At 47.3% G+C, this 70,970-nt stretch overlaps 3 protein-coding genes and 1 long non-coding RNA gene across 8 annotated transcripts; 2 read left to right on the forward strand and 2 right to left on the reverse strand.

The window, feature by feature from the left end:
- The first annotated feature begins 1,092 nt into the window (after positions 1-1,092).
- LOC100382320 (Metal-nicotianamine transporter YSL2) lies at positions 1,093-6,241 on the forward strand. Of its 5 annotated transcripts, none has more exons than XM_008670110.4 (8): positions 1,093-1,683; positions 2,010-2,460; positions 2,552-2,724; positions 3,768-3,865; positions 3,952-4,086; positions 4,176-4,365; positions 4,433-4,547; positions 4,629-6,241. In XM_008670110.4, the coding sequence occupies exons 2-8, from the start codon at positions 2,076-2,078 to the stop codon at positions 5,549-5,551; spliced, it is 2,019 nt and encodes a 672-aa protein (XP_008668332.1). In that variant the 5' UTR covers positions 1,093-1,683; positions 2,010-2,075; the 3' UTR covers positions 5,552-6,241. The 5 variants fall into 5 exon arrangements, with proteins under 5 accessions (XP_008668332.1, XP_035820791.1, XP_020403436.1 ...); XM_035964898.1 differs by having other exon boundaries at positions 1,093-1,530; XM_020547847.3 differs by having other exon boundaries at positions 1,093-1,530; positions 2,013-2,460.
- Positions 6,242-9,362: 3,121 nt separating this feature from the next.
- On the forward strand, positions 9,363-10,738 carry LOC111590867 (uncharacterized). The gene is made up of 2 exons (XR_002750004.1): positions 9,363-9,711; positions 9,884-10,738. It is a non-coding gene; the product is annotated as an uncharacterized lncRNA (long non-coding RNA).
- Positions 10,739-12,009: 1,271 nt separating this feature from the next.
- LOC100276169 (uncharacterized) lies at positions 12,010-13,358 on the reverse strand. The gene has a single exon (NM_001279363.1). The coding sequence runs from the start codon at positions 13,097-13,099 to the stop codon at positions 12,470-12,472; it is 630 nt and encodes a 209-aa protein (NP_001266292.1). The 5' UTR covers positions 13,100-13,358; the 3' UTR covers positions 12,010-12,469.
- A 28,230-nt stretch (positions 13,359-41,588) lies between these two features.
- Positions 41,589-43,048, reverse strand: LOC103646132 (homeobox-leucine zipper protein HOX22). Its single transcript, XM_008670850.4, has 2 exons — positions 42,513-43,048; positions 41,589-42,381 (listed from the first exon to the last, which is right to left on the reverse strand). Exons 1-2 carry the CDS (start codon positions 42,945-42,947, stop codon positions 42,031-42,033), a joined length of 786 nt encoding a protein of 261 aa, XP_008669072.1. The 5' UTR covers positions 42,948-43,048; the 3' UTR covers positions 41,589-42,030.
- Between the last annotated feature and the right edge of the window lie 27,922 nt (positions 43,049-70,970).

A 70,970-nucleotide genomic window follows, 5' to 3' on the forward strand; every position in this document is an offset into this window, starting at 1 on the left:
GGCGAGGAGGTGGAAGGAACAGGTCGCGGGTACATCGGCACCACCTCCTCAGGGAGTGGCGGTGGCAAGTGGGCCGGTAGTCGACGGTTGGAGAGGTTCGCGGCACCGCCGGTGGCGGCCTCGTGCGCGTGCGTCTGGCCGGCCGGCATCGCGTGGCGCTCAGAGGGGTCAGGTTGTAGTGGATCTTGTGACGGATCGGCAGAGCGAGGTGGTGGGTCACGCGTCTGCTGGTGAGTCGGAGGACGGGGGAGCTGGTGAGTCAGAGGACAGGGGGGCGAGGTTGGAGGTGGGGATCGACGCTCCTAGCTCTGCGCGTCTAGGGAAATAGACAGGGGGAGGCAAGGATCGCGAGCGGGACTGGGGCGAGCGGCGCCGGAGCGTGGCGGCCGCGAACGTGGAAGGTGAGCACGAGATCGGTGGAAGGGGATCTAGGTTGAGCGTCCGTCGATGGAACGGGGGAGCGATTTCCACCTACGCGATGGCTCTTCATCCCAGGCTCGCCCCCGCTGGGGAGTTTGGGGCTGGAGGGGAGCGAGGCGGGCCGGAGGGGAGGGAGGCGAGCATGGCGAGCGTCCGACGCGTGGAGGAGCAGGGTCGGCGAGCATCGCGGACGCGGGATAGGAAGGGGATAGCGACCACCGCGGCGACGAAAGCGCGACCACCCGGGATCGAAGCGGAGGCAGAACCGTGCACGGGTGTGCACGCCTACGCTCCTGTCTTAAGGAGTAGTAGAGATATTTTGTAACAAGATCCTCATTCTAGTTATAGCGACGAAAAAAATTTCCATGTAGATTTCCCTACGAACACCTATGAGAACATTTTTTGTCCTTCCCAGTTCCCGTATGGATAAATTCATATCTCCACTTAAATTATAATTTTCTTCTATTATTAATGTAAAATATTGCCACTTATACATTATTAGATGTAAAAAATCATTACGCGTATATTAAAATTAACATATTAATCGTTATATGAACACATCGTTATATGTAAATTTAATGGGTCTCTATGGTCAATAAGATGGGGAATGCTTTCCGTCCACATTTATCCATATGGGGAGAAAATTTTCCGTTCACGATCCTTTAGGAAGAAGAAACTTCTGCATCCCTATTCTATAATGCAAGAATTTCGCGTGGAAATCCCATCGCCATCTCTAGCTTTGGCGTTCGTACATGTTAGGCAACGTCTAAACGTCTTCTTGTCATGTAGTACTGCCACGCCACTAGTAATCAATAAATTTCTTGAAATCATCGATGTTCGATATAGCGGGGTATTTCACCCATGTTGTTATGATGTTATCCGTTTTGACTTCAATTTTATCTTTGTGGTGAACAGAAATTAACCCCATCCGCTCGTCCGGGGGACCGGGTGCCCAAGTGTTTCTTGCACGGAACTCCAGCATCTCATTGTGTGCTGACGATGGTTCTTCTCCCTTGCTTATTTTTAGCTTTAGTTCTTGCGTCGAGTTTCTTGCGCAATTGCTCGCCCTTGCTGACGAGGAGCAGCACCTCATACTGAAGCAGCACCCAGGTATGGAATCACTCGTATTGGCCTGTCAAAATCGGAGATGCTCCTCCTGTTTGTCCATCATTTCCCCCTCTTTTCGGTGACCTCCACATTTCTTCCTCTGTCACTGGCTCAGTGCTGTGTGTTGTCCTTCTGGCTGGAGCAAGCGGAGCCCAGGTGTGGCGAGATATTTCCTATCTTTCTCTCGATGAAACTTTCTCAAAAATAAATTCCATGGATTCTTCATCAAGTTATTTTCTTGCTCCACGGATTGCCTGCTCTGATGATCTGGTCCTTGGCAAGATCACACTCGTGTTCATAAACTCACCAACTCACTGACACCCCCGTACTCTTTCTTCTTCACCCACGGCCAAGATAGAACTCACTGGCATGCTAGGCTTCCTCTTTTTAATTCACCAACTCCCTCCTCCGGCGCATCCGCATCCGAATCTCAATCCCCACGGGCACGAATCTGACGCTGCGAAAACCTTTCCGCCATGAAGCAGGAGGGGCGGAGGCGGCAACACCAACACCAACACCACAGGCCGCCGCCGCGCCTCGAGCTGGCTATGGCGCACGCGCGGGGCGGCGGGGGCCACGGCCACGGCCACGAGGAGGAAGCGGAGGCGGCCGTCTGCCTGGACGGCGACTCCGAGGCGGGCGAAGCGCGCAGCGCGGGGCGCGCGCCGCCGTGGCGGGACCAGCTGACGGCGCGCGGGATGGTGGCGAGCCTCGCCGTCGGCGCCATGTACAGCGTCATCGTCATGAAGCTGGGCCTCACCACAGGGCTCGTCCCCACGCTCAACGTCTCCGCCGCGCTCATCGCCTTCGTCATCCTCCGCGGGTGGACGCAGGCGCTCGCCCGCTTCGGCGTCGCTACGCGCCCGTTCACCCGCCAGGAGAACACCGTCGTCCAGACATGCGCCGTCGCCTGCTACAGCATCGCCGTCGGAGGTAAGAGGCGTGCCGAGTCTTGCGACTGAATCTTCCGTTCTTGTCCGTGGAGACCTTGGTTTGGTGAACTGTCGGAGTTTCTTTGCCGCAGGTGGGTTTGGCTCCTTCTTGCTTGCTCTGAACAAGAGGACCTACGAGATGGCTGGGGAGGACACGGAAGGCAACCTTCCGGGAAGCTACAAGGAGCCTGGCATTGGCTGGATGACCGGCTTCCTCTTCGCCGTAAGCTTCGTCGGGATTGTTGCGCTAATACCTCTAAGGAAGGTCGGTAAACTGAGCTCTCTTATTTATTCTCAAGAAATCGACAACTGCGACATTACCTTTCTACACCAATCTCGTTCCGTTCCCCTATTATTGCCCGTCAAAATGTTGATCCTCCGGTAAGAAGTAAAATAAGCAATTTTTATCTTTCCACCATGGTGCTCTTTTTTCTTTTAAAACAGGTTATATTTGTGTCATGCACTCATGCGTGAGACTTAACATTTGTCTTGTTATCTTCTGGGTTTGTGCACGTCAGCTTATTTCAGGTTTGGATAGGGGTTCCTCGTATAGGGGGGGGGGGGGCAAATTTTTTTGGATTTATAAAGTTAGCCACTTCACTCTGGCAGAATGGGTAGTATTTCACCATTTCGAACATTTGATTGATGTTTTCCTTATTGTCCCTACTGGGCACCGTCTGCTGATTGAATTTCGTTGCTACATTATGCGGTCAACACTGTCGCAAGGGTCAGCTTAGTTGTTTAACCAGCTAAATGTAGCCACTTATGTCAAGCAAGTATGGTTTGATGATGACTGGTGATGCAAAAGGAAAAAACAAACGATCCAAGCCACTCGTTTCTCCATACTGAATGCTAGCTGATTTGTTTGTGGATTGAGGTATACATTGTCAAATGGAATGCATATTTTAAAATGTGAGGATATACTAATTACTACAACTTTGAATAGCGATTTAGGCATTTAGCTTTACTCCACTAGAAATATAACTAAACAAACGTCAATCTCATATCCTTGCCTTCATTTTTGGCCTTTTGGAATAAATAGTACTGTGGCTTCTGCGTCCATAGATGCATAGAGCTGCAATTATTACATTGTTTTACAGCCAGTGTTGGCTGAATAAAAGTTAACAAGTAGTAGCACCGTCCACCACACATCCATAAGTTGATAAGCTCATGCACATGCACAAAGTCGACCCAGTTCCTCTGAGCGCCTAGAATTTACGCATTCTATTTCAAGAACTTCTAGAATTTGTTAGGCTGTTTGGTGTAAGTGGATGGTGGAAATCTGCTACTGACGTTGTACCATTTCAGATCATGATAATTGACTACAAATTAACTTACCCAAGTGGTACTGCAACAGCTGTTCTTATAAATGGATTCCACACAACTCATGGAGATGCAACGGCAAAGTATGTCGTTCTCTCGCATAACTCAACCTGCAGATTCAAATAAAATTTCAATCTATTGAATAGTTTTTTGTGTATGTTCAAAATAGGCAGCAAGTGAATGGGTTCACAAAATACTTTGCAATCAGCTTCTTTTGGAGCTTCTTCCAGTGGTTTTACTCAGGTGGAGACAACTGTGGGTTTTCACAGTTTCCCACTTTTGGACTTAGAGCTTGGAAACAAACGTAACACAAGTCTTTTGGTTCATTAGTGGTTCAAATTAGTTCCTGACTAGTAAAAATTTCACCTGACATATATGCTTCTTGCATTTCAGATTTTTCTTCGATTTCAGTCTAACATATGTTGGCGCTGGGATGATTTGCTCTCACCTCGTTAATCTATCTCTCCTTCTTGGTGCACTTCTCTCATGGGGAATAATGTGGCCACTGGTCAGTGATTTGAAAGGGGATTGGTATCCTGCAGATATGCCAGAAAGCAGCATGAGAAGCCTGCAAGGTTACAAGGTCGGTTGACAGTTCCATTTTGTTATTGCAAATCTATAAGTCATGTCTTACACACCTTATTTTCTAGGCCTTCATCTGCATAGCGCTCCTCTTGGGCGATGGTCTTTACAATTTTGTTAAGGTTGTTGCATTCACTGTTAAGAGTCTACTTGGCAGATCAAGACTGAAGAATGCAAAGAAAGGTGAATAGTCTGACTAACTCCTGTGAATATTTTTTTTTTAAATGTGAATATGATCTTATGTGGGTCTCATCCTATTTCTAGAGGAAGACATTCCAGTGCTTGATGAAATTCAGCGCAATGAGATTTTTACAAGAGACAGTATCCCCACATGGCTAGCCTACTCTGGATATCTTGCACTATCAGCTGTTGCTGTGTTTGCCATTCCCTTGATGTTCCATGAGATGAAATGGTACTATGTTATTATAGCATACTTATTGGCCCCGGCATTGGGTTTCTGCAATGCCTATGGTGCTGGCCTTACTGATATCAACATGGCCTACAATTATGGAAAGGTCGCGCTCTTTATTCTTGCGGCCTGGGCTGGGAAGGACTCTGGTGTTGTAGCTGGCCTAGTGGGTTGTGGTTTGGTGAAATCACTGGTGTCAATATCCGCTGATCTGATGCATGACTTCAAGACTGGACATCTTACATTAACATCACCTAGATCAATGATTATTGCTCAGGCTATTGGCACTGCCATGGGCTGTGTCATTGGACCACTGACATTTTTACTGTTCTACAAGGCTTTTGACATTGGAAACCCTGATGGGTACTGGAAGGCACCATATGCTCTAATCTACCGCAATATGGCAATTCTTGGTGTCCAGGGCTTCTCTGCTCTGCCCCTGCATTGTTTGCAGCTGTGCTACGGATTCTTTGGATTTGCAGTGGCAGCCAATCTGATGAGGGACCTCTTGCCACCAAAGTACGGCAAATGGGTTCCATTACCAATGGCAATGGGGGTTCCCTTCCTAGTTGGTGCGAGCTTTGCCATCGACATGTGTGTGGGGAGCTTGATGGTCTTCATCTGGCACATCATTGACAGAAGTAAAGCATCTTTAATGGTGCCAGCAGTTGCATCTGGGTTGATATGTGGCGATGGGCTTTGGATCTTCCCTGAATCCTTGCTTGCCTTGGCCAAGATCAGTCCACCATTGTGCATGGCATTCAGGTCTTCACACTAGAGTAACAAAATGCTCGACATCTGAGAACAGTTCCATGTCCAATCGGAGAAGCTGTTGGCATGCCAAGTTTGTTATTAATTAGCTGGGATATGATACATGCAGGTAGGTAAAGATGCAGTGCCTATCTGGATGTTACCTACATATAATGACGTAATGTGGTACCCCTGTAAAATTTATCATATGCAAGATGATACATCACATTAGAGCAATGGTAAGTTTGAGAATTTCACCCCAGTGGTAATGGATGGATGCAAGAGCTAGCAGTAGCCAAAATTTTGCACCATAGGTTGTACCCCCACCCCTATAGTTTAATATGGAACCACAAGCTACAGTATACAAACCATCTTCCAAAGACAGCTGACCCTATTGTCAATCACAGCTGGTTTTGGTAAAAGAAAAATGCAGTCAAATCTTGCATGAATGGTTAGCAAATCATGTATATATTTATGTATGTCTTTGCCATAACTTGGATTCACAAGATGCAATGTAGTAAGAGGCATCTTGGTCAGGCATCTGATACAATTGTAAAATCATCTGCTGCGTCCTTTTATCATAAACAAAATCATCAGGTGATGTATGCCTATGAATAGTTAGCAAAAGGTACATATATGGTTATGTATATTAAACACGTTCTGTGAAGAAGAAATGTAACCATTCAACAAGAACAATCCAATGATACATTTGTCAGCATCCGGAGAAGGCTATATCCTCAGATGCTTGCCTTTTCAAAAACCTCGATAGAAGAAATTAATAGAGGCCTCGCTATTGTCAGATACATATTCTCAGGGCCTACATTCCCAGGGGCGGACGTACATAAGCCTGAGTGAGGGCCCAACCGCCCCACTCATTTCTCTGTTGCAAATAGATTTCTCTGTTGCAGATAGTGAGCTTAGATTTTTACTATACGGTTTCCTAATCAACCTAACTTAAATACCACAGCTCTGATATTTTAGTGCTCGTTCTTTTAAATATACCCTCACTTATATTTTGTTTTGGATCTGTCCCTGTACATTTCTGAGGACCTACCTTGGCTCTAGCTAAGGTAGAGGTCATTAGACCGAAGGTCTAAATCTTTTAGAGCCTTAAGGACATGTAAGGTTGTCTCAACTATTGTCGTTTGTACAGGACTGCTATATCATAGGCTCCAATGACCCATAAGGTTGTCTCAATTATTGCAGTCCATAAGAACGGCCAAAATTTGAGGCCATTATTCCATTCAAAATAAGGTGGTGCATCATGGGTTATCAAATTTGGTGGGATGATACTATTCCTAATATTAGTATTAACTAATTAACTATGAGAAATAAGATGGTGATGGATCAACTCATTCCATTTCACAAACAAGTAAAAAAAGTGAGCAGTAAGAAGATAATAGACTAGTTCATTTCTCAAACCAAACATCCTATATATACTTACTTTGGACGTTCCTAAACTTAGAACTCTCTCGGATGTCTAGGGCTTCTAGGGCTCTGTACGAGCTCCCAAATCTTTGAACCCCCGGCCTATGAGTTATTACGAATGATTCGGTCCTGAAACCCTCCTGGACTCGACGCCTCATGAGGACAATAAAGTTTTCAATTCGGTATGGGAGCACATGTAAAGTAAAGAATATAGATGACCTCTATCCCTAGAGTAGGACGCATCCTAAAGGTATAACACTATGTTCAAACCCAACCCGTCAACCTCGTGGTAGTGGTTATCTTGATAAGGCTCATTTCTATCATGTTTAATATGATGGGCAATGTTATGGTTAAATAGGTGTATTGTTGCCCCGATATAGGTAGCAGGCATACGCAAGACCACTATTTGATATGTGTCATCGTCCGTATAGCCATGCTTGAACGCGTCAGGGTACTGTAAAGTATTATAAAGTATAGATGACTATATTGATTATCAATTACGTCGTATCCAATGACGTGGATCGGTCACACCTGCCTCTACCGCAAAAGGGCCCCTAGATGAGTTGATTAGATAGTCTGAATAGCACTCCTAAGATTCTAAGTTCGACTTCCCTTAGATCGGTCTCGGTCTTGGTCCCGATTATTCTCATATGTGATATAGTGTCGCTATGTATGGGTGGGACACAGGTTTAAGGGGTATTATCAATCTGTGTAAGGTTTGCTATTAGAAGAGTTGGGTTAGAGGTTGACCTTTGGGAGATGGCTGGTGCAAAGAAGTCTTTGCTTACTGCCCCATTCTGGGCCTCCCTACTAGTTAGCTATCACTGTGGTAGTTCTTGTTAGTTTTTTAGACATGGATTTATTTCTGTATGCCTCCTATTGGCTGTCATAGGGACCTCTAGTTTGTTTCTTATATCTGTTCCTCTTCTTCAATATATTATCGCGCAGTTCTCCTGCGCTTTCGAGAGAAAAAAAGATAATACCCAGGGTTTTCTTACCCCTACAGGTCAAGATTTTTTATATCTGCCTCTACTGCAAGTTATAATTACCCCTACAATGAGGCATGTCCAACATATTGTGGTACGACTAGGGCATACCACTCCGTAGAACCCCATGATCATGACAAGATATGAATTGTTGAACCTTCGCTCGATGGAGCTTGAACTCAACAAACACATAACCCTTTTCTTCCCTTAGTCTATAAAAAGGAGGAGTAAAGCACGTATAAGACTATCTTCAACAGCTTACACATACTCATACCTATATTCAAACTACACTCTACAAACAACAAAATATACAGTATAAAACGGTGTAAAATAATGTTTTGAGTGACCATATGTGTGAATTGATGTACACTGCACCCGTTAATCCCTGATATGGCTAAATAAATTAAATATGACTAACTTTTAAAAGGCAGACATAAAGATGAAATGAGAACCTTTAGTCTATAATTCTCTCTAAAACCAAAAATCAAAAGGAGAAGGAAGAGCTAGGAGGTCAATTGCTCAGTTGATATATGAGTTTGTAACCTTCTTCGTCTTTTTTTTTCATCAATCCATCGTACTCGGGTGAATATAGAGAATTCCACAATCTCAAACCTCTATAAATGGTCTATGTGCTGCAAGCAGAATTAGCGTACAATCAACCTACGTCTCTCACTCCATCCATAACTCTTTTCACTAATCAGCTGCCTATGTTCGATACTTTAATGATGATATCATAGCACGACGATAACCTTCAACATTGTTTACATAAAAAAAAGGGTCGTCGCTGAACATTCCACATGTTCCTGTCGTTGTCTCTACATCTGATCATTCATTTTCCGAGAAAAAGCGGGACATTTGGTCCCATCAGAACAGAAAAATTAGTGAAATCTTTGGAGGATAAGAATCTCAACTTGGCTCTTTCTCAAGCCCAACAAACGGAGTGGACCCTCCAGGTTGTATCAGGGGGAGTGTGAGTGGGGGACCCTCAGCGGTCACCCTCTCCGTCACTATTTATTTCCCTGTCAATATCCAGTAGCTCATATCTACGTCGCTAGTCCAAGTAAAGAAGACAGTAAAATAGTACCCCTTCTATCTCTAGAGAAATCAATCTCTACAATCCGTACAAACCAAACTAACTTAAGTTTAACATAAAATGATCATACTATAAAAAATATGTCCAATCATGTATCTAATGATACTAATCTGAGACCGGCCGTAAATCTTGATGACCCCCTTTTTTTTTAAAAAAAAAGAATTGATCAAAGTTCAGGGGAATACCATGGGCACTTGAGCAGACATGAAAGTGCCTTCTATCTGATCCAAGACTTGTTCGAGAAAACAATCTGGAAACAAGGCAAGCGTCCCACGGATTGTGCCGAAAACAATACAGTAAAGTGATCAGTTTAGGTTTCCGTTTCGTCCGCCCCTTGGTGCTTTCCGCGCACGTCGCTGTCCAGATGACGATGGCGCGTGAAAGGGGTGATGGGTCCGGAGCATCTCGCGAGTTGCCAGCAGCAGCGGCACGCAAACCGCTCGGCGTGGATCGACGCCCATCGGACGTTTCGCTGGTTGGAGATGGGCATCGTTCAGACTTGCTCCCTACTAAAAGGCGTCAGAACTCTGAATGGCCCGAGAGGTTTACCGATGGATGGCGCAGGGTGTCGCGGAATCTTTGGCCTACTAGGCTACAACCAGTAGCCTAGGGTCCTAGTGATTTTGCATCTCCTTGTGCGGTCGATTGGTACAGACTACACTGTTAGAGTATATTATTCAGGTTAGATTATATTAGATAACTTCTGATATAGTTAGTTTAGATTTAATTGTAATTTCGGGATAACCTTCCTTTATCTAGGATAACATTCCTTTTCCTTATCTCTAGAATAACATTTTTGCTCTTCAAACCATGTACTCTTATATATTCTCCTTACATGGTATCACAAGTCTAGATTTGATCTTTGTTTGCCGCCGCCTTCGGGGAGATCGCTATCCACCGGGAGCGGCGTCCTCGTGGGATACACCGCGGATCCATCTGATCTGCTGCGTTCGTCGTCGCGTCGTCAAGCACATCACCAGATCGGAACTCACCATCAAAGCTTCGGCGGCGGCCTATGTCCACCTTCCCATCGACTAGCCCAAGTGGATCTGGCCCATTGCACGTCGTCGTGGTGGCGGCTGTGATGGGGCTGAATCCCCGACGTGGAGGCGGATGCGACCTCCACTGTCGCGCGGGTTACCCAGTGATTTACAAGATATGTTGTTGTTGTTGTTGTTGTTGCGTCTTTTCGTTTTTTTCCTGCCAGAGATCGGGTTTGCGCCTCCATCATCCATCGCCCGTCGGCTCACGCGTCATCGACATTGGCTTCGACAACATCGACTCCTTCATCTTTTTCCGACTGTGCCGCATGGCGTGGCTAGCGACGTTCTACGAACGCCCACATTCTGTTTATGCGCCTCTCCAATGACACATCGATCTCCGCCAGTTCATCGTCGCCACTACTGATTGAGAGGTTCTGCCATAGACATCGACATCACCATTGTTGTCACGTCGGTATGGCCAACCGATCGCATGCGCGACCTCACCCTCCCGTGACGTCTGTTGTCTACCGCGAGTTCCTTCACCGAGCATGAGGGTTGTCGCTGTATCGCCTCCTTGGCACTAGCGCGGCTTGTCGCCGTCCCTATCGATGTGTCGCCATTTTAGGAATGTTCCACTTAAAGCTCCTTGGGGAAATGATGTCATAATTGAGTACTAACATCCTACTTGTACCCGTTTAAGGTTTATGGTTAGCTCTTTGTAATTACGGTCATACCCATGTGTAATAGTCCGGACCCAACAACCTGAATCTATTAATACAAATCTCAACCCTAAATTAAAGTTAGGTTTCCCATACTCCCCCCTCTTCCCCACCCGTCCCCCCTTCCCACACTACTATCCAAGTTTGACCAAAAAATCGTGCGCCAAGGAAAGCATCCGTGCAAACAGATATACTAATATGGACGAGTTATTTGGAATTTGGACATCTCTATTATATTATTCGATACAAGTAGGATTAGTGCCTCTTTGGTATGACTCTTTTGATGGCTCTAGCTCGAACTTATCGTAAAGCCCTACCAAACGGTCACATAAAAAACGACTTCTCGTCGGGAGCTCTTCAAGAGCCGGAGCCGTTTTATTGATGGGAGGCAGGACACAAAAAAATGTGGCTTCTACCGGCTCCTCCGACGTTTTCCACATACACCATTCAAAAACACAGGAGAAGTTGTTTTGTCAAACAAATTGCAAAATGGTTTCATCTCCTCTACAAAATTCAAGAAGTCTGAGCCGAAACGGTTTCCAGAGGAACTAGAGCCAGGAGGCCTTAAAAAGAGACCCTTGTGAGTTCTTATATAATTTATATCCCAAAGCTCGCCGACTCACTTTTTCGATCTCTGTATTTCTAGCCAGAGAGTTATAGCATCACTATCGAGATCGATGAAGGGGAAACAAACATACACGTCGACTCTAATGATCACGGTGGTTTCGTAGTATGTTTCAAAGGGCTTCAGGTGTCAATGGACCATGATATGGTGGTGATGGGACTGGCCAGTGGCTGCTTGAGGTAGAAGTGATTACAATAGATATATATGATCATATTTTGATGAATCTAATGATCGTCTATATAGGATAAAAGGCTTGTTATGGGATTCACAAGAAGGTAAATATATAATGGCGAAAAATAAATATACAATAATAAAGAAAAGAGGTAAATAATTTGATCGACAATGATAGTAGTTACACTGGGACATGCAGCTCAAGAACTGAAAACCGAATGCCACCATGATTTAGTCTCGATGGAAACTGTATGAATGAGATAGAAGTGGGGAGAAAAAAGAAGAAGAGAGACCGTAAAGTAGGACATAAAGTTTATGTCGATGGTATGTGGAGACAAACGGTGATAGAAAAAATATATAAACAAATAAACCAACTAACAAAACTATTTACAAGAAAACATTATGAAGTGATAAAACTCTAAATACCGCGCGCTATTTGCAATTGCACCGACGACCTTGCTAGTATACTTAGTACAGTAGTAGAGTTTAAAAAAGGCACTCTATTAGCCACAGTGGAATACAAAAGCTATGAACACATCACATCTGTTCTGCTGCACACTAGACCACAGGTTTAGCAGTGGCATGCTGCATCATCTCCAGAGAAAATTCTTTGCCAAAGAGTTGCAGACATCTTAAAACATACTAGTTGCAGACTGATCACAGCAGTTCTCTTACATGAAAATACCGAAGCACCTGCGGCTACTTCCCCAGCAAATTTAGCTCAATATATAACGCCCCTAGTAGTACTCCAAACCTAGTAAGGAAACTCCCACCTTTTTTCAGTGCCTAGCAGCTGGCACAGCACTACGCTACGCAAGAAGAAGCTGCCCAGCGGCCAAGGTCCGTCCGATCCGAGGCAGGCAGCTCAAGTGGAGTGGAGTGGAGTGACGTGGCCAGCGAACGAACGAAACGAAACCTCCAAAGGCAAGGAACGTCCTTTTTCACAGGTCGAGGAAGCCGGTGGTGCGCCACACGGCGTTGCGCACGCGCCGGAGGTCGCGTCCCTTGAGTGTGCGTCCGGCGCCTTCCATGACCGACGCCGCCGCCGCAGCGCGCCGCGCGGCCATCTCGTGCGGCGGCACCACGGGCTCGCCGTCGTCGTCCTCGTCGTCCGCGGCCTGCAGCTCCGCTTCGCGGCGGCGCCTGTCCGCGGCCGTCATCGCCTTGGGCCAGGCCGGCACGGCGACGGGGGCCGACTGGTGGCACGGGCGCGGGGCGTGCTGCTTCTCCGGGCGCGCGGCGGCCGGGACGGGCGCGGTGGGCGCGTGGTGGTCGTCGGCGTCGGCGAGGAGCGCGGACAGCCCCATGCTGCCGGCGGGGAAGTGGCGGGACGAGGCGGAAATCGGCCTCCCGAGGCTGGCGGTCGGGGACGCGGTCGGGGACGGCGAGGAGGCCGCGGAGGTCGAGGACGAGGAGGTCGCGCTGCCGGAGGACCAGACGACGTCGCGCTCGTCGAGCTCCAGCTCCTGGACGCCGTGGGACTGGGAGCTGGCGTCGTCGGGTTGCTTGAGCAGGCCGAGGAAGCGGAGCGACGGGGAGGCAGTGGCCATGCGGCGACGCGGCGCGGACATGGCCGCCGACAGTGCCGGGCTCGGCTCAGCTCCTTGGTGGCGCCCGCGTGTGGAGCTGGAGCTGGAGCTGGAGGTCGCCACTGGCCCTGCGCTGCGCGTCGCGGGTTTCGGCCTCTGCTTTGGGAGCGTTATTATTGGCGGGCTGCGGTGCGGACGCCAGTGGTGGCGATGGCGGGCGTGGGCAGTGAATTATTGGGGCGTGATGGCGACGAGAGGGGTCGCCCGGCGCTGGCGACCCCGTGTCGAGCGCTCCTGTGCGCGCCGGGGGGTTTGTGGTGGTGTTTGCTGCGGCCGATATCCAGCTTTTCGAGGATATGGACCTGAAATCTGGAATCATTCCATCCGGGCGAGCCAGCCGCTTCCCAGGGAAATTGGAAGCGCAGGGACCGGAGGAACACGACATTGCTGGCGACGGCAGCAGCGAAAGATTGACGCCGACCGATCAGTAAAAACAGAGAAGCGATCATGCTCGGTGCTGTGGGTAATACGTCATTGGCCGGGCAGTTGGCGGTTTTAGTTTACGGTGTGCTTCCATGATAAACAACATCATCTCGGCATGACTGTCGATTAAACATAGCCCAATCAATTCGCTGCCTAAACTAACACAGTGGCCGCACGAATCACGGGGGCGATTGACAGGATACCTACCACAACAACAAAAAATTCCATCGGGGGGAGACGGTTGAGATAATAATTACACTCCTGACGTCCCACTCGGCGCTGGATTTATAAACTACAGAAAAAAAATGAGGTTGCGATGATTGTTTGTTTGGTACGCTGAGGGTCTATGCCTCATCACGAGTGTTTCATGGGACTTGTGTGATGATGATAATTCGAATGTTTTTTTTTTGGTATGACCTGACTTTTTCTTCTTCTTTCCATTTGGAAAATCGAGTACCTGAAAACGCCTAAAGAAACGGTTAGGATTCTGAGATCTACACATCTAAAATTTAGTGCGTTTCCGAACCAGATTACACAAAACTGAAGTTTTCTTCATGCCAAATTTATATGCTTAGAATTTGAGGTACAGTGAATTTCCCTAAATCAGTTAATGCCACTAGACCTGTTCAAGTACCATGTCAGGTTTGACCCGAAAACCATTACCTTATTTTGGCCATTTCGGCCCTGAATTGAGCCTGACATCAGGCTTTTTTTTCTTTTCGTTTGGGCTTCGACTTGACTCTTGAGCCTGACTTATGCCCCCCCCCCCCCCCCCCCCCCCCTTATTTGCACGCACCGATCTATCAGACTGTCGTCTTTTTTTCTAGTTTTTTTAACTTGTCAGTCCAAATTTTGGGGAAAGAAAATGCAATTCATGTTCAATTTAAACCGGATTCCAGTGCTAGGTCGTATCAACCATCACGTCAAATATTGACCATCATCAATTTTTACCTATAGTAAGACTCTAGTATATGTTTGACCAATGTTTTCAAGTCTAATTGCCACCGATCAGTCGACTAGTCGTGATTCGTCGTCGACAAATAAGGGGTGTTTGTTTTTTAAAGTAATGTTTAGTTCTTATATTTTATTTCATTTTAATACCTAAATTGTCAAATACGAAACTAAAACGCTATTTTAATTTCCGTATTTAGCGATTTAGGGTCTAAAATAGAATAAAATGCACATGCCATTTGATATAGCAAGTAGCAACAAGGCAACGAGCAAGAAAAGTATAACATCAAGAAACACACTCACTATCTGAGAATGAGATTATCATTTGGGTTTAGGGATTCTATTTATCGTTGCTTGCAGGTGAACAAACAAGAGTCGGCTCTCGACGACAAGGCTGATGCCTAGGCCACAATTACAGCCTATAGATGCAGCACCAAATAGCAACCCATAAAATGCACAACAACAACTCCAAAAACCCATTTAAAAACATGTTTAACGTGTTCCACACCAAATTGGACGATTGATCGCCGACTAATCGGATGACTAGGATTCTAGTCAAGTTAATCACTTCGATGGGTCTTCCAATTACTGATTAGTCCAACTAACCACGTTTAATTTAATTAGTTGGATGACTTGAAAACACTGTGTTCGGCTACATCCACCTCAATGCTATTAACTTTTTATAGACTTTTTCTTTAAAATGAAACATGACGTTTTATTAAAATAAAAATTCATCTAGTTACACAATTAAGCAAAAAACGAATAACCCGTTAAAAAATAATTTCGTAAAGTAATCAATACAGTACCACTCATTGCCATCTTTCTCTTTTTCCACTTTCATATTTTTTCTCATCTAAATGTAATTGATTGCTCAACTTTTTTAAAACTAACTTATGTGCTCTTTTTATGTCATCATCCATGTTGGCGGTGTAAAGACTCAACAACTTATTAAACTACTCAAACAATTTTGATTAAGTCATCCTCTAGCTAGCCTTATAGAGCTTGTTTTAGACCTTGTTTAACATTTCCCTTTGTAGATGTCGTTGACTTCATCTGTCACATGGTCGTGGCTTGGATGCGAAAGCAGCCCCCGAGTTCCTACGCCGGGTTGCTGGAGTTTCCAACAAATTTGCCATAGCATGGGTGCAAGGGCAGCTGAAAGGGAATTAGGCTTACACCTAGTTCCTAAATAGTTTTGGTGGTTGAATCGCCCAACACAAACAATTGGACTAACTAGTTTGCTCTAGATTATATGTTTTACAGGTGCCGAAAGTTCATCTATAACTATGCTAAATCGACTGTCCGGAATACCGTAGATTATTCCGGACAGGAGAAGCTTTTTGGAAAAACAGGCCAAGCGCGGACCGTCCGGGCCCTTGCGGCGGACCGTCCGCAACACTAGGATGACTCTCGGACAGAACCAATGCAAAAATACAAGTTTCCATTACGGACTGTCCGAAGGAAAAGCAAAGACCGTCCGAGCCCTCGCGCGGACCGTCCGGCCTTAGGCGCGGACCGTCCGGTCGGTAAGAAACCGAAAAACCCGAAGGTAACGGGTTCGGAGAAATGAATTATAGGGGGCCTCGCGGACCGTCCGGGGTGCACGACCGGACCGTCCGCGACTGGCTCTGTCTGACATCTGACGACGCATTAAATGCAATATAGCCGTTGATATAGCCGTTACTGCTGACCGTTGCATTTTCAGCCGTTGATCTACAGGGGCGGACCGTCCGCACCAGGAGGGCGGACCGTCCGCGCTCGGCAGAATGGCCCAACGGCTAGGAAGTGGTTGGTGGCTATAAATACAACCCCAACCACCTCCATTCACTTCATCCAAGCATTCCAACCTTCAACATTCAATACAAGAGCTAGCAATCCATTCCAAGACACATTCAAAGCCTCCATCTCTCCAAGTTTCACAATTGAGAAAAGAGATCATTAGTGATTAGTGGCTTGAGAGAGAAAGGGATCCGTGTGTTGTTTGTCGCTCTTGTCGCTTGGCTTCTTTAAATCGTGCTTTCTTGATTCTTTCATTGCGATCAAATTCACTTGTAATTGAGGCAAGAGACACCAAACTTGTGGTGGTCCTTGTGGGAGCTTTGTGTTCCAAGTGATTAAGAAGAGAAAGCTCACTCGGTCCGAGGGACCGTTTGAGAGAGGGAAGGGTTGAAAGAGACCCGGCCTTTGTGGCCTCCTCAACGGGGAGTAGGTTTGCGAGAACCGAACCTCGGTAAAACAAATCCGCGTGTCTCACTTACTTATTCGCTCGCGATTTGTTTTGCGCCCTCTCTCGCGGACTCGTTTATATTTCTAACGCTAACCCGGCTTGTAGTTGTGATTATTTTTGTAAATTTCAGTTTCGCCCTATTCACCCCCCCTCTAGGCGACTATCAATTGGTATCAAAGCCCGGTGCTTCATTAGAGCCTAACCGCTCGAAGTGATGTCGGGAGATCACGCCAAGAAGGAGATGGAGACCGGCGACGACAAGCCCACTACAAGCCAAGGGAGCACTTCATCTTCATCGGAAGAGTCCCGCACCAAGAGAAGAGAGAAGAAGAAGAAATCCTCCAAGCGGAAGGAGAAAAGATCTTCCTCTTCTCACCATAAGGAGAAGAAGGAAAAATCTTCTCACAAGCCGCATCGGAGTGGGGACAAGCACAAAAGGATGAGGAAGGTGGTCTTCTACGAGACCGACACTTCATCAACCTCCACCTCCGGCTCCGACGCGGCGTCCGTCACTTCTAAACGCCAAGAGCGTAAGAAGTATAGTAAGATCCCCCTACGCTACCCTCGCGTTCCTAAACATACACCTTTACTTTCCGTCCCATTAGGCAAACCACCAACTTTTAATGGTGAAGATTATGCTATGTGGAGTAATTTGATGCAATGTCATCTAATCTCTCTCCACAAAAGATTATGGGATATTGTTGAGTATGGTGTACAGGTACCAGCCGTAGGGGATGAGGACTACGACACGGACGAAGTGGCCCAAATCGAGCACTTCAACTCTCAAGCCAAAACCATTCTCCTTGCCTCTTTAAGCAAGGAGGAATACAACAAAGTACAAGGGTTGAAGAACGCCAAGGAGATTTGGGACCTACTCAAGACGGCGCATGAGGGTGATGAACTCACCAAGATCACCAAGCGGGAAACGATCGAGGGGGAGCTCGGTCGCTTCCGTCTTCGCCAAGGGGAGGAGCCACAAGACATGTACAACCGGCTCAAGACCTTGGTGAACCAAGTGCGCAACCTCGGGAGCACAAAATGGGATGACCACGAAGTGGTTAAGGTTATTCTGAGAGCCCTTATTTTCCTTAACCCTACTCAAGTACAATTAATTCGTGGCAATCCTAGATATACACAAATGACCCCCGAGGAAGTCATCGGGAATTTTGTTAGTTTTGAATGCATGATTAAGGGCTCCAAGAAGATCAACGAGCTTGATGAGCCTTCCACATCCGAGGTGCAACCCGTGGCCTTCAAGGCAACGGAGGAGAAGAAGGAAGAGTCTACATCAAGAAGACAACCAATTGACGCCTCCAAGCTCGACAACGAGGAGATGGCCCTAATCATCAAAAGCTTCCGGCAAATCCTCAAGCAACGGAAAGGGAAGGACTACAAATCCCGTTCCAAGAAGGTTTGCTACAAGTGTGGTAAGCCCGGTCACTTTATTGCTAAATGTCCATTATCAAGTGATAGTGACAGGGACAACGACAAGAAGGGCAAGAGGAAGGGGAAGAAGAAGTACTACAAGAAGAAGGGCGGCGATGCCCATGTTTGTCGGGAATGGGACTCCGACGAAAGCTCAAGCGACTCCTCCGACGACGAGGACGCCGCCAACATCGCCGTCACCAAAGGCCTCCTCTTTCCCAACGTCGGCCACAAGTGCCTCATGGCCAAGGACGGCAAAAAGAAGGTAAAATCAAAGTCCTCCACTAAATATGAAACATCTAGTGATGAGGATGATAAAAATGAGGAGGATAACTTGCGTATTCTTTTTGCCAACCTTAACATGGAACAAAAAGAAAAATTAAATGAGCTAATTAGTGCTATCCATGAAAAGGATGATCTCTTGGACTCCCAAGAGGACTTCCTAATCAAGGAAAACAAGAAACATGTTAAGGTTAAAAATGCTTATGCTCTAGCAATGGAAAAATGTGAAAAATTGTCTAGTGAGCTAAGTACTTGCCATGAGACTATAGACAACCTTAGGAATGAGAATGCAAATTTGTTAGCTAAGGTTGATTCTCATATTTGCAATGTTTCAATTCCTAGAAATAATGACGATAATTTGCTTGCTAGGATTGAAAAATTGAACATTTCTCTTACTAGCCTTAGAAATGAGAATGAAAAATTAATTGCTAAAGCTAAGGATTTTGATGTTTGCAATGCTACTATTTCTGACCTTAGAACTAAGAATGATTTGTTACATGCTAAGGTTATTGAATTAAAGTCTTGCAAACCCTCTACATCTACTATTGAGCATGTGTCCATTTGCACTAGATGTAGAGATATTAATGTTGATGCTATCCATGATCACCTTGCCTTAATTAAAAAACAAAATGATCACATAGCACAACTTAACGCTAAAATTAGAGAGCATGACTTAGAAAACGAAAAATTTAAATTTGCTAGAAGCATGCTCTATAATGGGAGACGCCCGGGCATTAAGGACGGCATTGGCTTTCAAAAGGGAGACAATGTCAAAATTAATGCCCCTCCTAAGAACTTGTCTAACTTTTTTAAGGGCAAGGCTCCCATGCCTCAGGATAACGAGGGTTACATTTTGTACCCTGCCGGGTATCCTGAGAATAAGATTAAGAAAATTCATTCTAGGAAGTCTCACTCTGGCCCTAATTATGCTTTCATGTATAAGGGTGAGACATCTAGACCTAGGCAACCAACCCATGCCAAGTTGCCTAGAAAGAAAACTATTAATGCATCAAATAATCATGCCATTTCATTTAAAACTTTTGATGCATCTTATGTGTTGACTAGCAAATCTGGCAAGGTAGTTGCCAAAATTGTTGGGGGCAAACACAAGGGCTCCAAGACTTGTGTTTGGGTACCCAAAGTTCTTGTATCTAATGCTAAAGGACCCAAAACCGTTTGGGTACCTAAAACAAAGAACTAAACTTGTTTTGTAGGTTTATGCATCCGGGGGCACAAGTTGGATACTCGACAGCGGGTGCACAAACCACATGACCGGGGAGAAAAGGATGTTCTCCTCATATGAGAAAAACCGGGATCCCCAACGAGCTATCACATTCGGGGATGGAAATCAAGGTTTGGTCAAAGGTTTGGGTAAAATTGCTATATCTCCTGACCATTCTATTTCCAATGTTTTTCTTGTAGATTCATTAGATTACAACTTGCTTTCTGTCTCCCAATTATGTCAAATGGGCTACAACTGTCTTTTTACTGATATAGGAGTCACTGTCTTTAGAAGAAGTGATGATTCAATAGCATTTAAGGGTGTGTTAGAGGGTCAGCTATACTTAGTAGATTTTGATAGAGCTGAGCTCGACACATGTTTAATTGCTAAGACTAACATGGGTTGGCTCTGGCACCGCCGACTAGCCCATGTTGGGATGAAGAATCTTCATAAGCTTCTAAAGGGAGAGCACATTTTAGGACTAACCAATGTTCATTTTGAGAAAGACAGGATTTGTAGCGCATGCCAAGCAGGGAAGCAAGTTGGCACTCATCATCCACACAAGAACATAATGACGACTGACAGGCCATTGGAGCTCCTACACATGGATCTATTCGGCCCGATCGCTTACATAAGCATCGGCGGGAGTAAGTACTGTCTAGTTATTGTGGATGATTATTCTCGCTTCACTTGGGTATTCTTTTTACAGGAAAAATCTCAAACCCAAGAGACTTTAAAAGGATTCTTGAGACGAGCTCAAAATGAGTTCAGCTTAAGGATCAAGAAAATAAGAAGCGACAATGGGACGGAGTTCAAGAACTCTCAAATTGAAAGCTTCCTTGAGGAGGAGGGCATCAAGCATGAGTTCTCTTCTCCCTACACGCCACAACAAAATGGTGTAGTGGAGAGGAAGAATCGAACTCTATTGGACATGGCAAGAACCATGCTTAATGAGTACAAGACACCGGACCGGTTTTGGGCCGAAGCGGTCAACACCGCCTGCTACGCCATCAACCGGTTATATCTTCACCGAATCCTCAAGAAGACATCATATGAACTCCTAACCGGTAAAAAGCCCAATATTTCATATTTTAGAGTTTTTGGTAGCAAATGCTTCATTCTTATTAAAAGAGGTAGAAAATCTAAATTTGCTCCTAAAACTGTAGAAGGTTTTTTACTTGGTTATGACTCAAACACAAGGGCATATAGGGTCTTTAACAAGTCCACTGGACTAGTTGAAGTCTCTTGTGACGTTGTGTTTGATGAAACTAACGGCTCTCAAGTAGAGCAAGTTGATCTTGATGAAATAGGTGAAGAACAGGCTCCATGCATAGCGCTAAGGAACATGTCCATTGGGGATGTGTGTCCTAAGGAATCCGAAGAGCCTCCACATGCACAAGATCAACCATCCTCCTCCATGCAAGCATCTCCACCAACTCAAAATGAGGATGAGGCTCAAAATGATGAAGAGCAAAATCAAAAAGACGAGCCACCTCAAGACGATAGCAATAATCAAGGGGGAGATACAAATGATCAAGAAAAGGATGATGAGGAAGAACCAAGACCGCCACACCCAAGAGTCCACCAAGCAATCCAACGAGATCACCCCGTCGACACCATCCTCGGCGACATTCATAAGGGGGTAACTACTCGATCTCGGGTTGCTCATTTTTGTGAACATTACTCTTTTGTTTCCTCTATTGAGCCACACAGGGTAGAGGAAGCTCTCCAAGATTCGGATTGGGTGGTGGCGATGCAAGAGGAGCTCAACAATTTCACGAGGAACGAGGTATGGCATTTAGTTCCACGTCCTAATCAAAATGTTGTAGGAACCAAATGGGTCTTCCGCAACAAGCAAGATGAGCATGGTGTGGTGACAAGGAACAAAGCCCGACTCGTGGCCAAAGGGTATTCACAAGTCGAAGGTTTGGATTTTGGTGAAACCTATGCACCCGTAGCTAGGCTTGAGTCAATTCGCATATTATTGGCCTTTGCTACTTACCATGGCTTTAAGCTCTATCAAATGGACGTGAAAAGTGCCTTCCTCAATGGACCAATCAAGGAAGAGGTCTATGTTGAGCAACCCCCCGGCTTTGAAGACAGTGAGTATCCTAACCATGTCTATAAGCTCTCTAAGGCGCTTTATGGGCTCAAGCAAGCCCCAAGAGCATGGTATGAATGCCTTAGAGATTTTCTTATTGCAAATGGATTCAAAGTCGGAAAGGCCGATCCTACACTATTTACTAAAACTCTTGAAAATGACTTGTTTGTATGCCAAATTTATGTTGATGATATTATATTTGGGTCTACTAACGAGTCTACATGTGAAGAGTTTAGTAGGATCATGACACAAAAATTCGAGATGTCAATGATGGGGGAGTTGAAGTATTTTCTAGGATTTCAAGTAAAGCAACTCCAAGAGGGCACCTTCATCAGCCAAACGAAGTACACTCAAGACATTCTAACCAAGTTTGGGATGAAGGATGCCAAGCCCATCAAGACACCCATGGGAACTAATGGGCATCTCGACCTCGACACGGGAGGTAAGTCCGTGGATCAAAAGGTATACCGGTCGATGATAGGTTCATTACTTTATCTTTGTGCATCTCGACCGGATATTATGCTTTCCGTATGCATGTGTGCAAGATTCCAAGCCGACCCTAAGGAAGCTCACCTTACGGCCGTAAAACGAATCTTGAGATATTTGGCTTATACTCCTAAGTTTGGGCTTTGGTATCCTAGGGGATCCACATTTGATTTAATTGGTTATTCCGATGCCGATTGGGCAGGGTGTAAGATTAATAGGAAGAGCACATCGGGGACTTGCCAGTTCTTGGGAAGATCCTTGGTGTCTTGGGCTTCAAAGAAGCAAAATTCAGTTGCTCTTTCCACCGCCGAAGCCGAGTATATTGCCGCAGGCCATTGTTGCGCGCAATTGCTTTGGATGAGGCAAACCCTGCGGGACTACGGTTACAAATTAACCAAAGTTCCTTTGCTATGTGATAATGAGAGTGCAATCAAAATGGCCGACAATCCCGTCGAGCATAGCCGCACTAAACACATAGCCATTCGGTATCATTTTCTTAGGGATCACCAACAAAAGGGAGATATCGAGATTTCTTACATTAATACTAAAGATCAATTAGCCGATATCTTTACCAAGCCGCTTGATGAACAAACTTTTACCAAACTTAGGCATGAGCTAAATATTCTTGATTCTAGGAATTTCTTTTGTTAACTTGCACTCATAGCTCATTTGTATACCTTTGATCATATATCTTTCATATGCTATGACTAATGTGTTTTCAAGTCTATTTCAAACCAAGTCATAGGTGTATTGAAAGGGAATTGGAGTGTTCGGCGAAGACAAAGGCTTCCACTACGTAACTCATCTTTCGCCGTCGCTCCAAGCAACTCTCCGTTCCAAGGGGAGAAAACATGAGCACCAAGCAAAAGGACTTCGTCTTTGGTATAATCTTAACTCATCTTTTTATGACCAAGAGGAAGATAGCACTTCGAGGGCTCTAATGCTTCCGTTTTTGGCGATTCATGCCAAAGGGGGAGAAAGTAAGAGCCCAAAGCAAAAGGACCGCACCACAAGGACCGCACCACCACCAATTTCAAAAACTTAAGTGTTGAATATTTTTCAATTGATAATCCTATTGTGTTCAAAAGGGGGAGAAAGTAGTATTTCAAAATGACATATCAAAAACCCTCTTGAACACTAAGAGGAGGATCTCATTTAGGGGGAGTTTTGTTTAGTTAAAGGAAAAGCATTTGAAACAGGGGGAGAAAATTTCAAATCTTGAAAATGCTTCTCAAAATCTTATTCATTTGCCTTTGACTATTTGCAAAAGAACTTTGAAAAGGATTTACAAAAGAGTTTGCAAAAACAAAACATGTGGTGCAAGCGTGGTCCAAAATGTTATATAAGAAAGAAACAATCCATGCATATCTTGCAAATATTTACATTGGCCAAATTCCAAGCAACCTTTGCACTTATATTATGCAAACTAGTTCAATTATGCACTTCCATATTTGCTTTGGTTTGTGTTGGCATCAATCACCAAAAAGGGGGAGATTGAAAGGGAATTAGGCTTACACCTAGTTCCTAAATAGTTTTGGTGGTTGAATCGCCCAACACAAACAATTGGACTAACTAGTTTGCTCTAGATTATATGTTTTACAGGTGCCGAAAGTTCATCTATAACTATGCTAAATCGACTGTCCGGAATACCGTAGATTATTCCGGACAGGAGAAGCTTTTTGGAAAAACAGGCCAAGCGCGGACCGTCCGGGCCCTTGCGGCGGACCGTCCGCAACACTAGGATGACTCTCGGACAGAACCAATGCAAAAATACAAGTTTCCATTACGGACTGTCCGAAGGAAAAGCAAAGACCGTCCGAGCCCTCGCGCGGACCGTCCGGCCTTAGGCGCGGACCGTCCGGTCGGTAAGAAACCGAAAAACCCGAAGGTAACGGGTTCGGAGAAATGAATTATAGGGGGCCTCGCGGACCGTCCGGGGTGCACGACCGGACCGTCCGCGACTGGCTCTGTCTGACATCTGACGACGCATTAAATGCAATATAGCCGTTGATATAGCCGTTACTGCTGACCGTTGCATTTTCAGCCGTTGATCTACAGGGGCGGACCGTCCGCACCAGGAGGGCGGACCGTCCGCGCTCGGCAGAATGGCCCAACGGCTAGGAAGTGGTTGGTGGCTATAAATACAACCCCAACCACCTCCATTCACTTCATCCAAGCATTCCAACCTTCAACATTCAATACAAGAGCTAGCAATCCATTCCAAGACACATTCAAAGCCTCCATCTCTCCAAGTTTCACAATTGAGAAAAGAGATCATTAGTGATTAGTGGCTTGAGAGAGAAAGGGATCCGTGTGTTGTTTGTCGCTCTTGTCGCTTGGCTTCTTTAAATCGTGCTTTCTTGATTCTTTCATTGCGATCAAATTCACTTGTAATTGAGGCAAGAGACACCAAACTTGTGGTGGTCCTTGTGGGAGCTTTGTGTTCCAAGTGATTAAGAAGAGAAAGCTCACTCGGTCCGAGGGACCGTTTGAGAGAGGGAAGGGTTGAAAGAGACCCGGCCTTTGTGGCCTCCTCAACGGGGAGTAGGTTTGCGAGAACCGAACCTCGGTAAAACAAATCCGCGTGTCTCACTTACTTATTCGCTCGCGATTTGTTTTGCGCCCTCTCTCGCGGACTCGTTTATATTTCTAACGCTAACCCGGCTTGTAGTTGTGATTATTTTTGTAAATTTCAGTTTCGCCCTATTCACCCCCCCTCTAGGCGACTATCAGCAGCCATGAGCCTCTGCACGGGGCGAGAGGACGATCGAGGGGTGTCTTGACTTTTTGGTGATACGCCTCTTCATCGCCTTTACGCAAGGAGGAAGAGGGGGAAACATGTAACACCCCGTCCAATCCCTGGACCGACGGTACTTACTCCTGGCAGCTCTCTAGGATCATATATTGTCCCCACAGACCAACACGAGTCTTTTGTGCGCACTTTGTCCTCACTCATGCGCACCCGAGAAAACTTCCCGGTCGGTCACCCATCCCAAATTGCTCCAAGCCAAGCACGCTTAACTTGGAGGTTCTTTCGAGATAGGCTTCCGAAAAAGAAGATGCACCTTGTTGGTATGATTACACTATTAATTCTATTAAGCCTTGGGTCAGGACATCCCATCCCAGGGGCCAGGATATCACAATCCACCCCCCTTAGAAGACCGACGTCCTCGTCGGTCAACCCCAATCCAGGAACCTCCCCTCTTGGCCACGTCTGTATGTCTAGTGTCGTCATATGCCATGCCATGTGACCACTCCAGGCCCACATGCGCCATGCGCCATATACCCGAACCCCCTAGCCCACACACGCCCGTGAAACCGCGAGGGTCGGCTCTGATACCACTTGTAACACCCCGTCCAATCCCTGGACCGGCGGTACTTACTCCTGGCAGCTCTCTAGGATCATATATTGTCCCCACAGACCAACACGAGTCTTTTGTGCGCACTTTGTCCTCACTCATGCGCACCCGAGAAAACTTCCCGGTCGGTCACCCATCCCAAATTGCTCCAAGCCAAGCACGCTTAACTTGGAGGTTCTTTCGAGATAGGCTTCCGAAAAAGAAGATGCACCTTGTTGGTATGATTACACTATTAATTCTATTAAGCCTTGGGTCAGGACATCCCATCCCAGGGGCCAGGATATCACAAAACACCATGCTACCCTAAGTGGGCAACGAGCGTGATGTCTCCAGTGAGCTGTTAACGGGTAATCCGAGCGGAGGCCCGAGCTCCATTTGATAGGAGTGGGCTAGTGGTCTCGAGACGCGCCCCAAAAGTACTTGCGGGTGGTTCGCCTGGTCCCGGACCTGTTTGATGGGGCTCGAGGACTCGATGCCTCCCTCCGATGGGATACCATCACGAATCGCTCCCGGGGGTCTCTAATATGTCTCAAGGTACCTCAGGATTGTAGCCCGAGCCTTGGCCATGTACGGACGTACCCATAGCCATCCCTGACTCTGTGTTCTAGGGCGGTTGTCGAACCCTTTCGAGGGCCCAACCTACGAACCCCTGAACAGTATGTGGCCTCTCCCTTCTTCCTTCGTGAGGAATGAAGTCTGAGGGGTGTCTTCTCCCTGCTACCTGTGTAGGAATGAAAAAGGGGGGAGAGAGAGGCACACCTTTTAATGCGTGTTACTCGGGGAGGCGCAGCGGCGCCCGTTGCCTTGCGTCAGGCGGGAATTAATGCGATGGGACGCAACGGCCCGCGGGCTGTCTATTGCAGCGCGCGTGCGCGCGGAATGCGAAGAGACCAAGCCCACTCCTGGATTTGACTCAGGGAGGCTTGACCCATACATCGGTGAGTCTGCCCAATCCCTATATATTCACCCGAGAGGGGATTCTCTTGGTTTCTTACCTTGCCTTTGCCTCCTAGCCCTAGCCGCCTTTGCCTTCTTTAGTCGTAGAAAGTGAGAAAAGTGCTCAAGCCCTTCTCCCTCGTCTTCCTCCTCGGTTGCAATGGCTGAGAAGCCGAGTGTTCTTCCTCCCCGCGACCCGTGGCCTATCTCCTCCGTCACCGACGAAAACTTGCAGGCCTTGGTGGATGCAGGACTGCTCCACCCCCCGCTCCTACGAGGTGCACCCCGAGTGGTTCGCTTCTCGCTCTCCTCCACCCTTCCCCATCCTCAAGCCCCTGACGACCATCAGATTTCCTACAGTTTGTCGCTTGGCTCTGGATCCTCTCCTTCTACACCCGAATCTGGTGTCCCAATCTGCTTTGGGAACTGTTCTGCATCGTCCCACGGCTGGCAGGCTCTGCGGCTCGACTGCAGCTGCCACAATGTCTTCGTGGGCACCAGGTTCCTCCGGTCCTCGTCGCGACCCCTCGCTCTGCCACTATTGGACGACATCCCTGCCTTTGCATCTCTAGATGTTTGGGGCCACTCCGGCTCTAGGGCCGACCTGGTACCCCACCCGGTGTCCTCGAGGATTGTGTTGCCAAGCTTTGGCACCCTTCTCGGCACTAGGTCTTTGTGAAAGTCGCCTAGAGGGGGGGGGTGGATAGGCGAAACCTGAAAATTAAAACTTTATCCCCCCAACTAGATCCTTTGATTAGTGGTTAGAACAAGATGAACAATTATTGAAGTATAAAAACTAAGTTCTTGCTAGTAAAGAGTATAGCTTTCAAATAATGCGGAAGTGATAAATCAATACAACTAATAATTCTATGATAACAAAGCAAGAAAGCTTAGATGAAAAAGAGCACTAATTCAAGTTCTTTTCTTGCGGAGTGTTGCTTCACTTAAATGAGATTTTAACTTGAAGCAACACCAAATGATATGAGCAAAGAATAGTGCAAGAGAACTTAGAGTAAGGGAAAGCAAACAAATTACAAGCAAAAGCACAATGAACACGGGTGATTTGTTTTACCGAGGTTCGGCCCTCGAAGGCCTAGTCCCCGTTGAGGAGTCCACTTAAGGACGGGTCTTTTTCAACCCTTTCCCTCTCTCCCGATCACACAAGGATCGGCGAGCTCTTCTTCTTCTCAAGGATCACTCTCGATCCCACAAGGACCACCACAATCTTTGGTGTCTCTTGCTAGCTTTTACAAGCCTCCAACACTTTGGAGGAAGTTCGAATGGGAGTCAAAAACTCCACGCGCAAATGAACACAAAGATGTAGCACACACTATCTCTCAATGAATCTCACAAGGCGCTAGGGCTAAACTCAATTGAGTAGCTCTCAATTGCTTGCTCTCTCTTTTGTGGCACTTGTGTTGGTTGTAGTGGACTAAATCTTGTGTATAGGATGGATCAATGAATATAGGTGGTTGGGAGGGCTTGAGTATGTCAACTAGATGACTTGGAATGTTGCTTGGACTCCCACACCTTGAAGTGGCCGGTTGGGGTGGTATTTATAGCCACCATCCAATATTGTAGCCGTTGGAGAAGCTGCTGGCGATGGACGCACCGGACAGTCCGGTGCACACCGGACATGTCCGGTGCCCCGGCCACGTCATCCTATCCGTTGAGATTGGAGCTGGTCGACCGTTGGAGGCTTTGTCCTCATGTGGCACCGGACAGTCCGGTGCAGCACCGGACAGTCCGGTGCCCCTCTGACTTCTGCTCTGACACTCTGAATTCAACTGTACACTTTGCAGAGTCGACCGTTGCGCGCAGATGACCGTTGCTCCGCTGGCACACCGGACAGTCCGGTGAACACCAGACAGTCCGGTGAATTTTAGCGGACGAGCCGTTGGCGTTTCCCGAAGCTAGCGAGTTCCTGAGGCCGACCTCCCTTGGCGCACCGGACACTGTCCGGTGTACACGGACAGTCCGGTGAATTATAGCCGAGTCGCCCTGGAAATTCCCGAAGGTGGCGAGTTTGAGTCTTAGTCCCCTGGTGCACCGGACAGGTACTGTTCACTGTCCGGTGGCACACCGGACAGTCCGGTGCGCCAGACCAGGAGTGCCTTCGGTTGCCCCTTTGCTCCTTTCTCTTGACCCTTGTCTTGTTCTTTTTACTGGTTTTAAGTTGAATCTTTGACACCTGTAGAATATATGATCTAGAGCAAACTAGTTAGTTCAATTAGTTATGTTGGTCATTCAACCACCAAAATCATTTAGGAAAAGGTTTAAAGCCTATTTCCCTTTCAATCTCCCCCTTTTTGGTGATTGATGCCAACACAAAACAAAGCAAAAATATAAGAGCATAATTGAACTAGTTTGCCTACGGTAGGTGCAAAGATTGCTTGGAATTAAACCAATATTGATTTCATAAGATATGCATGAATGGTTTTCTTTGTTTTTAACATTTGGGACCACGCTTGCACCACATGTTTTGTTTTTGCAAAATCTTTTGTAAATCTTTTCAAAGTTCTTTTTGCAAATAGTCAAAGGAAAATAAATAAGAGTTTACAAAGCATTTTCAAGATTTGAAATTTTCTCCCCCTGTTTCAAATGCTTTTCCTTTGACTTAACAAAACTCCCCCTAAATGAGATCCACCTCTTAGTGTTCAAGAGGGTTTTGATATATCATTTTTGAAATACTACTTTCTCCCCTTTCTTGAACATAATAGAATACCAATTGAAAATTTCTATTTCTCTTTGAAAGACTAAGTTTTGAACAAGGTGGTGGTGCGGTCCTTTTGCTTTGGGCTCATACTTTCTCCCCCTTTGGCATGAATCGCCAAAAACGGAATCATTAGAGCCCATTGATAACTTTTCTCTCTCCCTTTGGCAAAAAATGAGTGAAGATTATACCATAATTTGAGAGCTAGTGTGGAGTGATGGCGAAGGGTAGATAATACCGATAGAGTTTAGTGGAAGCCTTGACTTCGCCGAAGACTCCATTTCCCTTTCAATCTACGACTTAATTAGAGAGATCACTTGAAAGCACATTAGTCGTAGACATAAAGAGATATGATCAAAAAGATATATTAAATTAAGCATGATCATAGTTCTATACAACATAGATTGCTCCCCCTAAATATGTGCATGGAGAGAAAGAACACATAGTTTGGCCTAAAATGCCAATTACACATAACTAGGTTAATGAGAACATATCTAAATCATATAGAATGTGAAGTGCATTGTGTCATAAGATAAGTGTGATGCTCATGACAGTTTATGCACTACTGAAAGCATGTTACAAATATTTTAAGCATTTTCCCTTAAGGATTTCAAAGAGGCTTAAGGACCATCCACCTTTGAGATAAAGGCAGCTTATTCTCATTACAAGGTCAAGCTTTAAGCTCTTTGACAATAAGATTACTTCATCCAGGTTAACAAAGATGCATAAATGCAAGAATGAAATGTTTGAGAGGTTAAACTAGGTATGAAGCAGGGAAAAAGTGCAAAGGACATGCTTTTTCTTCCTTTTATACAAGATATGTAAAGAAAGTATAGAAAAAGGAAGATTTAGGTACAAGTTTGAATGAAAGGAAGTGGTTTTACCCTTTTGTACCTTCACATAGAGATGCTCTCTTCATTGTGCTTTGTCTTTAGTCTTGGTTGCTTAAGACCTACACTTAATGACAATATGTGGAAATACTTTGCACAAGAGAGAGTTCTATAACTAGTGATCTTTTTCAAGTTATTGTTAGCATATATCAAATAGATCACAAGTTGCATAAATGAATCATGAATTCTCCTTTTTCCTTAGTGCATACCAATTGAAATCAAATTCAAATTACATGAGGCACTAAGAAGCATAAGTGATAATTGAAGTTGTTCAATGATCAACCAATATGCGATCAAGAAAACAACAAAGGCATTAAATTTTCAATCAAGCTTAAAAATAGGAGAATCCAATAAGCATGCTACTTTTAGAAATGAAAGCAACAATCCTTGATAAAAGCGATATTACTTTAACAAGTTTGATTGATGTGAAGTAGCATACTATATGAGAAACATTATTCTCATGCAAGAGACCATATGAAATTACTAAGATAAAGCAATAGTCTCAACATAATCAAAATATAATAATGGACTCCCCCTAAAGATATGCATCAAGTAATTTAAAGAAATGATTTCGATGCATTCATTTTTAAGGACATAAAGGGGGAAGCATTATACATTTTGATCAAGGCTCATAAATTTTGCAACAAATAACTTAAGCCTGGTAACCTCATAATGAAAAAGGATTTAGAATGCTTACAACCACACCATTGATTGTTGTGAAAACCTTATTGTCCAAGTAGGTGTTGTTGTCCTTGATGTTCTTTATTTGAGTGTCCTCCCTTTATATTTGTCTCTTTTTCCTTCCAAACTTATTGAAAATACTCAAGAGACATGTTAATAGCGCAAGGGAGTATATGGTGAAAGATGATTACTTTAGATAATTAGCATACAAAAATTCATCATCCACAAGTCACACAGACATGAAGTAAAATCCTTAACATTAGTGCATTTCATTTGAGAAAAATGAGTGAGCACCTTTTAAGCATTTTAATAATCATTGGAGATTTTACTTTATCATATTGAAGTTAGTTAATCATCACTTGGAAGCAAATCAATATGATAACATATATAAATATCGCAAAGGCATTAAATAGATTCTAATGGACATGAGCATTAAGAAAATGATATTTGAATGCACACTTAGTTAATTTCGGTCCAATAGCGAATCTATTCCTCACAAGGGTAGAATATGATAATTTAGATTAAATACCTATTGAGATGGGAACTAAACTTAATTAAGAAGATGAGTTCCCATACCTTTGCTTTTACCTTTCTTCTTTTGGGTGAAGATCAACTCATGAGGCTTGTGTACTTTCCCTTCTATGCATATTTATAAGTAAGCTCAAGAGATACGTTAGCAACACAAGCACTAGTTTCCATTTAGTAATCATTTTGATAGGGAATGAAAAGGTGAATTACTAAAGCATGGAAACTTTATAATATGAACTAGATTATTCCATGAAGTATGCCTAGTTTTAAACTCATAAAACAAGCATGGTTAAATTCTTGAGACTTAAGGGAATAAAACTAATTCATTACATGGAGAGCGATAAATGTAGAAGAATCATATCCAATTAAGCAATAAGAGATACAACATGAATTATTGGATAGAATTTCCTAGACATGATGAGATACGCATTTCCATAGAGAAACTTATTCTCTACAAGTGAGACTACTTAGATAAAAACATTAGTCTCACTTTTCTAGCTATAGAGAGAATTTTCCTTTTATACGTGTCCTAAGTATTTGAATTCCTTACATGACACCTTATTCTTTTAAGCACATGAAGTATCTCTCTATATCTAGAACATGGCAATAATAGAATAATTAATGTAAAAACATGCCATGAGAACTTGCAATAATTTAAAGCATGTAGATTGTCATAATATGGAATTTGATAAATACACAATCTACCATATGAGAGGAATTTCTTCAAAGAATGATGACATAATTTTAAAACATCCTTAAGTGCTTTCTATTTCTATGTGACTACACAAGGCACATGACAAATTAAGATAATTGCACTTAAGAATATAAATGTTACCATCCCTTGACTTTCCTCCATGTTGTAGGCTTTGATATTCCGCACATGATGATTCTTTATTTCCTACAACATTAATATCTTCCCGAGATGATATGAGTTTTGAATACAATAAACTGAAGTAACCTTGGGTCAATCTTGAATATGTAGATCATTTGAAGATTGATAGCTTGAGTTGATAAGAATTGAATTAACTCCCTCAAGCACTCCAAAGGTTCATACCATCTCCTTCTCCTACAAATCTTGTCAAGCACATTTTGGTACCCATCGCTTGATGGGTCCATTAAGGTTAGTAAACAAAGATCTAGGAACCCAAGTGTCCTTTGTGCTAGCGCTTGGTAAACTTGTTACCTTTCTAGCACAAGTTGCAATCTTGGGTTGCCTAGTTATATATGAATCAAATGACAAGTTAGGAGTGAGATTTTTACTAATGGGACAATCTTTGCATTGATGTCCCTTCTTTCGGCATGTGTAGCATAGGCGTTTTCCAAATTTTGAAGATTTCTTCTTTTCTTGTTTATTGCTTGCTACATGGTTAGTAAAAACCTTCTTTTCTAACCCTATGCCCTTTTGTTTTAAATGGGGACAAGATCTAAGCAAGTGTCCCTTCTTGGAGCATTTAAAACAAAGTCTATCATCCTTGTTAATAATCAAGCCATTTTTAATGTAGGGACATGACCTAATCAAGTGCCCCTCTTTAAAGCATTCACTACACCTCTTAATGTTAAGTGTGGCTTGATCATTACCTTGGATGTTACCTTTTGTGGAGGAGTGGTTGAGGCTTTTGGAGGAGGTGTTGAATTTCATCTTTTGTTTCTTCCTCTTGGAAATCCTCAAATCCTTGACATTTTCTTCGAGGGATGTATTGCATGCCACGGTTGTTCCCGTCTCAAGCTTCTTCACCATGTGATCACGGTTATCTTGAGAAGGTTGGGCAATGCATTTCCCTTTTAGTTGTGTCAATCTCTTCTTTAGCCTCTCATTTTCTTCTTTGAGCTTTTGATATGAATCCTCATTTGTTCCTACAAATTCTAGCTCAAAGGAAGATTTGCTTGTCGACAAACAACAAGCATTAGCACATTGTAATATAGTATCAATTTGAATACATGTGCACGAGTGAGGTTGTTGGGATTTTAAGTTTTCTATCACAACCTCATGAGTCAAATTTAATATGATATGATCATCCATAAGTTTTTCATGAGAACATAGAAGCATATCATATTTTTCTTGAAAAGCTAGATTTTCAACTTTTAGCTTTTCTACTTGGTCCTTAAGCAAGGTATTCCTATTTACTAATTGAGCAATACAATGTGAAGCGTTATCATGCTCAATTGAAACAGTTTCAAACCTTTGGACCAAATCAACATGAGAGCACTTTAGCTCCTCATGTTCTTTAGTCAACTCGTCAAAGTGTAGCATTTTTATGGAGATAATATCTTCTAGCCTTTGACGAGCTTCGCTTTGCTCTCTTGCTCTTTCTAGAAGTTTGAGCATGACCGCCTTATCTTCTTGGCTTAGGCGAGCGTAGAGATGCACAAAGCTTCTTTCTTCCTCCTCATCCTCATTTGTGCTTCCGCTGTTATTTTCATTAGCCACACAACACATGTGGGAATCGAAATGGGAAGACAAACCTTTTGGAGAGGTGGATTCATCGTTTGGTCTCCACCGTTCATTTTCTTCTTCTTCCTTGCAAGGGTTAGTATCACAAATACCAAAGGAAGTAGAAGCACAAAATGAACTATCATGTTTGGACTTATTAAATTTGCTTTTAATTCTAGTCCAAATATCATGCACATCACAAATGGGTTTGTCATATTTTATTATGAAGGCATGATAATCTTCTTTGCTGAGGGATTTACTTAAGATGTCATAAGCTAGATAGTTTAAGCGTATACATCTTAAATCTTCTTCGGAGGCATTTTCCCTAGCATAGTTAGGAGGAATAATACTCTTGTCTAAAATTTGTTCTAATTGTGGGTCTACCGCTCTAAAAGCATTTATCACTCTAGTAGACCATGAATCATAATTAGAACAATCCGAAAGTAATATCTCAAGAGTTACCTCCTTGTTCTCCTGGGTCTTCTTGTTCTTTTGGGATCTTCTACGAGCCATCACTTCGAGTTGTTAGACTCAAGATGAAGTGCCTAGCTCTGATACCAATTGAAAGTCGCCTAGAGGGGGGGGTGGATAGGCGAAACCTGAAAATTAAAACTTTATCCCCCCAACTAGATCCTTTGATTAGTGGTTAGAACAAGATGAACAATTATTGAAGTATAAAAACTAAGTTCTTGCTAGTAAAGAGTATAGCTTTCAAATAATGCGGAAGTGATAAATCAATACAACTAATAATTCTATGATAACAAAGCAAGAAAGCTTAGATGAAAAAGAGCACTAATTCAAGTTCTTTTCTTGCGGAGTGTTGCTTCACTTAAATGAGATTTTAACTTGAAGCAACACCAAATGATATGAGCAAAGAATAGTGCAAGAGAACTTAGAGTAAGGGAAAGCAAACAAATCACAAGCAAAAGCACAATGAACACGGGTGATTTGTTTTACCGAGGTTCGGCCCTCGAAGGCCTAGTCCCCGTTGAGGAGTCCACTTAAGGACGGGTCTTTTTCAACCCTTTCCCTCTCTCCCGATCACACAAGGATCGGCGAGCTCTTCTTCTTCTCAAGGATCACTCTCGATCCCACAAGGACCACCACAATCTTTGGTGTCTCTTGCTAGCTTTTACAAGCCTCCAACACTTTGGAGGAAGTTCGAATGGGAGTCAAAAACTCCACGCGCAAATGAACACAAAGATGTAGCACACACTATCTCTCAATGAATCTCACAAGGCGCTAGGGCTAAACTCAATTGAGTAGCTCTCAATTGCTTGCTCTCTCTTTTGTGGCACTTGTGTTGGTTGTAGTGGACTAAATCTTGTGTATAGGATGGATCAATGAATATAGGTGGTTGGGAGGGCTTGAGTATGTCAACTAGATGACTTGGAATGTTGCTTGGACTCCCACACCTTGAAGTGGCCGGTTGGGGTGGTATTTATAGCCACCATCCAATATTGTAGCCGTTGGAGAAGCTGCTGGCGATGGACGCACCGGACAGTCCGGTGCACACCGGACATGTCCGGTGCCCCGGCCACGTCATCCTATCCGTTGAGATTGGAGCTGGTCGACCGTTGGAGGCTTTGTCCTCATGTGGCACCGGACAGTCCGGTGCAGCACCGGACAGTCCGGTGCCCCTCTGACTTCTGCTCTGACACTCTGAATTCAACTGTACACTTTGCAGAGTCGACCGTTGCGCGCAGATGACCGTTGCTCCGCTGGCACACCGGACAGTCCGGTGAACACTGGACAGTCCGATGAATTTTAGCGGACGAGCCGTTGGCGTTTCCCGAAGCTGGCGAGTTCCTGAGGCCGACCTCCCTTGGCGCACCGGACACTGTCCGGTGTACACCGGACAGTCCGGTGAATTATAGCCGAGTCGCCCTGGAAATTCCCGAAGGTGGCGAGTTTGAGTCTTAGTCCCCTGGTGCACCGGACAGGTACTGTTCACTGTCCGGTGGCACACCGGACAGTCCGGTGCGCCAGACCAGGAGTGCCTTCGGTTGCCCCTTTGCTCCTTTCTCTTGACCCTTGTCTTGTTCTTTTTACTGGTTTTAAGTTGAATCTTTGACACCTGTAGAATATATGATCTAGAGCAAACTAGTTAGTTCAATTAGTTATGTTGGTCATTCAACCACCAAAATCATTTAGGAAAAGGTTTAAAGCCTATTTCCCTTTCACTTTGCCACTAGCTTGGGATGGAGGTTTTGAAGATCCTAGGCGAAAGCCATGCAAGATGTATAGTCTTTGTAGACGACAGCGACACCTCGGCGTCGTTGACCTCGTTGGAGGCGTCGTTAGGGAGGCTCCTCCCGCTTCCTCCATCCTCTGGTAGTCTGGTGTCGTCCTTGACGTCGGTGATTTGGTCGCCACCTTGTTATTGCAGGTTTCTCGTGCCGTTGTGCTTGGCACTGGCGTTTTGGTCTCTGTCGTGGTGCGACGGGTGCCTCCCTTTGGCGCCTCTGCTCCATCAGCGCTCTCATTGTTTACAGACACGAAAATCTTATGTCGGTCAGTGAATATCCGCCTCTACACCATTCCCCCACGAGGCTTCCCCCTCTCGTGTGGTGTTGGGTTGTGGTAGCGGAGCCCGGATGCGCCGTCAAGTCATTCTGTTTGCTCAAAGGGAGGTCGTCGTTTGCGATATGTTGTGGTAAGGGTGCCTCTAGCCTCCCTTAGTCCCGTCTTGCATGGCATCTGGCCAAAAGCGGGACACATGTAGCTAAAGGGGAGGTCCAGATGCGCATTGGCTTTGTTATGCCGACGAGTATGTTGCCCTCAGTGGAGGTTCCTAGTCGTCGTTTCGGCCGCTTCAACTTGCGTCATGTTTGCTTTCTCTGTTTCCTCTCTGTCGTTGAAATCCTTGCAGTTGTCTGTAATCTATGGTCTGCCACAACATCATGTAAGGGTTTACCAAACAAGATCGTTGAGGCGTGACTTAGTCATGAAATTCAGGTGGGGATTCTCTCCCGCCGTTGATAGGCTAAAAAAAGCCAGTTGACGAGGACCCTCGACAAGTTGACATAGCGTGCCTTTGTGTGACTGCTGCTCCTAAATCAAGACCAACATCGCAGCAGCCGAGCCCATCCTCTTCCTCTGTAGTACTTCCCAGGACGTAGCTTCCTGTGGAGTCACTGCGTGCGGGCCCAGCCACGCCCCCGCGCCCACACGGCAGTGGCCGGGACGTACTGGAGAGGATCCAGTTACCAGCTAGTAGCATGGCTCGACAACATCGCAGAGGGTTGAGGCTTTACTGCAATCCTAGTTCCCATTGGCTTCAGTTTGCTTGCTTGAGCAGGATCAGCCGGCCTTCAGTATGAAGAGTAGGCCCAAATAAAACCAGCAACGGTAGCACATGGTAGCCATGGCAGTGATGGCATTGATGGGACTCAAAATCTGAACTGATGGCGTCGAAGGAAACTTATAATTGTTGATGACATACAGAGAAACGCTATAGATTTTGATGGCACTCAGGCAATTTGCTCATATTTTTTCCTCTCACCTTCTCGTGTTTGAACACCCCCCGCTTCTCCCAGTCTTCCCAAGACAGACAGCGACTGCAGACACGGAAAGCACTAGCCCCTGTGGCCAATTCGTCGAAGAGCAGTGCTCCGCCGATGTCCCTCTGCCGATCTGCACTGTGCTCCATTCAAGTGGTCGCCGTACTCTGGGACAAACCGTCAAAAATGGTAACCGTATGAATTTGTCCTTTTGGCACTTGTGTTCTTGCGGCGGCGTCGGCGTGGAAGGAGTATGGGTGAACGCAGACGACGGCCTCACGGGAGCCTTGGATGCATCGGCAGTCAGCGGGTGAACGGCGACGGCGAGCTGGGCATCTCTCTCTCTCTCTCTCTCTCTCTCTCTCTCTCTCTCTCTCTCTGTCTCTCTCTCTCTCTCTCTCTCTCTCTCTCTGTCTCTCTCTCCATCATCTTCTTCTCTGGACTGATGCAACTATCGTGAGAGAAGGAATCCTTGCCCAGAGCAAGAAACCAAGGCGAAAATGGCGCGAGGTGGGAGGGCCCGGTAGTTCCACGGAGTTGTTGGGCTTGTGCACTGACTGGGCCTACGAAAATGTCTTAACAGTACTAGTCTACTGAACGTAAGGGGAAGGCCCAAATAGACAGTCTTGTCTATAGTTTATATGGTACTAGTAGTATGTACTAACAACACCGTCTCTCTCTGTGCACCGTTGTTTGCCACTAACTCTTGGAGATGTCCGGCGATTGACTGATTGAGCAGATCATTAGCACACTCGACAGCGCCTCGGTTGGGTACGCTAATGTTCTGGTCAATCGCCGGACATGCTAGGTCGGCAGGACAAGGACTTCCAGTGTCCGCTCGGGCCTCCACGGCAGGCACATCTTGGGCTGCCGTCGCGCGTACAGTACGTTAGAATTGACGCTTACCAGCCGAGCTCGTGCGCACTGTCCTTCGCTAAAGCTGCCACTACCGCGGCCGTCCTCCTCCCTAGACAGTTCAGAAAAAGATCGGTCTAGTCTAGGTGGCCTACGGGACGGGACGCCTTCGTCTGCGCCTGCCGCCTGGTCACTCACGGCCGAGGTGACAACTTTGGCCACACCTCTGGACGTGGCGCGAACAAGCGGTCGACGGTTCGACGCGTCCGAGGTGAGGTGGTGTGGTGTGGTGTGGTGGGGCGCTGCGCGTGGTGGCGGCCGCAGCCTCGCGCTCCTTTGACGCAACTAGTCACCCCGTCCTATCCCGTCTCGTCACGGCGGCGAGCGTGCTTTCGGCTGGTCCTGGTCGTGGTCTAAAGCGGCGCTGCAGCTGCGCCTGAGAGATTCCTGAAGCTCTCCCATGGCCAGCCAGAGCACACCACACTGGCGAACCAAACAGCGGTAACCGCCCACGCGGCAGCCGAAACAGGACAAGCATATCACCATACATGGCTGAGGAGGAGTCAGGACAGAACGCACAAGGAACAGGAGAAGCAAGCAACGGTCCGTAAAGCAGCTGCACATCATTGGTTTGGCCACCACACCACATCACCCACCCCTCAAACTCCAGTGGCGTCTGGGCAGTTAACCGCACAAGAAGGGCAGTAGTAGGCCCACAGCCGCTTTCCGGCGTTTCTAGAAGAAGGTCGCGCAGGCCCGCCCAAGCACACCGCACTCTCCCGTAGCTTGAGGCCTCAGTGTTCTCTCATGTCACCCCTTGTCTTCCCTGAGGTCGCCGTCAAGGGCGAAAGAGATTTTGATTTGGTGAATCGGCGGTCACTGATCGAGCGAGCGGAGATGAGGGTATAATAAAGCTTGCCCCCCCACCACCCCCACAATAGATCTGTCATGCTCGCATTGGCTGCGCAGGCTATGAACCAGCGACAGGATTTTGTGGTGCCGTTGCGGTGCTACTTGTGCTAATAATTCTCAAGTAGCTGTCAAAATACTACTACTAGTAAAATACGAACTTATTAGCCACACTGCTTTTCCTTGAGAACGAATCGCTGCCGTTCCAATCAGAGCACGTGATCCGGTGCACTAATAAGAACACATACAGTATTATGCTCTCCAATTATGACGACCGAGACCTGTTGCCAGACATTAGTATTCCTACTTATGGACGAGTTTTGCCAAAGATTAAGAGCGCTGAAGCTGGTCACTTCGTCACACGCCTGAAAAGAGCTATCAGCCAGTACTGAGTACTGACTACAATGGAAACGGCAATTAAAATAGTACGTAGTACATATCACGATGAGATTGTTGCCTTAAATTATGATGTACAGTATGTGTCAACAAGCACTAATCCGGATCGCACATAAGAACCGTTTCTATGAAAGAACGTCGATATCTCTGACCATGATTTGTCATATATCGATTTTAAGAGAGCAATCCAGCCACACCGGACACTAGACGCAGACCAGCGAAACCACCCTGACCAGTTCGACGTTTTCTTATTTTTTATTTGTTAAAAATAATGTCATAGTCATTTATTTTTATTTTTGTTCAACTGCGGCTGCAGTCCCTCGCAGCTACAGTAAACTGTGAGAGCATGAAAGGCCAAAGCCAAAGTTGATGTGTAATCTCCGTCTGCTTTTTTTTAAGCCATTTATGAATATTCTCTCTCACAGTTTACCATTGTTGCCTTGAACAGCTGAAGAAAGCCAGAGAACCTTATTCGACAAATAAACGCCGTTTCCCCTAACGAAACGCTTCCAAATATACGTGGGGCCATGCATCTCATACGTCTACGGAATAATAATCTGCTGAATCCTCGAGAATCCGTCTCGCCCTCTTGCCTAGCTGGCAAAATAGTTTTCACGTTCCTATCTTGACACTGTCCGAGAGGACTCCTTTTGGCCACCCGTTCAGCGGCAGGGACCAGATGGGCTAGCTAGGAGTCCAGAACTTTCTCATGGCTGCCCTCCTCCTCCTCCTCCTGTCCTTTTTGTCTTGCGCCCTGCACAGTGAAACTGAAAGGTGATTCGCGACGCGGCAAAGAACGAGACGAAAAAGTCGATGGGTGTCGCCGTTGCTTGCACGAGGGGACGAGCCGAATGTTTTTTGCGCTAGCTACCAAAGGTGTTGCCCGGCACGTCTTTGGTCGTCTACTGTGAGTATAGCGGCCACACGAGCTTACGACGTCGACGGAAGGCAGCGGCCAAAGTAAAATTAGAGAAGCAAAGGATGTGTGTTTAGCTTGTGGATGGAATACGTGCGGGTGTGTGCGATAGGGACGTTCTCTCGTGCCCAAGAGCGAGCGTGTTTGTTTCGTCGCGAAGGATGCGGGCGTTCTCGGGTGTTCACCGACGGTCAGTGGGGTACATTTCAGCTGTCATTTGGTTCACATATTGGTAACGTAATGCGTAATCGATAACGTTAAATTATGTTTGTTTAAATCTAATCGTAATCGATACCACACTACAAATGAATACCATTTTATTCAAATTTGTTACCGTCGTTATTCGAGTGTGAATCGTTACTATTATCATTTACGTTACATTTCGTAAACTAAACGAGCTATCGCAGTACCGACACCAACGTGAAGGTACATTGGACTTGAGAGTAGATTGACTTATAAACAGTAAATATAAGTCGATTCACTCTCAACTTCAACTCACCTTTATAATGATTTTATTTGGTTGTCCATGCCATCGCGTCTAGAAAAAAGAATAATGATGGCACAAGTCATAGGCCTGCCGGACGGTGAAGTTTTATAATGGAAAATATACAAATTAACATAATGATTTTGCAGTTACTCATTCTTTCTGGGATCTTGAGGACATGATGAAAAGTTAAATGATGAGACCAAATGATAGGAAGAGCATATATGTATATGAAAACAAAACATTTGATCGAGCTGATGAAATTAGAACTTTGATGAAACCTACTTCTTTTATTATCAAGCCCCGAGAACTTCGTTTTGGCCTCGTGGATATTGTGATTCTCCCATTAGTTGTGCAATTCTGGGTCCTAGTTTCTTCAGAAGGCAACCAAAGTTATGATATTATGGCTTTTACATAGTTATTTGTTTCTACCTTTCCGTACCAATAAGATATTATGGCTTTCATAGATATATACTAATATTTATTGTATGTTTAGATATATAATAATAAAAACAATAATGTAGAGAAGCCACAACGCCTTATAATTTACAATTTACAGCCAAGTGGATGATTATCTAGCTCCACAAGTCCAACAGAAAAGTTAAACGAACATTGCAATTTCCTGGTCCGTGTAAAGGGCTATGTTGACAAAAAATTACTTGACAAAAAAGTAGTATGTGGAGGGACTACATTTAAATGTACAGTAACCGTAATCGACGCGCTCGGAGAATCCTGCAGAATCACGAGGTTGACTTTTTGCAAGCAAGCATATATACATTCAAATGTACACGCACAATACAATATATATTTGTGAAGCGACCATCCTTCCATTAGATTATTGAAACCTCGAAACACCACCACACCAACAAAAAGGCTGCAACAAGCCGTGCAACTCGCTACCACCGCGGGCGACTCTGAACCAATACCGTTGATTTTTTGCAGCGTGGAAGAAAGCAGTATTGGCATTGGGTGATTTGCCTCCAAACTCCAAAGGTCGCCATGCCTCGATCACTAGTTCCATGTTTCCGTCGCGCTCCGAATCCCGCGACCTACCGCCTGGCCCCATCCTCCATTGGCACAAAGCGGCCAGTTCTCTCCATCAGTTGCGTCGAGAGCACCATGGCGCGCGGCGACGGCGACATGCACGTACGTTACACACACACGAGCCTTAAGCCTATGTACTAGCCTCTCCATTTCAGGCCACCGCATTCCACTCAACAAGCGGCCAGGGCTCCCACAGCTCCGGCATGGCGCAGTAGGACTCCGGGAACTCGTCGTCGTAGTGAAGGTGCTGGTCGTCGCACTCGGACTCCACCGAGACGTCGGCCAGCGCCGCGCACGTCGACCCGACGAGCACACAGCTCTCGGCGGGCGGCTCCATGTCGACGCATCCGAACAGCAGGACGTTCCTCTTGTCGTCCTCCGCCTCCTCCTCACCACCACCGCCGATGCAGCTGCTGCTGCTAGCCATCGTCTCGCGGCCGCCGCCGCCGGCGGCGGCGGCCCGGTCGTCCCGCTCCCTCAGCCTCTCGCTTAGCTCGCTCAACTGGTCAGTAGTCATGGAACAAACTTTTGATCAGTAGTCATGCAGCAACGGACTGTCGTACAGCATGTTATGTTCAGAGATTATCAGGAAGGATATCGCGTGCGCGCGGATCGGAGGTTCACAGTGATTACCTGAGTGGTGAGTGCGAGCTTGTCCTGCTTGAGGGACTCGACGTGGGCGTGGAGATCGTCGAACTTGGCGCGGAGCAGGGCGTAGTCGTGCTCGAGCTGCTTGGAGCGCCACCGGGCGCGCTTGTTCTGGAACCAGATGGCCACCTGCCGCGGCTGCAGGCCCAGCTCCCGCGCCAGCTCCGCCTTCTCCCGGGGCTCCAGCTTGGCGTGGTGCGCGTGGAACATGGACTCCAGCGACCGTATCTGCTCCTCCGTGAACCGCCGCTTCCTCTCCCCCCTCCCCGACGCCCCGCCTCCGCCTCTCCCCGCCAAAAACGAGGACGGCGGCTCGTCGAGCATCGGGACGCAGAGCTGCTGCTGCTGCTGCTGTGGCTGTGGCACCTGCACCGTCGTCGGCATGAAGAACTGCTGCTGCTGGTGATCTGGCCTGTCCATGTCGTCGATGGATCGATCGATCGTTGGATCCTAGCTATAGCTACTAGAAGCGGTGTGTGTTCTTCCTACCAGCCGGCCGGGACTCCGTGGTACCGTCCCGCTCGGCCCCCCGTTTTATACCCGGCGCGCGGCGTTACGTGTCCACGTCCGGCGATGCGAACATGTGGCCTTTGCGATTGCGGATAAAAGAAGCCCTAGGGCCCGCCCCGCTCGTTGCGAGACCAGGCAAGCAAAGCCGCTTTTGTTTCCGTTCCCGGCCAAGTGTCCGGAATCCGGCCCGTGGCCCGTCGTCCAATGGTTATCCGGCCGCCTCGCGATCCGCGCCCGACACGTGGCGCGTGCGATCGGAACGAGCCCCAGATATTCTTCGGCCCCGGTGGGCCGGGCCGACCCTCTTCTCAGCCGGAACCGGAAGGGATCAGTGCGGGGGGGAGGGATAACCGACGGAAGAACTGGGGTGCCGTTTGGTTTATATATTTGTAACGTAATGAGTAACGGATAACGTTAAATCATGTTTGTTTTAGTCCAACCGTAATAAGATACCACACTAAAATTTGATACCAGCCTATTCAAATTTGTTACCGCCAGTAATCGAGCCGAAACCATTACCATTACCATTTGCGTTACATTTTTTGAACCAAACAGCACCTGGATTGCTGGAGTCGCCGGCGAGCGGCCAATGGGCGGCGGAAAGGTGTGCGCCGGAGGTGGTGTGCGGGGCGCGGACGGAGACGGGCGCAATTGGAACATGTGGTCCGATGGAAGGGCGTGCCGTGCCGCGCGCGGTCGCCGTCACCGGCGCCAGGTGTGCAGTGCAAGGGGGCTTCCTCCGAAAGGGTCGTCGAGGTGGCGCGCCACGCTTGTCCCGTTGCGGCGGCCGGGGGACGTACGAGTCGGACAGTTCGCTCCAGTCGGGTGGTCTGCCGTCTTGCGCGCGCGCGGTACTGTGCCGCCGAAGGCATGTTCATGTTCGACCCGTGTCGTGTTGCGTTTACTGGCAGGCAGTACGTGGTAGGCGGTGTGTGCCTGCCGTAAAAACGACATGATGACTAAAGAAGATTAGATAGGCTAGATGATAAGTACGTACGCTGTAGCCTGGCTTACGCATGCGCATGCGGGGAGCAGGCCCGCCTATCTGACTCCGTGTATCGATCCAATGGAAGAAAAGGGGATTATTCGTCGTCGTCGTCTTCCAACTTCTGATGATGCGTGTTCTAGCAGATCAGGTAAGTTAAAAAGCGGTAATCCGATACGATTAACAACCAGTTTCGCGTGGAACTCTAGCATACTCAGCTGCCTACGCAACGGCTACGTGGTTACCCCAGTCCCAGTTTGGCCGCCACATTAACTGCTTTGGTGTGTGGTGGTTTCTTTCTTTCTTCCTCGAGCCGCAAAAGCAAGTGATCGGCTCGAGCAACAGTACAAAACAGACCCGGCAACCCTAGCGAAGACGAAGACCACAGGCGATGATTAGCAGCAGGAGGAGTAAAGCACTAATACCAGATTACCAGTACACGTAGCTAGTGAGCCGAGGAGCAAACAGGTTTCGCAAGCAGCCCGCGGCGCCGGGCGCGGCCACACGATTTCGTGCCGTGCCGGCGGATGAGAATGAGACCCATCCCCGGCCCGTCCCCGCTGCTGCGACTGCGAGCGCGCGGGCACGCGTCAGCCGAGTGGCTTTCCCCCGGGTCACCACCGCGATTAATCACGGGCGACGACCGCAAAGGGCGACGTGTGCAGGATAAACGCGGCGGGTCAGTGCAGGAGAGAAGCGTAGCGCGGGCTGATTGCCGGCGGCCGGGCCGGGACCAGGGGCAGGATGAGAAGGTGGACGAGGGGGAGCGAGCGGCGCCGGGCCCGCCCCTGACGGCGACGCCTGGCCGCCCCGCGCCGGACACATGGCGCGCGCCGAGTGGCGCGGGGGCCCAGGGTCAGCGTCGCGCGCGCGTCGTCGTCGGCGGCGTGGAGGATCGGAAGCTGGCTCGCGCGCGCGACCGCGTGGCCACCAGACCTTGCTTGGCGGCCTGGCCTCTCTCTGTCTACCCGCCCGCGCTGCACCGTGGATCGCACAAGCCAGGGTCCTGGTTTAATTCCGCGTGGTCCATGTCGATGCAGAAATATGAATCAGTAGCTGTAGCTGTAGCTGCGCTTGGGATTGGGGTGGCGAGGAGACATGCGTGATTTTCATATTTCCTTCATTATCGACCTCTTCGAAAGCTCTTCTTATCGTGCTCATGCAAGTTCCCTGCCATGCATGACCCACAAGGTTTTGCTCAAGATACTGTAGTGTGACATTTGGGACATTCCGTTTTCCGTCAGTGTTGGTCGCTTCTGTCTGTCATTTCGAGTGTCACAGGTGTACGTTCCGCCAACATGTGCTGGGCTTCATGCCTGTACCTGTCTAGAACAGTGAATTTCAGAAGCAGGGAAACACGTTACCAATTCGCACAACAATGCCTCGGTTGCTTCCCAAGGCTGCACTGTACAGCTCTATATATAGGGACTGCACTGAATCGTACTAACCAAAAAAAATCGCACTAATCATCAGAAAATTTTAAAATACTATAGTTGATTAGCTGCTCGCCTGGTCATACCAGATTGCTTGCGGTTCTGTTTTTTTTTTCTAAGTTTGACCTCCAATGATAGCGCATATTTTCCTATCAGACTGTCTCCAACAAGAACCGGTATATAGTCCTGTTCGTTAAACTTAGATGACATTGAGCTCCTTTACGTATCCAATAACGGACGGTAAAGCGTCCGCTAAAAATAGCGCACGTCACAGGACACGCTAAATCTGAAGGTTCTCGGACGTCCGCTATCCGCCGCTTCCTCTTCCTCCCGTGCCGAGGCGGAACCTTCCCCTCGTACTCAGGTCGCATCATAGGCCAATCTCCTCCCACTCCTGCACCGCCATAGATTGCAAGAGCAAGTCCAACAAGGTGCCGCGAGCTCAGCAGCGACGTTCATGGCCGCGCTCTCTACTGCCACCGACAGCAACAGCTCAGACCCAACGACGGCACGGCATGCCACCATTGCATGAAGCCTCCCTTGCCTTGCTGAGTTCAATTTCTCTTTTTTTGCAGCTACGGTCCCAGATCCAAGCCGTTGAATGAAACCTCCCCTTGTCTTGTTGGGTTCAATTTCTCTTTTTTCAGCTTGGATCAGATTAGCCATGAGGTCATGGGTTCCTCCATGTTGATATCGTTAGTGCACATGAGGTGTTTGATGGAATGTCCATGAGACATGTCGTGCATTGCTGCTATTTTTTTTGTTCAGTCCATGTGAGTTTTCGGCTCAATCTGTTGTTTAGAATAATTATGTATTATTGCTGCCATGCATCCCTCTGATTTATACGTTCACAAATTTTTATTATTGAATAATTATTAATACTGCAATTTCTATAGCTGTACGTTGAAACCAAGTGCAATAAAAAAGAATAAATAAGATAGTTTATGTATTTTGTTAACACTGTAGATATAGAGGACCAAATTTAGAGAATGTTGCTGGAGATGAAGAAGATATAGAGGACTACATATTTTAGATGACACTGTAAATGATAGAGAATATTCTTTTAGAGGACGAAATTTAGAGGACGTTGTTCAAGACAGTCTCAAGGAGGCCTTGCGTATTAGAAAAACATATCTCCAAGACATGTTTTGGAATATGACGTCGGCACCGCTACCAGTAGCACAGAAGAGTAGCACAGAAGCAGGCAAAAATAATTCCGCAAAGTTAGAGATGACAACGGGATGGAACGGTGACGGTTACGTGAATCTTCTCTTCTCTATCTCTACCCCTTAAACCCACCAGTTTAAACTAAACTAGGTACACCCCACAAATCATCTCACGCACTCATGTCTATGCTAAAGCCACCAAACAATTTAACCCCAGATAAATCCCACTATAAAAAACCAACGGTCCAGATCATTTTATTTGTCTATTCTCTCTTACTCAAACACATCCGACAGACATTCTTTAATGGATCATGCATCAATGCTACTCATCAATCATCTAAGCACCTCCCTCCCCACGAAACCCCATTCCCCAAACTACCTCCGCTGCTCTCCTTGATCCCCAATTCTCTCTTCTGCCTACTTGCCTCCATCTCGGCCTACCCCTCCACTCCTCGCTCCCGAACATCTGGCGCCGTCCGCACCCCCCGCACCCCGACTCCCCTCGTTCTTCACGGCCACGATGGCGACGTCCATGGCATCGCCGTAGGGCGCGCTTCGAGGCGTGGAGGGCCTCTCCCAGGAGGAGCTCTTCATCTGGCTCCTCGTTGAAAGTCGCCTAGAGGGGGGGGTGAATAGGGCGAAACTGAAATTCTCAAAAATAATCACAACTACAAGCCGGGTTAGCGTTAGAAATGTAAACGAGTCCGCGAGAGAGGGCGCAAAACAAATCGCAAGCAAATGAAGAGTGTGACACGCGGATTTGTTTTACCGAGGTTCGGTTCTTGCAAACCTACTCCCCGTTGAGGAGGCCACAAAGGCCGGGTCTCTTTCAACCCTTCCCTCTCTCAAACGGTCCCTCGAACCGAGTGAGCTTCTCTTCTCAAATCAAAGCCGGGAATAAAACTTCCCCGCAAGGGCCACCACACAATTGGTGCCTCTTGCCTTGATTACAATTGAGTGTTGATCACAAGAGCAAGTGAGAAAGAAAAGAAGCAATCCAAGCGCAAGAGCTCAAAAGAACATGGCAAATCTCTCTCGCTAATCACTAAAGCCTTTTGTGGAATTGGAGAGGATTTGATTTCTTCGGTGTGTCTAGAATTGAATGCCTAGCTCTTGTAAGTAGTTGGGAAGTGGAAAACTTGGATGCCTTGAATGTGGGGGTGGTTGGGGTATTTATAGCCCCAACCACCAAACTTGACCGTTGGTGGAGGCTGTCTGTTCGATGGCGCACCGGACAGTCCGGTGCACACCGGACATGTCCGGTGCCCCCGCCACGTCATCACTGCCGTTGGATTCTGACAGTTGGAGCTTCTGACTTGTGGGCCCTCCTGGATGTCCGGTGCACACCGGACATGCACTGTTCCTTGTCCGGTGCGCCAGTATGGGCGCGCCTGTCTTCTGCGCACGCAGAGCGCGCAATAAATGCGTCGCAGGTAGCCGTTGGCGCCGAAATAGCCGTTGCTCCGCTGGTACACCGGACAGTCCGGTGCACACCGGACATGTCCGGTGAATTATAGCGGAGCGGCTGCTGCCCGTTCCCGAGGCTGGCGAGTTCCGGAGGCCGCGCTTCCTTGGAGCACCAGACACTGTCCGGTGTACACCGGACAGTCCGGTGAATTATAGCGCGCCGGCCTGAGAAATTCCCGAAGGTAGCGAGTTTGAGTTGGAGTCCTCTGGTGCACCGGACACTGTCCGGTGGTGCACCGGACACTGTCGACAGTCCGGTGCCTCCAGACCAGAGGTGCCTTCGGTTGACTCTTTGCTCCTTTGTTGAATCCAAAACTTGATCTTTTTATTGGCTGAGTGTGAACCTTTTATACCTGTATAATCTATACACTTGAGCAAACTAGTTAGTCCAATTATTTGTGTTGGGCAATTCAACCACCAAAATTAATTAGGGACTAGGTGTAAGCCTAATTCCCTTTCAATCTCCCCCTTTTTGGTGATTGATGCCAACACAAACCAAAGCAAATATAGAAGTGCATAACTGAACTAGTTTGCATAATGTAAGTGTAAAGGTTGCTTGGAATTGAGCCAATCTAAATACTTACAAGATATGCATGGATCGTTTCTTTCTTATTTAACATTTTGGACCATGCTTGCACCACATGTTTTGTTTTTGCAAACTCTTTTGTAAATCTTTTTCAAAGTTCTTTTGCAAATAGTCAAAGGCAAATGAATAAGATTTTGAGAAGCATTTTCAAGATTTGAAATTTTCTCCCCCTGTTTCAAATGCTTTTCCTTTGACTAAACAAAACTCCCCCTAAATGAGATCCTCCTCTTAGTGTTCAAGAGGGTTTTGATATATCCTTTTGAAATACTACTTTCTCCCCCTTTTGAACACAATGGGATACTAATTGATAATATTCTTGGAAACACGAAGTTTTTGAAATTGGTGGTGGTGCGGTCCTTTTGCTTTGGGCTCATACTTTCTCCCCCTTCATTAGAGCCCTTCAAGTGCTATCTTCCCCTTTGGTCATAAATAAATGAGTTAAGATTGTACCAAAGACGAAGTCCTTTTGCTTTCTCCCCCAAAGATGGAGAGTCTCTTGGAGCGACGGCGAAGGATGAGTTACGGAGTGGAAGCCTTCGTCTTCGCCGAAGACTCGAATTCCCTTTCAATACACCTATAACTTGGTTTGAAATAGACTTGAAAAACACATTAGTCATAGCATATGAAAGAGACATGATCAAAGGTATATAGAAGAGCAATGTGTGCAATTTAACAAAAGAAGTTCCTAGAATCAAGAATATTGAGCTCATGCCTAAGTTTGTTAAAAGATTGTTCATCAAGAGGCTTGGTAAAGATATCGGCTAATTGATCTTTAGTATTAATGTATGAAATCTCGATATCTCCCTTTTGTTGGTGATCCCTAAGAAAATGATACCGAATGGCTATGTGTTTAGTGCGACTATGCTCGACGGGATTATCCGCCATCTTGATTGCGCTCTCATTATCACATAGCAAAGGGACTTTGGTTAATTTGTAACCGTAGTCCCGCAGGGTTTGCCTCATCCAAAGCAATTGCGCGCAACAATATCCTGCGGCAATGTACTCGGCTTCAGCGGTGGAAAGAGCGACCGAATTTTGCTTCTTTGAAGCCCAAGACACCAAGGATCTTCCCAAGAACTGGCAAGTCCCCGATGTGCTCTTCCTATTGATTTTACACCCCGCCCAATCGGCATCCGAATATCCAATTAAATCAAATGTGGATCCCCTAGGATACCAAAGCCCAAACTTAGGAGTATAAGCCAAATATCTCAAGATTCGTTTTACGGCCGTAAGGTGAGCTTCCTTAGGGTCGGCTTGGAATCTTGCACACATGCATACGGAAAGCATAATGTCCGGTCGAGATTGTAACGCCCTGAATTTGGGGGTAGAATTTTTTCTTCTTTTCTCTCACCAAATTCGGGCGTTACTCTCTTTTCTCTTTCCCCGTTTGCTCCTTCTTCCCAATTTCAAACCAGTATAGCGGCAGGTGTCCGTGTCATGTATAAACCAAAACCTAAGTGTCATGGGTGTTGCATCATGCCGAAGCACATTTCTTTGTCTGATGTTGAGTGTTCGTCTCGTTCCGTTCCGGATTTCGATTCGCGATTTAATTCCGTTTAGTGGTCCGCGCTCGTCGTGGGTTTTCAATCCGCGAAGTGACCCGACCCAGCCCAAACTAGTCCAGCCCAGCCCAACTGGCCCGGCCCGCCCCGGCCTGCGCGCCCCTGGCGCCCAAACCCCCCCATGCGCCCCCTCCCCTCTCTCTCTCTCATTTGGATCTCCCGCGCAACAACCTCTCCTCTCCCTCTTCCACCTCTCTCTCCCCGTGGTGCCCTAGGATTTGGAGACGGCGATCACCGGATTTTGGACCCCGAGGTGAGCTCCCCTCCCCTCCCCTTCTCCTCTCTCTCTCTCCCTCCCCTTTTCCCCTGCCTGCGCGCGCCCCTGCTCGCCCCGGCCCCGGCGGCGCTCGGCCCCGCCCGGCTGCCCTCCCCGGCGGCGCTCGCCCGCCCGCCCCCTCCCGCGGCGGCGCTCGGCGCCCGTCCCCGGCTCCCCCCTCGCGCGGCCCCTCCCCCTCCCTCCCCGGCGGCGCTCGGCCCCCGCTCGCCCCCCCCCCCCCGCTCGGCCCCCTGCCCGCCCCTACCCGGCCCCGCGCGGCGCTCCCCGCCCGTCCCGGCCCCGCGGCGGCGCCCGCCCGTCCCGGCCCCGTGGCGGCGCCCGCCCGCCCCCGCCCCTCCCCTGCTCGCGCGCAGCGCGGCCCCGGCGCGCCCCCGGCGTGGCCCGGCGCGGCCCCGGTGGCCCCTGCTCGCCGGCGCGACCCCGGCGCGGCCTCCGGCCCCCGGCGCGTCCCTGGCGCGGCCCCGGCCGGCCCAACCGCCCCCGGCCGGTTCAACCGCCCTGGCCCCAGCTCGGCCGCCCGTTCCCCGTCCCGGCCTCGCCCGACCGTATCTTCGCTCGCCCGCGCTCGCGGTGATTATTCGTTAATTAGCGTGTTGCGTCGCGCGCTTCGCCGCGCGACGGATTTGTCTAAATTCAGATTCTATCTTGTGTTGCGTCGTGCGCTTCGTCGCGCGACGATCCATTTTTGTTTCAGGTTGTTTAAGGTGTAACGCCGCGTGTGTACTCACGCGACGTTCCACTTTGGACTCAGTTTAGTCGACGTATGCCGTCATGCGCTTCGTCGCACGACGCTTAACGTCTCCTCGTAGCTAAGGCGAAGTGTCTCGTTGCGTGCTCGATCGCGCGACGAGTCGTTAACTTCTTAATTTGTTTTAGAGAGCTTTGTCGCGCGTCTCGTGTAACGCCCTGAATTTGGGGGTAGAATTTTTTCTTCTTTTCTTTCACCAAATTCAGGTGTTACCCTTTTCTTTTTCTCATTCCCTCGCTAAACCTTGATCTTTTCCAAAGTTATAACGGAGTTCGGCTTGGAATTCCCGTGTAAAGAAAAACCCTAAAATTACTTGATGTTGTTTGATGCACCATGCCGAACTATGCATTCTTTGATTTGCTTAGAGATGTAAGTGCATTCATTTAGAAAGATCGGATTTCGAAAAGGAGAAAAACCTTTTCTTTCTTTTTCTTTTTCTTTCTCTCTCTCCTTTTTTTTCTCTCCCGCGCCGTGGGCCGCCCCGGCCGGCCCAGCCGCCCCCCCCCGCGCGCCCCCTTTTGGCCCAGTTGGCCCATGCCGCCCCCTCCCTTTATTTTTCCCAAAACCCCTCTCCCTCTCCCTCCCTTCTCTCATTTTCTCCCTAGCCGCCGCCCCCTGCCCTAGCCGCCGCCCCTCGCCGGTTCGGCCGCCCCTGCAGCTCGGCCGCCCCGTCCCCGTCTCCGGTGAGCCCTCCCCTCTCCTCCCTTCCCTCTCCCCTCCTCTCCCCCTCCCCGGCCCAACCGCCGCCCGCTCGGCCGCCCCCTGCAGCGCCGCCGCCCCTCGGCCGGCTCGGCCGCCCCCTGCCCCGCGCCCCCGCCGGCTCGGCCGCCCCCTGCCCCGCCCCGCCGGTTCGGTCGCCGCCCTTGGCCGGCCCAGCCCCCTGCGGTTCGGCCGCCCCAGCTCGGCCGCCCCTGTGCGCCCCAGCTCGGCCGCCCCTGCGCGCCCAGCCCCCCCCGGCTCGGCCGCCCCGCGCCCGCGCCCTGCCCCGCCGCCCCTGCCCCAGGCCGGTTCAACCGCCCCCTGGCCGGTTCAACCGCCCCCCTTTTTTTATTTTTTATTTTATTTTATTTTCTTTCATTACTGTTATATGTTTTATTTTAAGCAAGTTAATCATTGTTCATGTTATTGAAATAGGAAACTTAATTTAGAATTTCATTACGCTAGTTGATTCATATAATCAATTGTTTATTCAGTTCAATGTTGATCAACTAAAGATGACTAGGTTTCCATTAGTGCATATAACTAGATTCTTTTGTTAGAACCAATTGTAACTAATCGTTAGTGCATAAGCTTTAACCCCTGCGAGACCTTTTCCCGTTTCTTTCTAACCATAATGAATGCGATATCGAATGTCATACTTGATGCATATTCACTTTATTTGTTCCCTTGTATGATGTACTGTTTGTTTCCCAATTTGAATGGATGGATGTATGTATGCTTGCAATCGCATAGAGAACGATCCGGTCGAAGAGCCCGAGGAACTCGCAGGAGAAGCCCCTGAGCAGCAGTCGGTTGGTGGAGGCAAGTGTCCCTTGACCTATCTCTGTCCTATTCATTCTTTAATTCACCCCCCCGCATTACACATTTATACCTAAGGATTGACTAGCTTTTGTTATCCATGTCCTTGATTACCTATTTGGGTTGGATTATTATTACCTAGCTTTATGCTATTGCTCAACTCTAATCAATGAACATGATGAGAATTATCTATGATACGTTGTTTTCCCTTCTCTTATTATGATGTTATGCTTGGGGTCCTCAAGGGGGCTCGAGCGGTTTCTCGAGTGCCTCTCCGTAAGGACCTGTTCTATGGATGACCGCCCGGGAAAACAGTGCAACCATGAGGGTGGAATGGGGTGCCCTTAGCTGAATAATTAGAGGATCCGGGGTGTAGTTCGCTTCGCCGTCGTGCCGTCAATGGGGCTCGGTGTATGCGGCTCGCTCTGCCAAGGTTGATTTGTCCCTTGGGGAGGAGTGCGGTACATTTAGGAAACCTAACGGGCGGCTACAGCCCCGGGGAATCTTTGTAAAGGCTACGTAGTGAAACCCTGCCTATTCACCTTGGTAGTGTTTAAGGGTTTGATCGGCCCGAGGCAAGAGGGAATCACGGCTTGTGGGTAAAGTGCACAACCTCTGCAGAGTGTTATGAAACTGATATATCAGCCATGCTCGCGGTTATGAGCAGCCAAGGGAGCTCCAATGATTAGTGGTACTTGATCAGAGACATTGTGGTACAGGTGGTTATGAGATTGATGATTTTGGTTATGACTATGGTGCTGGTAAGTGGTATTCTTTCCGTTTGGAAGGGGTACGTTTGGGTTAATAACTTGGGTTAATGCTAAAACCTGGCTTTCTATTAGTAAGTAATAATCTGACCAACTAAAAGCAACTGCTTGACTTATCCCCACATAAAGCTAGTCCACTACAGCCAAACGGGATACTTGCTGAGTATGTTGATGTGTACTCACCCTTGCTCTACACACCAACCCCCCCCCCCCCCCCAGGTTGTCAGCATTGCAACCACTGCTCAGGCGAAGATGAAGCTGTGGAAGGAGACTTCCAGGAGTTCCAAGACTATGACGAGTTCTAGGTGTGGGTTAGCGGCAACCCCCAGTCGGCTGCCTGTGAAGGCCGCGGTTATCTACGTTTCTTTTCCGCACTTTGATTTATTGTAAGAACTATATGGACGTCTCAAACGTATGATGTAATCGACTATTATTCCCTTCTAATACTATTTTGAGCACTGTGTGATGATGTCCATATTATGTAACTGCTGTGTACGTGAATAACTGATCCTGACACGTACATGGTTCGCATTCGGTTTGCCTTCTAAAACCGGGTGTGACATAAGTGGTATCAAAGCCGTGCTGACTGTAGGACCGCTAACCTAGAGTAGAATGGTCGTTCTAAGGACTATAGACCTCTGTCCCTTCCTTGACTTTGATATCCCTTCAAAAGTTGGTCATACCGATCAAACCTATGTTCTACTATATATTATACCTTGCTGAAAATCATGTTTTATTCTAATCCTTCATTTACTTATGATTCATTATTTGCTGGTCATATTAATTCTGTTCTCACCCTTTTGCTTGCGATGTCTTTTATAGATGGCTCGACTTAGACACACTGCACGTAAGTCCGTCATCCCCTTCTTACCCTCCCGCCTTGCTGAGCGTCCGCTTCGCCGTCCTGTGGCCGGACAGTCCAGCCACTTGGAGAGACTGCACCACCGCCTGCATGAGGAGCAGGAACGTCGACGACAGGAGCAGGAGCAGTAGGACTCTTCTTTCTCGCTCCAGCAGGAGATAGAGTCTGTGAGGAGCTGCTCCCCTGTGCTTCCCCTGGAGGCGCCCCCTGCACCACCACAGGGCGCCCCAGCCCCTGGAGTAGCTGCTGGAGAAGACCCAGACGACGGAGGTGGCGACGACAGCTCGGGCCACGACACCGACTTCTCCGCTAACCATGAGCTGGAAGGATGGTTTGCTCGATCCATCACTCGCGACGCTGCTCGCGGGTGTCACTTCCACGATGCGCTCGATACCCTGCTACGTCGGGCACTTAACCGGCATACTTGGTCCATCGAGTATCGCTGTGTGGTCTACCAGCACTGTCGCGGGATCTACCCGGACCGCTGGGAGGCAACCTGCTTGGTGCGCCGTCCGGAGAACAGTCTCCAGGGTGCAGAGGCCTGCTCAGAGCACTATTCTATCTCTGAGCGGGACTCAGCTGAGGCAGCCATGCAGGATGCTGCACGGCGTGCGCTTTCGCACTACTGCTCGGTTTTCGGTGGGGTAGCTGACGGTCTTGACCTGAAGTATTACCCCCGCCGTTCATCTGGCAGCACAGGAGGCGTGATTGTCTCACCTGTCGGTGAGGGCAATCCTAGGTTGAGCAGCACAGTCAACCTAGCCGCCGTGCTAAACACGGAGCTGGACCATGCACTAGACGAGCTGAGTAGGGCTCGTGCTGAGATCGCCCGGCTGCGGGCTGAGCGCGCGGAACGTCGTCACCTGGAGGATGGTTCCCCCGCTCCCGTCGGGACTCAGCATCTGTACCGCTCACCTCAGCGTGGACACCAGTCTTATGGCAATCCCGACTGCAAGACCAAGATAAATCTAGAACCATAGATCGTTAGAGTTGGATCTTATAATTAATACGAAATATATACATAGAAGCTTCAGTCTTAGCGTTAGTCTCAGTTTTAGTTAGTCTTAGTTAGACATGGTAGTTTGCTATATCCTGTGCATTTATGTTTGTCATGATGAACTATGTTTGGTTTGGATCTTTGTAATGATTGTCACCAGAGTGTGGGTACCCCCTGCATTTTGGTTTATCTATTATGTTAATAAAGTTAGTTATATAGTTGGGAAACCTTTTATTCCACTTTCCTCTTTATCTGAGAAGCTGTGTGGTCTGTGTTGGAGATCAGTGAAGATGCTCATCTGTTCAGTGCTGTTGAAGAATCCTCTACTCTTTTCTTATGCTGCAAGACTTGCCAGATCAGTTCTGATGTGTGGTTGCATTCTGCAGATGTCAGAGAATAGGCGCAGAGGAGGAAGGCGTGCTCAGCAGGAGCGAGCCGCTCCGCAGGATGAGGTGCCCCAGCAGCAGCACCTGCCGCCCCCGCCCCCGATGTCCATCGAGCAGATGTTTCTGATGCAGACTCAAGCAGTTCAAGCCATCGGTCAGACTTTGGCCGCCATTCAGTAGCAGCAGCAGCAACAGCAGCAGGCCCCACCTCAGCCTCAGCCTCAGATGCCTAGAGACAAGCGTGCTGAATTCATGAGAGGTCATCCACCAACGTTCGCTCATTCTTCTGACCCCATGGATGCTGAAGACTAGCTGCGCACTGTGGAGCGCGAGTTGCATACCGCTCAGTGCGATGACAGGGAGAAAGTCTTGTATGGTCCCCGTCTGTTGAGAGGAGCAGCCCAGTCATGGTGGGAGTCTTACCTCGCCACCCATGCCCACCCTGACACCATCACCTGAGAAGAGTTCAGAGGAAGCTTTCGTCAGTACCATGTTCCTGCAGGTCTGATGACAGTGAAGAAGGAGGAGTTCCTGGCTCTCAAGCAAGGGTCATCGTCTGTCAGTGAATACCGGGACAGATTTCTGTAGTTGTCTCGCTATGCTCCTGAAGATGTTAACACCGACGCCAAGCGACAGTACCGTTTCCTGAGAGGCTTGGTTGACCCTCTGCAGTACCAACTGATGAATCACACCTTTCCGACATTCCAGCACCTGATTGACAGAGCAATCATGACAGAGAGGAAGCGTAAGGAGATGGAAGATCGTAAGCGCAAGATCAGTGGACCCCAGCCTGGAAGCAGCAACCGTCCTCGTTTCTCAGGCAATCAACCTCAGCAGTTCAGGCAGAACCAGCGTCCACCTCAGCAGCATCAGCAGTTCCAAAGGCAGTATCCTCAGCATCAGTACCAGAACCGTCAGAGCAATCAGTCAGGATGTCAGTTTCAAAGGCAGAATCAGCAAGCACCTCGTCTTCCTGCCCCAGCAAACCAGCAGAACAGTCAGGCAGCACCAGCTCAGGTTGGAAACAGGGCATGTTTCCACTGTGGAGAGCAAGGCCACTAGGTGATGCAATGTCCGAAGAAGGCAGCCTAGCAGCAGTCAGGCCCCAATGCCCCAGCGAAGCAGAATGTGCCTCAGCCTAGAGCAGGCAATCGCCCCCAGCCGCGCTATAATCATGGAAGGCTGAACCACTTGGAGGCTGAAGCAGTTCAGGAGACCCCCGGCATGATAGTAGGTATGTTCCCAGTCGACTCCCATATTGCAGAAGTGTTATTTGATACTGGAGCAACGCATTCTTTCATTACTGCATCATGGGTAGAAGCACATAATCTTCCAATTACTACCATGTCAACCCCCATTCAAATTGACTCAGCCGGTGGTAGAATTCGGGCCAATAGCATTTGTTTGAATATAAGTGTGGAAATAAGGGGGATAGCGTTTCCCGCCAACCTTATAGTAATGGGTACTCAGGGAATAGATGTCATCCTAGGGATGAATTGGCTAGATAAGTATCAGGCAGTTATCAGCTGTGATAAAAGGACAATCAAGTTGGTGTCTCCACTAGGAGAGGAAGTGGTGACCGAGTTAGTCCCGCCTGAGCCAAAGAAAGGAAGTTGTTATCAGATGGCCGTTGATAGCAGTGAAGCAGACCCAATTGAGAGTATCAAGGTAGTGTCTGAGTTCCCAGATGTGTTTCCAAAGGACTTACCGGGTATGCCACCAGAGCGGAAAGTTGAGTTTGCCATAGAGCTTCTTCCTGGAACCGCCCCTATCTCTAAGAGAGCTTACAGAATATCTGGACCAGAGTTGGTTGAACTTAAGAAGCAAATTGATGAGCTGTCAGAGAAAGGTTACATCCGGCCAAGCACCTCGCCTTGGGCCGCTCCTGTCTTGTTCGTAGAAAAAAAAGATGGCACCAAAAGGATGTGTATCGATTACCGAGCTTTGAATGAAGTCACGATCAAGAACAAGTATCCCTTGCCCAGAATAGAAGATCTGTTCGACCAGTTGAGAGGAGCCAGTGTGTTCTCCAAGATTGATCTGAGGTCAGGTTATCATCAGCTCAGGATCCGACCTTCGGACATTCCGAAGACGGCATTTATTACCAAGTATGGTTTGTATGAGTTCACAGTGATGTCTTTTGGTTTGACCAATGCGCCAGCGTTCTTTATGAACTTGATGAACAGTGTATTCATGGATTACCTTGATAAGTTTGTGGTGGTATTCATTGATGACATTCTGATTTATTCCCAAAGCGAAGAAGAGCACGCAGAACATTTGAGGATGGTATTGCAGAGATTGCAAGAGCACCAGTTGTATGCAAAGTTGAGCAAGTGTGAGTTCTGGATCAGTGAAGTCCTGTTCTTGGGTCATATAATCAACAAAGAAGGATTGGCTGTGGATCCGAAGAAAGTGGCAGACATTCTGAACTGGAAAGCGCCAACAGATGCTCGAGGAATCAAGAGTTTCATTGGAATGGCCGGATATTATCGGCGATTCATTGAAGGGTTTTCGAAGATTGCAAAACCGATGACAACGTTGCTAGGCAACAAAGTTGAGTTCAAGTGGACACAGAAATGTCAAGAGGCCTTTGAAGCGCTGAAAGAGAAGTTGACTACAGCGCCTGTCCTAGTCTTGCCTGATGTGCACAAGCCCTTCTCGGTGTATTGTGATGCTTGCTACACAGGTTTGGGATGTGTGTTGATGCAAGAGGGAAGAGTTGTGGCTTACTCGTCCCGACAGCTGAAGGTTCATGAGAAGAATTACCCAATCCATGATCTAGAGTTGGCAGCAGTGGTTCACGCACTGAAGACATGGAGGCACTATCTGTATGGATAGAAGTGCGATGTTTACACAGACCACAAGAGTCTGAAGTACATATTCACTCAGTCAGAGTTGAACATGAGGCAACGAAGATGGTTAGAGTTGATCAAAGACTATGAGTTGGAGATTCATTACCATCCAGGCAAAGCAAACGTAGTGGCAGATGCTTTGAGCAGAAAGAGTCAAGTCAATCTGATGGTCGCTCGTCCGATGCCTTATGAGTTGACCAAGGAGTTCGACAGGTTGAGTCTCGGATTTCTGAACAATTCGCAAGGAGTCATAGTTGAGTTGGAACCTACCCTGGAGCGCGAAATCAAAGAAGCGCAGAAGAATGATGAAAAGATCAGTGAGATTCGGCGACTGATTCGAGATGGCAGAAGCAAAGATTTTCGAGAAGATGCAGAAGGCGTGATATGGTTCAAAGATCGCTTGTGTGTTCCCAATGTCCAGTCCATTTGGGAGTTGATTCTTAAGGAAGCTCATGAGACAGCTTATTCGATTCACCCTGGCGGTGAGAAGATGTATCAGGATCTGAAGAAGAAATTCTGGTGGTACGGAATGAAGAGAGAAATCGCAGAGCATGTGGCTATGTGTGATAGTTGTCGAAGAATTAAGGCAGAGCACCAGAGACCTGCTGGATTGTTGCAACCGTTGCAGATCCCTCAGTGGAAATGGGACGAAATCGGTATGGATTTCATAATCGGATTGCCTCGCACTCGAGCCGGCTACGATTCCATTTGGGTAGTAGTGGACCGTTTGACCAAGTCAGCCCACTTCATACCTGTCAAGACCAATTACAGCAGTGCAGTATTGGCAGAGTTGTATATGTCTCGGATCGTTTGTCTTCATGGTGTGCCAAAGAAGATAGTATCAGACAGAGGAACACAGTTCACCTCTCATTTCTGGCAGCAGTTGCATGAAGCCTTGGGCACGCATCTGAATTTCAGTTCAGCTTATCACCCGCAGACAGATGGCCAGACCGAAAGGACCAACCAAATTCTTGAAGACATGTTGAGAGCCTGTGCGTTGCAAGATCAGTCCGGATGGGACAAGAGATTGCCTTATGCAGAGTTTTCCTATAACAACAGTTACCAGGCCAGTTTGAAGATGTCACCATTTCAGACGCTCTATGGAAGGAGTTGCAGAACTCCGTTGCAATGGGATCAACCTGGAGAGAAGCAAGTGTTTGGGCCAGACATTTTACTTGAAGCCGAAGAGAACATCAAGATGGTCCGAGAGAATCTGAAGATAGCGCAATCGAGACAGCGAAGCTATGCAGACACAAGAAGAAGAGAGCTGAGTTTTGAAGTCGGAGACTTTGTCTATCTGAAAGTGTCACCGATCAGAGGAGTCAGAAGGTTCGGAGTCAAAGGCAAGCTAGCACCCCGCTACATTGGTCCGTATCAGATTCTTGCAAGACGTGGAGAAGTGGCCTATCAGCTCAGTTTGCCAGAGAATTTGTCTGCTGTGCATAATGTCTTTCATGTGTCTCAGTTGAAAAAGTGCTTGCGTGTGCCAGAAGAGCAGTTGCCAGTGGAAGGTCTTGAAGTCCAGGAGGACTTGACCTACGTTGAGAAGCCAGTGCAAGTCCTTGAGGTTGCAGACCGAGTCACCCGAAGGAAGACCATCAGAATGTGCAAAGTCAGATGGAATCACCACTCTGAGGAAGAAGCAACCTGGGAGCGTGAAGATGATCTGATGGCTAAGTACCCAGAGCTCTTTGCTAGCCAGCCCTGAATCTCGAGGGCGAGATTCTTTTAAGGGGGATAGGTTTGTAACGCCCTGAATTTGGGGGTAGAATTTTTTCTTCTTTTCTTTCACCAAATTCAGGCGTTACCCTTTTCTTTTTCTCATTCCCTCGCTAAACCTTGATCTTTTCCAAAGTTATAACGGAGTTCGGCTTGGAATTCCCGTGTAAAGAAAAACCCTAAAATTACTTGATGTTGTTTGATGCACCATGCCGAACTATGCATTCTTTGATTTGCTTAGAGATGTAAGTGCATTCATTTAGAAAGATCGGATTTCGAAAAGGAGAAAAACCTTTTCTTTCTTTTTCTTTTTCTTTCTCTCTCTCCTTTTTTTTCTCTCCCGCGCCGTGGGCCGCCCCGGCCGGCCCAGCCGCCCCCCCGCGCGCCCCCTTTGGGCCCAGTTGGCCCATGTCGCCCCCTCCCTTTATTTTTCCCAAAACCCCTCTCCCTCTCCCTCCCTTCTCTCATTTTCTCCCTAGCCGCCGCCCCCTGCCCTAGCCGCCGCCCCTCGCCGGTTCGGCCGCCCCTGCAGCTCGGCCGCCCCGTCCCCGTCTCCGGTGAGCCCTCCCCTCTCCTCCCTTCCCTCTCCCCTCCTCTCCCCCCTCCCCGGCCCAACCGCCGCCCGCTCGGCCGCCCCCTGCAGCGCCGCCGCCCCTCGGCCGGCTCGGCCGCCCCCTGCCCCGCGCCCCCGCCGGCTCGACCGCCCCCTGCCCCGCCCCGCCGGTTCGGCCGCCGCCCTTGGCTGGCCCAGCCCCCTGCGGTTCGGCCGCCCCAGCTCGGCCGCCCCTGCGCGCCCCAGCTCGGCCGCCCCTGCGCGCCCCAGCTCGGCCGCCCCTGCGCGCCCAGCCCCCCCGGCTCGGCCGCCCCGCGCCCGCGCCCTGCCCCGCCGCCCCTGCCCCAGGCCGGTTCAACCGCCCCCTGGCCGGTTCAACCGCCCCCCCTTTTTTATTATTTTTTATTTTATTTTATTTTCTTTCATTACTGTTATATGTTTTATTTTAAGCAAGTTAATCATTGTTCATGTTATTGAAATAGGAAACTTAATTTAGAACTTCATTACGCTAGTTGATTCATATAATCAATTGTTTATTCAGTTAAATGTTGATCAACTAAAGATGACTAGATTTCCATTAGTGCATATAACTAGATTCTTTTGTTAGAACCAATTGTAACTAATCGTTAGTGCATAAGCTTTAACCCCTGCGAGACCTTTTCCCGTTTCTTTCTAACCATAATGAATGCGATATCGAATGTCATACTTGATGCATATTCACTTTATTTGTTCCCTTGTATGATGTACTGTTTGTTTCCCAATTTGAATGGATGGATGTATGTATGCTTGCAATCGCATAGAGAACGATCCGGTCGAAGAGCCCGAGGAACTCGCAGGAGAAGCCCCTGAGCAGCAGTCGGTTGGTGGAGGCAAGTGTCCCTTGACCTATCTCTGTCCTATTCATTCTTTAATTCACCCCCCCGCATTACACATTTATACCTAAGGATTGACTAGCTTTTGTTATCCATGTCCTTGATTACCTATTTGGGTTGGATTATTATTACCTAGCTTTATGCTATTGCTCAACTCTAATCAATGAACATGATGAGAATTATCTATGATACGTTGTTTTCCCTTCTCTTATTATGATGTTATGCTTGGGGTCCTCAAGGGGGCTCGAGCGGTTTCTCGAGTGCCTCTCCGTAAGGACCTGTTCTATGGATGACCGCCCGGGAAAACAGTGCAACCATGAGGGTGGAATGGGGTGCCCTTAGCTGAATAATTAGAGGATCCGGGGTGTAGTTCGCTTCGCCGTCGTGCTGTCAATGGGGCTCGGTGTATGCGGCTCGCTCTGCCAAGGTTGATTTGTCCCTTGGGGAGGAGTGCGGTACATTTAGGAAACCTAACGGGCGGCTATAGCCCCGGGGAATCTTTGTAAAGGCTACGTAGTGAAACCCTGCCTATTCACCTTGGTAGTGTTTAAGGGTTTGATCGGCCCGAGGCAAGAGGGAATCACGGCTTGTGGGTAAAGTGCACAACCTCTGCAGAGTGTTATGAAACTGATATATCAGCCGTGCTCGCGGTTATGAGCGGCCAAGGGAGCTCCAATGATTAGTGGTACTTGATCAGAGACATTGTGGTACAGGTGGTTATGAGATTGATGATTTTGGTTATGACTATGGTGCTGGTAAGTGGTATTCTTTCCGTTTGGAAGGGGTACGTTTGGGTTAATAACTTGGGTTAATGCTAAAACCTGGCTTTCTATTAGTAAGTAATAATCTGACCAACTAAAAGCAACTGCTTGACTTATCCCCACATAAAGCTAGTCCACTACAGCCAAACGGGATACTTGCTGAGTATGTTGATGTGTACTCACCCTTGCTCTACACACCAAACCCCCCCAGGTTGTCAGCATTGCAACCACTGCTCAGGCGAAGATGAAGCTGTGGAAGGAGACTTCCAGGAGTTCCAAGACTATGACGAGTTCTAGGTGTGGGTTAGCGGCAACCCCCAGTCGGCTGCCTGTGAAGGCCGCGGTTATCTACGTTTCTTTTCCGCACTTTGATTTATTGTAAGAACTATATGGACGTCTCAGACGTATGATGTAATCGACTATTATTCCCTTCTAATACTATTTTGAGCACTGTGTGATGATGTCCATATTATGTAACTGCTGTGTACGTGAATAACTGATCCTGGCACGTACATGGTTCGCATTCGGTTTGCCTTCTAAAACCGGGTGTGACATCTCGCCACGCGACCATCCTTTTATTTATCTCCACCTACTTATAATAATTAGACATGAAACATGACTTTACTTTACGCTAAACATAGTGTCTACATTAAATTTCCTTCCATTAAGCGAGTGGTTAGTTTATAATCATGTAACGTGATCGTTTCTCGACTGTCTTTTCCTCTTTCTTTCTTAACCGTACTCGCGAGCCCGCGTGGAACGTCTGTTTACTTATTGCATTCTATTGTATGGTGTACTGTTCTTTTGTATTAAATATGTGGATGCATGTATGTTTGCAATCGCATAGAGAACGATCCGGTCGAAGAGCCCGAGGAACCCGCAGGAGAAGCCCCTGAGCAGCAAGCGATTGGTGGAGGCAAGTGTCCCTTGACCTATCTCTGTCCTATTCATTCTTTAATTCACCCCCCGCATTACACATTCATGCCTAAGGATTGACTAGCTTTTGTTGTCCATGTCCTTGTTTACCTATCTGGGTTGGATTATTATTATTATTGTTTAGCTTTATGCTATTGCTCAAACTCTAATCAATGAACATGATGAGATTATCTATGATACGCTGTTTTCCCTTCTCTTATTATGATGATGTACTTGGGGTCTTCAAGGGGGCTCGAGCGGTTTCTCGAGTGCCTCTCCGTAAGGACCTGTTCTATGGATGACCGCCCGGGAAAACAGTGCAACCATGAGGGTGGAATGGGGTGCCCTTAGCTGAATAATTAGAGGATCCGGGGTGTAGTTCGCTTCGCCGTCGTGCCGTCAATGGGGCTCGGTGTATGCGGCTCGCTCTGCCAAGGTTGATTTGTCCCTTGGGGAGGAGTGCGGTACATTTAGGAAACCTAACGGGTGGCTACAGCCCCGGGGAATCTTTGTAAAGGCTACGTAGTGAAACCCTGCCTATTCACCTTGGTAGTGTTTAAGGGTTTGATCGGCCCGAGGCAAGAGGGAATCACGGCTTGTGGGTAAAGTGCACAACCTCTGCAGAGTGTTATGAAACTGATATATCAGCCGTGCTCGCGGTTATGAGCGGCCAAGGGAGCTCCAGTGATTAGTGGTACTTGATCAGAGACATTGTGGTACAGGTGGTTATGAGATCGATGGTTTTGGTTATGACTATGGTGCTGGTAAGTGGTATTCTTTCCGTTTGGAAAGGGTACATCGGGTTAATAACTTGGGTTAATGCTAAAACCTGGCTTTCTATTAGTAAGTAATAATCTGACCAACTAAAAGCAACTGCTTGACTTATCCCCACATAAAGCTAGTCCACTACAGCCAAACAGGATACTTGCTGAGTATGTTGATGTGTACTCACCCTTGCTCTACACACCAAACCCCCCCCCCATCCCCAGGTTGTCAGCATTGCAACCACTGCTCAGGAGAAGATGAAGCTGTGGAAGGAGACTTCCAGGAGTTCCAAGACTACGACGAGTTCTAGGAGTGGGTTAGCGGCAACCCCCAGTCGGCTGCCTGTGAAGGCCGCGTTTATCTACGTTTCTTTTCCACACTTTGATTTATTGTAAGAACTATATGGACGTCTCAGACGTATGATGTAATCAACTATTATTCCCTTTTAATACTATTTTGAGCACTGTGTGATGATGTCCATGTTATGTAACTGCTGTGTACGTGAATAACTGATCCTGGCACGTACATGGTTCGCATTCGGTTTGCCTTCTAAAACCGGGTGTGACAGAGATGCACATAAGTATAGCAAAGAACCTATCATCGACCGGTATACCTTTTGATCCACGGACTTACCTCCCGTGTCGAGGTCGAGATGCCCATTGGTTCCCATGGGTGTCTTGATGGGCTTGGCATCCTTCATCCCAAACTTGTTTAGAATGTCTTGAGTGTACTTCGTTTGGCTAATGAAGGTGCCCTCTTGGAGTTGCTTCACTTGGAATCCTAAGAAATACTTCAACTCCCCCATCATAGACATCTCGAATTTATGTGTCATAATCCTACTAAACTCTTCACATGTAGACTCGTTAGTAGACCCAAATATAATATCATCAACATAAATTTGGCATACGAACAAGTCATTTTCAAGAGTTTTAGTAAAGAGTGTAGGATCGGCCTTTCCGACTTTGAAGCCATTAGCAATAAGAAAATCTCTAAGGCATTCATACCATGCTCTTGGGGCTTGCTTGAGCCCATAAAGCGCCTTAGAGAGCCTATAGACATGGTTAGGATACTCACTGTCTTCAAAGCCGGGAGGTTGCTCAACATAGACCTCTTCCTTGATTGGTCCATTGAGAAAGACACTTTTCACGTCCATTTGATAAAGCTTAAAGCCATGGTAAGTAGCATAGGCTAATAATATGCGAATTGACTCAAGCCTAGCTACGGGTGCATAGGTTTCACCGAAATCCAAACCTTCGACTTGGGAGTATCCCTTGGCCACAAGTCGAGCTTTGTTCCTTGTCACCACACCATGCTCATCTTGCTTGTTGCGGAAGACCCATTTGGTTCCTACAACATTTTGATTAGGACGTGGAACCAAATGCCATACCTCATTCCTAGTGAAGTTGTTGAGCTCCTCTTGCATTGCCACCACCCAATCCGAATCTTGTAGTGCTTCCTCTACCCTGTGTGGCTCAATAGAGGAAACAAAAGAGTAATGTTCACAAAAATGTGCAATACGAGATCTAGTAGTTACCCCCTTATGAATGTCGCCGAGGATGGTGTCGACGGGGTGATCTCGTTGGATTGCTTGGTGGACTCTTGGGTGTGGCGGCCTTTGCCCTTCATCCTTCTTGTCTTGGTCATTTGCATCTCCCCCTTGATCATTGTCGTCATCTCGAGGTGGCTCATTTACTTGATCTTCTACTTCATCAACTTGAGCCTCATCCTCATTTTGAGTTGGTGGAGATGCTTGCGTGGAGGAGGATGGTTGATCTTGTGCATGTGGAGGCTCTTCGGATTCCTTAGGACACACATCCCCAATGGACATGTTCCTTAGCGCTATGCATGGAGCCTGTTCTTCACCTATCTCATCAAGATCAACTTGCTCTACTTGAGAGCCGTTAGTTTCATCAAACACAACGTCACAAGAAACTTCAACAAGTCCTGAGGACTTGTTAAAGACTCTATATGCCCTTGTGTTTGAGTCATATCCTAGTAAAAAGCCTTCTACCATTTTAGGAGCAAATTTAGATTTTCTACCTCTCTTAACAAGAATAAAGCATTTGCTACCAAAAACTCTAAAATATGAAATATTGGGCTTTTTACCGGTTAGGAGTTCATAGGATGTCTTCTTGAGGATTCGGTGAAGATATAACCGGTTGATGGCGTAGCAGGCGGTGTTGACCGCCTCGGCCCAAAACGGATCCGGTGTCTTGTACTCATCAAGCATGGTTCTTGCCATGTCCAATAGAGTTCGATTCTTCCTCTCCACTACTCCATTTTGTTGCGGCGTATAGGGAGAGGAGAACTCATGCTTGATGCCCTCCTCCTCAAGGAAGCCTTCAATTTGAGAGTTCTTGAACTCCGTCCCATTGTCGCTTCTAATTTTCTTGATCCTTAAGCCGAACTCATTTTGAGCCCGTCTCAAGAATCCTTTTAAGGTCTCTTTGGTTTGAGATTTTTCCTGCAAAAAGAACACCCAAGTGAAGCGAGAATAATCATCCACTATTACAAGACAATACTTACTCCCGCCGATGCTTATGTAAGCAATCGGGCCGAATAGATCCATGTGGAGTAGCTCAAGCGGCCTGTCGGTCGTCATGATGTTCTTGTGTGGATGTTGGGTTCCAACTTGCTTCCCGGCTTGGCATGCGCTACAAATCCTGTCTTTCTCAAAATGAACATTTGTTAATCCTAAAATGTGTTCTCCCTTTAGAAGCTTATGAAGATTCTTCATCCCAACATGGGCTAGTTGGCGGTGCCAGAGCCAACCCATGTTAGTCTTAGCAATTAAGCAGGTGTCGAGTTCAGCTCTATCAAAATCTACCAAGTATAGCTGACCCTCTAACACTCCCTTAAATGCTATTGAATCATCACTTCTTCTAAAGACAGTGACACCTACATCAGTGAATAGACAGTTGTAGCCCATTTGACATAATTGAGAAACGGAAAGCAAATTGTAATCTAATGAATTAACAAGAAAAACATTGGAAATGGAATGGTCAGGTGAAATAGCAATTTTACCCAAACCTTTGACCAAACCTTGATTTCCATCCCCGAATGTGATCGCTCTTTGGGGATCTTGGTTTTTCTCATATGAGGAGAACATCTTCTTTTCCCCTGTCATGTGGTTTGTGCACCCGCTGTCGAGTATCCAACTTGAGCCCCCGGATGCATAAACCTACAAAACAATTTTAGTTCTTGACTTTAGGTACCCAAACGGTTTTGGGTCCTTTGGCATTAGACACAAGAACTTTGGGTACCCAAACACAAGTCTTAGAGCCCTTGTGTTTGCCCCCAATAAACTTGGCAACTACCTTGCCGGATTTGTTAGTAAGCACATATGATGCATCAAAAGTTTTGAATGAAATAGCATGATCAGTTGATGCATTAGTAGTTTTCTTTCTAGGCAACTTGGCACAGGTTGGTTGCCTAGAGCTAGATGTCTCACCCTTATACATAAAAGCATGGTTAGGGCCAGAGTGAGACTTCCTAAAATGAGTTCTCCTAATTTTGCTCTCAGGATAGCCGGCAGGATACAAAATGTAACCCTCGTTATCCTGAGGCATGGGAGCCTTGCCCTTAACAAAGTTAGATAACTTCTTTGGAGGGGCATTAAGTTTGACATTGTCTCCCCTTTGGAAGCCAATGCCATCCTTGATGCCCGGGCGTCTCCCACTATAGAGCATACTTCTAGCAAATTTGAACTTTTCATTTTCCAAGTTATGCTCGGCAATTTTTGCATCTAATTTTGCTATATGATCATTTTGTTGTTTAATTAAGACCATGTGATCATGAATAGCATCAACATCAATATCTCTACATCTAGTACAAATAGAAACATGCTCAATGGTAGATGTAGAGGGTTTGCAAGATTTTAATTCAACAACCTTAGCATGTAATATATCATTCTCACTTCTAAGGTTGGAAATAGTAACATTAAAATCCTTAGCCTTAGCAATTAAATTTTCATTTTCTATTCTAAGTCTAGCAAGAGATACATTCAACTCATCAATCTTAGCAAGCAAATCATCATTATTATTTCTAAGATTGGGAACATCACAAACATGAGAATCAACCTTAGCAATTAATCTAGCATTTTCATTTCTAAGGTTGTTAATAGTGTCATGGCATGTGCTTAGCTCACTAGATAATTTGTTACATTTTTCTACCTCTAGAGCATAAGCATTTTTAACTTTAACATGTTTCTTATTTTCCTTGATTAGGAAGTCCTCTTGGGAATCCAAAAGGTCATCCTTTTCATGAATAGCACTAATCAATTCATTTAATTTTTCCTTTTGTTCCATGTTAAGATTGGCAAAAAGGGTAAGCAAGTTATCCTCCTCATCACTAGCATTATCATCACTAGAGGATTCATATTTTGTGGAGGATTTAGATTTAACCTTCTTCCTTTTGCCGTCCTTTGCCATGAGGCACTTGTGGCCGACGTTGGGGAAGAGAAGCCCCTTGGTGACGGCGATGTTGGCGGCGTCCTCGTCGGAGGAGGACTCGGTGGAGCTCTCGTCGGAGTCCCACTCGCGGCACACGTGGGCATCGCCGCCCCTCTTCTTGTGGTACCTCTTCTTTTCTCTTCTCTTGCCCTTCTTGTCGTTGTCCCTGTCACTGTCACTTGATAATGGACATTTAGCTATAAAGTGACCGGGCTTACCACACTTGTAGCAAACCTTCTTGGAACGGGATTTGTAGTCCTTCCCCTTCCGTTGCTTGAGGATTTGGCGAAAGCTTTTGATGATTAAAGCCATCTCCTCATTGTCGAGCTTGGAGGCGTCAATTGGTTGTTTACTTGGTGTAGACTCCTCCTTCTTCTCCTCCGTCGCCTTAAATGCCACCGGTTGTGCTTCGGACGTGGAGGGATCATCAAGCTCGTTGATCTTCTTGGAGCCCTTGATCATACATTCAAAGCTCACAAAATTCCCGATAACTTCCTCGGGGGTCATTTGAGTATATCTAGGATTACCACGAATTAATTGAACTTGAGTGGGATTAAGGAAAATGAGTGATCTAAGAATAACCTTAACCACCTCGTGGTCATCCCACTTCTTGCTCCCGAGGTTGCGCACTTGGTTCACCAAAGTCTTGAGCCGGTTGTACATGTCTTGTGGCTCTTCCCCTTGGCGAAGTCGAAAGCGACCGAGCTCCCCCTCGATCGTTTCCCGCTTGGTGATCTTTGTTAGTTCATCACCCTCGTGCGCGGTCTTGAGGAGGTCCCAAATTTCCTTTGCATTCTTCAACCCTTGCACCTTGTTGTATTCCTCTCTATTTAGAGAGGCCAAGAGTATGGTTGTGGCTTGGGAGTTGAAGTGCTCGATTTGGGCCACCTCGTCCTCATCATAATCCTCATCCCCTACGGATGGTACTTGTGCTCCAAACTCAACAACATTCCATATACTTTTGTGGAGTGAGGTTAGATGAAATTTCATTAAATCACTCCACCTAGCATAATCTTCACCGTCAAAGGTTGGCGGTTTGCCTAATGGAACGGAAAGTAATGGAGTATGTCTAGATGTACGAGGATAGTGTAAGGGGATCTTACTAAACTTCTTACGCTCTTGGCGTTTAGAAGTTACGGAGGGCGCATCGGAGCCGGAGGTCGATGTTGATGAAGTGTCGGTCTCGTAGTAGACCACTTTCCTCATCCTCTTGTGCTTGTCCCCACTCCGATGTGGCTTGTGAGAGGAAGATCTCTCCTTCTTCTCTTTGTGGTGAGAAGAGGATTTCTTCTCCTTCCCTTTGTTGGAGGAGCTCTTCTTCTTCTCCTTCCTCTTGGTGCGGGACTCTTCCGATGAAGTGCTCCCATGGCTTGTAGTGGGCTTTTCGCCGGTCTCCATCTCCTTCTTGGCGTGATCTCCCGACATCACTTCGAGCGGTTAGGCTCTAATGAAGCACCGGGCTTTGATACCAATTGAAAGTCGCCTAGAGGGGGGGTGAATAGGGCGAAACTGAAATTCTCAAAAATAATCACAACTACAAGCCGGGTTAGCGTTAGAAATGTAAACGAGTCCGCGAGAGAGGGCGCAAAACAAATCGCAAGCAAATGAAGAGTGTGACACGCGGATTTGTTTTACCGAGGTTCGGTTCTTGCAAACCTACTCCCCGTTGAGGAGGCCACAAAGGCCGGGTCTCTTTCAACCCTTCCCTCTCTCAAACGGTCCCTCGAACCGAGTGAGCTTCTCTTCTCAAATCAAAGCCGGGAATAAAACTTCCCCGCAAGGGCCACCACACAATTGGTGCCTCTTGCCTTGATTACAATTGAGTGTTGATCACAAGAGCAAGTGAGAAAGAAAAGAAGCAATCCAAGCGCAAGAGCTCAAAAGAACACGGCAAATCTCTCTCGCTAATCACTAAAGCCTTTTGTGGAATTGGAGAGGATTTGATTTCTTCGGTGTGTCTAGAATTGAATGCCTAGCTCTTGTAAGTAGTTGGGAAGTGGAAAACTTGGATGCCTTGAATGTGGGGGTGGTTGGGGTATTTATAGCCCCAACCACCAAACTTGACCGTTGGTGGAGGCTGTCTGTTCGATGGCGCACCGGACAGTCCGGTGCACACCGGACATGTCCGGTGCCCCCGCCACGTCATCACTGCCGTTGGATTCTGACCGTTTGAGCTTCTGACTTGTGGGCCCTCCTGGATGTCCGGTGCACACCGGACATGCACTGTTCCTTGTCCGGTGCGCCAGTATGGGCGCGCCTGTCTTCTGCGCGCGCAGAGCGCGCAATAAATG

Source organism: Zea mays, chromosome 2, assembly GCF_902167145.1.
Source record: "Zea mays cultivar B73 chromosome 2, Zm-B73-REFERENCE-NAM-5.0, whole genome shotgun sequence".
NCBI classification, from domain to species: domain Eukaryota; kingdom Viridiplantae; phylum Streptophyta; class Magnoliopsida; order Poales; family Poaceae; genus Zea; species Zea mays.

What these genes read in the sequence shown, in the direction of transcription:
- LOC100382320 (XM_008670107.4), top strand. Translation starts at nt 2,004, where the DNA reads ATGAAGCAGGAGGGGCGGAGGCGGCAACACCAACACCAACACCACAGG. An exon ending in CTACAGCATCGCCGTCGGAG is followed by an intron (nt 2,461 to 2,551) that starts GTAAGAGGCGTG and finishes TCTTTGCCGCAG; the next exon opens with GTGGGTTTGGCTCCTTCTTG. An exon ending in CGCTAATACCTCTAAGGAAG is followed by an intron (nt 2,725 to 3,767) that starts GTCGGTAAACTG and finishes GTACCATTTCAG; the next exon opens with ATCATGATAATTGACTACAA.
- LOC100276169 (NM_001279363.1), bottom strand. Translation starts at nt 13,099, where the DNA reads ATGTCCGCGCCGCGTCGCCGCATGGCCACTGCCTCCCCGTCGCTCCGC.
- LOC103646132 (XM_008670850.4), bottom strand. Translation starts at nt 42,947, where the DNA reads ATGGACAGGCCAGATCACCAGCAGCAGCAGTTCTTCATGCCGACGACG. An exon ending in AGCTCGCACTCACCACTCAG is followed by an intron (nt 42,382 to 42,512) that starts GTAATCACTGTG and finishes ACTACTGACCAG; the next exon opens with TTGAGCGAGCTAAGCGAGAG.